This window comes from Podarcis tiliguerta (genome assembly GCF_965153285.1).
Source record: "Podarcis tiliguerta genome assembly, chromosome: 12".
Lineage (NCBI taxonomy): Eukaryota > Metazoa > Chordata > Lepidosauria > Squamata > Lacertidae > Podarcis > Podarcis tiliguerta.
This window is the reverse complement of record NC_139545.1, coordinates 26,752,230-26,824,318: the sequence shown is the minus strand read 5'-3', so window position 1 is coordinate 26,824,318 and position 72,089 is coordinate 26,752,230. Positions and strand designations below refer to the sequence as shown.

Sequence of the window (72,089 nt, the reverse complement as noted above, 5' to 3'; positions counted from 1 at the left end):
CTATGAGGTGATGAGATTTTCCTCGGGGAAATGGGGGATTGGAACAGGTGGGAAAGACCTGGACTGTTCAAGTGTTGAACCCTTAAAAAAACAAAAAACACTGAGGTTCCTTTTTTTTACTGTTTGAAACATTCAAAAAAAGTCAACTTAATTCTGGAGTTGGCAAAGAGAGTCTCACCCGTCCCATACCAAATTATTCATTCCAAGCACACATTTCCTTTCTATTCAAATGCCTTTTTTAAAAATCCAAGATGTTCTGGCATCTCTCTAATTATAACTTTTTCGAGATGCTGAGGGATAATTATGGGTTTTTCTTCATTTTGTTTCGTCAATATGCTTCTGAGATGAATTATTAATATTAATAGTCCAATACTGATGGGATCCTTTTGTTTTTGTACACAAAGCTTAATATAGCTGCTCAGCTAAGTTGAACAATGCCTGGAGGCTTCTTTCAAAAGTGAAAAATGGCATTAACAAAAAGTAGCATGAAAGTTGTTGTTGCTGCTATTCGTCAACATGATGAGCTGTATTAATTCTCTGCCATAAAAGTGAACTCACTGAAATAGTAGCATTGCGTTTTCTGGTCATTTTAAAGACTCCATGTTGTGTCTGAAAATTCATTCTTAGGCAATACGTTCTCCTGTGCGCATAGACATCCAAAATAAATGCATGTAGGATGAAATAATGCATATTACACATATAATTATTTATTTAATTTATTTTGGACTATATACATACAAAGCCTAATAATGCATCGCCTAAGAAGGCCTCAGAATTAATTTTCAGAGTATGAAAATGATGACAGGGCAATGAAATGTCACTAAAACATACACACACACACACTTGTGACTGTCCCAACATAAATTGCGATTGCCCAGCCTGCCATTTGGACAAGGGACAATAGCTCAGTGGCAGAGCACATGTGCATACAGGAGGTTCCTGGTCGATTCCCTGACATTTCCAGTTAAAAGATAAATGATGGGAATCACCTCTGCCTGAGATTCTAGAGATCCATTGCCAAAGCTGAGCTAGTTGGACAGTCTTGCATAGTAAAAGCCAATAGAGTGGTACCTCGGGTTACATACGCTTCAGGTTACAGATGCTTCAGGTTACAGACTCCGCTAACCCAGAAATAGTACCTCGGGTTAAGAACTTTGCTTCAGGGTGAGAACACAAATCACGCAGTGGCAGCGCAGCAGCAGCAGGAGGCCCCATTCGCTAAAGTGGTGCTTCAGGTTAAGAACAGTTTCAGGTTAAGAACGGACCTCTGGAATGAATTAAGTATGTAACCAGAGGTACCACTGTATTCTAATCATCACAGAACCACATAACATCAATTTCCTACTTTTGCGAAAGAGGCCATATTATATCTTCTTCTTCTTCTTCTTCTTCGCCCACTCTTCAAAGGTACAAACACCAGAGATAAAATAAACAAAAGGTACAATAATCCCTATATATTTCGAAATGTTTTTGGTTTGTCTTGCATTGAGCGGATCTTAATACTGTATATTACAACCAAATTTTGCACACTGGTTCCAGAGGTCAGGAAGCGCATTTTGGCTATGTCAGATGCCATTTTGAATCAAGATAGTGGGCCGAACCTTCAGAACTGCACAAATTTTAAACAGTTTTCAAAACTGGGAGAAAAAGATTTCTTAGGATTCCTGCTAGATACAGGGCTCCCTGAGAAGAGGATGGAACAACAAAAACAAACTGTTTTGTCTCTGCAAGATGAAACTCAAGTGGAGGCCCTGGCCTCAGTGAATCAAATTGACGGATATAAATTGAAGTTCGAGGTTATGGACTTTGAAAGTCAGAATTGGAGAGGCAGTGCCCCACTTGGACTGAATAAGGCAAGATGGATGGACTTTCTGCTGGAGGGTGGCACTGCGGGAAAGCCTGGAAAAGTTGAGTTCTGTAACCTCAAAGGGACTGTGGAGTATGCTTTGGAATACCTCTTGGATTACAATTTTGAACATGGAGTATGGGTAGTCATGTTGAAATTGAATAAAGGAGCTGCCGAGAAGAAAGCCCTTTGGGATTTAATTTTAGGTACTGAAAGAAATCCGCAGACAGAACAGGGAGAAGAGTTAAGAGTCTCGGACATAAGAGCACCAGGTTGATGGAATTAATGGAACTGACAGAAAAGACTGATAACATTGGCAGAAAAGACTGATAAAATCCGAAACCAGGGGGAAGAGATGGTGGGGGAAAATTGGGAATATTTAAAACAGCATTTAGTATAATATTGTATAATTAAGGAATGTTGGGAGATGGTGGAATGAATTTATATGACTTTAGTGGAAATATGATAAGGATTTGAGATTTTAGGGTTTAAGGGTATAAGATTTAAGGTTTTTCTTTTTTTCTCTTTTTATTAGATTGGAGTATAGATAATCTCTTAGATGATGATGGGAGGATAAGGTTTAAATGGATTAAGATAAATAAGTGAGTAAGCAGTGAAAGATGGAAAGAATTTGCTGACTTAATTAGTAATTGGAATACAAAAAGGGAGGTGGGGGGAGGTCAAGGAAATAAGTTTTTAAATATCATTTAAAAAAAAAAGATACAGGGCTCCCTGTTCCCTTTAAAGCAATAAAGTATATCATCAAAGGCAGGCATAGGCAAACTCGGCCCTCCAGATGTTTTGGGACTACAACTCCCATCATCCCTAGCTAACAGGAACAGTGGTCAGGGATGATGGGAGTTGCAGTCCCAAAACATCTGGAGGGCCGAGTTTGCCTATGCCTGACCAAAGCCAATAAAGGCATATAAAGCAGCAACAGCAACAGCAGCAATAGAACAGGTTAAACAATTGCTCACTTAAAACTCTGTGTTGTCACTGGTACATTCATTGGGAAGCGGGTGGAGCTGTGGTCTAAACCAATGAGCCTCTTGGGCTTGCCGATCCGAGGGTCAGCGGTTCGAATTCCCGTTGCTCTGTCCCAGCTTCTGCCAACCTAGCAGTTTGAAAGCATGCCAGTACAAATAGATAAATAAGTACCGCTGTGGCGGGAAGGTAAACGGCATTTCCATGTGCTCTGCCACTCATCACAGTGTTCTGTTGTGCGAGAAGCAGTTAAGTCATTGCTGGTCACATGACCCAGAAAGCTGTCTGTGGACAAATGCCGGCTCCCTCGGCCTGAAATCGAAATGAGCACCGCACCCCATAGTTGCCTTTGACTGGACTTAACCACCCAGGGGTCCTTTACCTTTGCATTCATTTGAGCCAAGGTAATAATCTACTGGGATACTTTCCTTCCCAAGGACTGTAGTTTTTCAGGAGCTCGTGTCCATTTCCGTGGGACTTGCACAGAAAACTTTTCAGCGGATTCAGCCTGCTGTTCAAGATGCGTATAAGCAGCATTATCCTGCTGGCCAGTAAATGGGCTGATGGATGGGAGTGTGAGTAGCAGTTATTCTTAGGAGCACTCTCCAGCCCAATTATCCACACTGCGATTCACAGTCACCCCCTTGGTTCAGGCTTCAGTTTCACAAGTTTTTTTTATTTCTCTCCAAAATAGCATGTGCTTAGCTTTCTTATACCAACTGCACGTCCCCCGTGCTTTTCCCATAATCATCTATTAGCGCAGTGTGTGGAGGAGATACAAATCAGGAGAAGAGGATGGTGAGTGTCACAGCAGCATGATACAAAATTGAATGAGCAGGGCACCTGGGTCCTGGGGTTTCTTGTTAATTTGAATTTGTTACTTGTGCTGTAATTGGGGTATTGTAGAATGGTAGAATTGGAAGGGTCCACGAGGGTCATCTAGTCCAACCCCCTGCGATGCAGGAATCTCCAGCCCAACATGGGGCTTGAACCCACAACCCTGCGATCCAGAGTCTCCTGCTCTACCGACCGAGCTATCCCAGCACTTTCTACAAACAGTTCTAAAGGTGGGGAGACCGTGCGTGAGAGGGAGATCTTTCACAAGGCACAGCTGTTTCCCCCTTTTATATGAAACTGCCAGCTGACAGATGCCTCATAATCTTTAAATATGGCAAACATAAAAAAAGCTGCCTCTTTCAAAGCCATTGTTTTGAAATCTCTCATGGGCCCATTGCTGAGCCCCTTGGGGGTGACTTATTTCTTTCATGAAAAAGTATGTATCACTTTTCATTTGTGGCAAACCAAACGAGTGTGTTTTCTTTCCAAAATCTTTATTGGCACAAATAAGTCAAGCCTGACATTAATTTGTTGCTGAGCTGCTCTAACTAACATTGCTTATTAGAATTTGTTCCTCCTCCTCCTCCTCCTCCTCCTCCTCCTTCCACAACCTCTGGCATTAGGGGTGTTGAAGGCAATGCATGCAATGTAGAATAAAATAACCCCAGAAGTGGGGGCTGTGGAAATACTGATGTTCTGCTTGCCAGTAATAGTTAACAGCAAATGACCACACAGACACTGAAAGAGCAGAGATTTTGGGTGGGCCATGCAATCCACATGTTGCATTGTTGTTGCACTTCCCTAAGGAGCATTCCCAAAAAGTAACATCACAGAGGATGACATTGTTCCATGAAAGAAAACTGTGTGCTAGTCTCCCCATTTGGCTACTTAATATTTGATGGTTGCAGAAGCAAGTTTGTTAACTCTGCTGGCCCCGCAGGAGAACAACGTCTCCTGCAGAGTTAATTTTATGACATTTTTGCTTTGCCTCAGATGTTCTCCAGCTTTATAAAAATGGAGAGTAGCTGAACAGTCGTGTTCCCTGTCCAGGGTATATTGCAAAGATCAATTTGCGATCGAATGCGGCCAGGAAGCCTAATACATTAGACAGCAAAGACGATAGAAATTGCTCTGTGAGAGTGTTTCCGGTACACAAGAAATTAAGGATGCTTCGGAAATGTATCATACGGAGTGTGATTGATGTCAGAGATGAGGTAACCAAGCTGTGGGTTGATTTGAAAGGGATGAGCAAGGTTGTCTTTTCAGAATCAAAGAAAAGGAAAAGATTTGGCCGGCTCAGGCTCTGGGGGGAAAGCTTGACAGGATTAGACCCAGAACAGTATCAAGAGGAGGCTGCCTCAGGGAGCTTGTGTACGTAGTTGCTGATGTGGTGAGACAATGTTCAGAGCCACAAATCTGACACCAGTGTGACTTATGAATGAGGAAGGGTGGGAGCAGAGGCTGGGGGCCCACACAGTTGGAGACTGCATGGGGGAAACCCTGGAGAGGGGTGGCAAGGCAGGGACTTTCAGCCCTCGCAACTGCTTCATCGGGGCAAGACCTCCTAGGAAAAGTTGCTGAGACCACGAAGCCTGAACTCTGTGGCTAGTTGAATGAAGATTTAACTTCACGGGCCTTCAGTGATTTATTGCTTTTGTTGCTGACCTACTGCAGACTCAGGCCCTGACCCGGGCGCAGAAAAATTGTTCAGAAGCTGGGTTCCTATAGGAAATGTTCTGCTGTGCTCTGTATCTTTCTCATGCATGGTTTGTATAAAAATGGACCATACGGTAGACTTCCTAGGCTTGGCTGCTAGACCTATTAAACTCATGGCATTTCCAGAGCAAGAGTAAACATTTTCAGTCCTAAATAATGACAGCAACATTTGTTTCAGCTCTCAGACATGAAGAGGCTGAAAGTAATCTTAGTTTAATGCAGGCATCCCCAACCTCGGCCCGCCAGATGTTTTGAAACTACAACTCCCATCATCCCTGACCACTGGTCCTGTTAGCTAGGGATGATGGGAGTTGTAGTCCCAAAACATCATTTAATGAAATTATCTGTATTGCAGAATGGCTTTCACCAGCTGATGTGCTGGCCAAATTTGCAGGCAGACATTCAATAGGTGCAGCTGACCCCATCAGTGCATCTCCATGTTAGGAAAAAACACTGTCTTGACATGCTGTTTTACCATGAACCCAGATTTTGTTAACCCCAGATGCTCAGCACCATGCGCCAGCAGTTCACCAATACAAAAGTTTCAAAAGCAGCAGATACGAAAACTTTGCATGCTAAACTAAACCGGCATCTTATTTTCAGGGTTCTTTTTGCAATCATGGGGGATAGCCATTTAATTGTGTGCGTGTTTTAAGCAAAGAATTTCAACAACCTAACTAGGCCTTGAAAGCAAGAAAAGGGATGAGTTATTGAAAAACACAACATAATTGCCAATCTCTAAGGTTTAATAATAGCTGCACCTAAAGCCTTGCTAATTAAGCACGTGTTTAAATTATAGCGAGCAATTATTGGGAGGTCAATGTATAGTTCAGCTCCTTGACATTAGCTGGAGCTTTTGTGTTTCTGCTAGGAGAACACTTGGTCCATGGACCACATATACAATGTTCTGGTCCTGCTTTCTCAAAGTTGTTTATATAAAAAGATTAATCCAGTTGATTTACTGTTCAGTCAACTTTTATAAATCCAGTGACCATAAAATGCTAGATAAAATTCTCTCTCTCAGCAACCCACGAACCTTTGAAGGCTAAGAATATATTAAAGGAGGAAGTTGGTGTAGAGATGCTCTCCTGAGTACTTGAGAACTAGTAAGAGGGGAGTATGTTCAGACCAGGTGACAAATAAATGCTGGGGGTTTCTTTCATCCAAGTATTACACTCTGCTGCATAGTTAACCAACCTGCTTCGGTCCTGGGGCAAATTAAGATATCTAAAGTTGTCATTAGCACTACAAACTACCCATTTCACATACAAAAAACTGGCAATCCTCAGAACACTCCCCTCCCCATTAAAAGACAAAATACCTAGGCCCAGATTTTAAACAGGTAGTCGCCTTACCACAAAAAAGTGATAAATAGATACATCTTATTTTGAAATAACGTATTTTTCCATCTATAAGACACCCCCATGTATAAGACATCTCCTATTGTTGGGGACTCCAATTTAAGAAAAGGCGGGGAGATACTATCCGTGCATAAGATGAGCCCAGATTTTGAACATTATTTTACAGTAAGAAAAAACATAGTCTTATACACGGAAAAGTACAGTGCATCTGAAAATGGGAGGAGCAAAAGACCTTGGTGGGTACCAAGGGGACACGTCAATGGTTGCCATGGTGCCCATGGTGACCTCAGCTGTACCCCATAGTGTTCACCCCACAGAGTCAAAGATGTGACTTCACTCACCTACCCAGCTCAACACCACAATACTATAAATGCTAGGGTGTATCCAGTGTTCTTGTCTGCTAGCACAAGGGCTATTGAGCCAGCAGAGGGATGAGTTTTAATGGTTGGCAACAGAGAAATGCAACACAAATGTTGCACTAGTCGGAACACGTTACACAACCCATCGTGCAACAAAGTTACCAGCAACCTGCTAATGTATTCTCTTGCCCAACAACATTCCATTGTGGCAAAACATTTTGCTAGTGGAACAAGTACCTTGGAAGTCAAACAGCTTAGTTTCTGAACGTTTTGGCTCCTGAACGTTGCAGACCCGGAAGTGACTGTTCCGGTTTGCAAACTATTTTTGGAAGCCAAATGTCCGACGGGGCTTCCCTGGCTTCCTGCAGCCAACCAGAAACCACACTTTGGTTTTTGAACGTTTTGGAGGTCAAAAGGACTTCCAGAACGGATTCCGTTCGACTTCCAAGGTACGACTGTACTGTATACTACTAAATGACTTTGATTTAGAGATAAATTGGAACACAACTCACAGCAAGTAAGTCTCATTGACCTCAACAGAGCTTACTTCTGAGTGAACATGCATAGGGTTGCACTATAAATATTAGGTGTCTTTTTCATTTTACAGTAGTAATTCAACATCAGTGAATTTTAAAAACTTGACTTTTATCTTCCATTCCTGCATGCCTTATATCGGTCTCAATCTCTCTCTGTTGTGTCCCCAAAATAGCCTCTTCTCAATAGCAAAGTGCCATCTATGCTATTTAAATGGTGCAAAGTAAAGTGTTTCGTCACACAGGAATTTCAGTCTAGTCCTTCCTTTTATGAGCCAAATGGTGGTAATTGAACACTAATGAACACACTGGGAAGAATTCCAATCTTTTTCTTAAAAAGAACAATCAGATTTATCAAGTACAATTCTGTAGCTATCATCCTCATTAGGGGATAATATTAATGTTGTAATGAGATGCAATAAGACTTCAAGATTTAGGCGTTCTGATCTGGTAAACCAGATAAACCCGCCAAGCAACTGCTTTCTGCATCAGGAGAATATTATTATCAGCTAACCTCTTTCCTTCACCCTCTCATGTCTGGCATTATTAAAGGAAATTCACTATCTTTTTTTGCTTTTGCTTTCTTTGTCAAATATTTCAGGTCAGGTCAGGAAAGGAACAGTGTTTATAAAGGGGGCTGAGAAGATGTAAGATTGTCTATGAATTAGGCTCCCCGCCATCACCACAACAACATTATAAACAAAGCATTAAGTCTAGTATTGAGTGGGCTTCAGGGTTTTCTAAAAGAGGTTTGCAGCTCAAATCTTATCCAGCACTATGGATGTTACCAGGAAGATATTAACAAATATTTGATAAGGCTTCCGAAGAAATAATAATGTGGAGCTTAACAGATCTGGTAGTGCTGCCTATTATGACTCTGATCATCAATATAATCTCTTCAAGTTAAATGTTAGTAATCTAGCTCAGACTAACTTTAGTACATTTTATTACAAAATTATGATTCTCAGCTACATCAGCAGACTTCCAGTTTTGGAAAGTGAATATTGTTGGCCCAATATATTAATAACAGTAACACACACACACACACACATAATTTCCAGAATTTTACAAATTAACTTCAAATCAAATAATTACATAAAGTCTTTGTTTCACAGTGACTTCCCACCCACACCTCCACAGTGTTTTTATTCGAATCTTTTTCTACTGCATTGTATATAAAACTCTTTGTCTATTAGAAAAAAATGCAATTATTTATTAATAATAGTATTTTAAACACTTGTGTTGAAGGTCAATGCAACTAGTGGCAGTAAATTGTATCAGGCTTGGTGCTTGTATTTGCACCTTAGGACAGCTGCCAAGGGTCAAGTAAGATATCATTTCCCCCTGTTCCTGTTTATGGAAGCTCAATGAAGGGCTTGTCCACACTTCCATCTGTTGTGCCTCTTTCCCCTGGGGAAACCCACTGTCTCCCATTGAATCAGAACAAGCATCAATTGGGTTTTCTGCAGATTGACGTTTGTTCAAATTCAGTGAGCAGTGGGTTTTCCTGGGGAAAGCTGTGGAGTGAATGAAAAGTCACTCAGACCCATGCTTAGAAAGCATAGGACAAATGGGAAAAAACTCTGACCCATACTTGGAAAATGCAGAACAAGCAGAAGTATAAACAAGCCCTAGACCCACAAGGGCCGACACTGATGCAAAAATCCAGCATCACCTGAGCTCTGCGAGTGCAGCTTTCTCCCGATTAAAGTGCAGAGTGTTTGAGAACCGGGACATTTGCAGGGAAACCAAAATGTTTGTTTACAAGGCTATGGTACTACCAACCTTACTGTATGCTTGTGAAACATGGACTACTTATAAACGACATCTCCAACTCCTCGAAATATTCCATCAACGGTGTCTCCGAAAAAAATTACACATCACTTGGGAAGACAGGCAAATTAATGCCAGTGTACTGGAAGAAGCAAAGTTCACCAGTGTCAAAGCGATGATTCTTCAACATCAACTTCATTGGACTGGTCATGTTGTGCAGGTGCCTGATTATTGTCTTCCAAAGCAATTACTCTATTCCGAACTTAAAAATAGAAAGCGTAATGCCGGTGGTCAACAAAAGAGGTTTAAAGGCTCTCTCAAGGCAAATCTAAAAACATGTAGTATAAACACTGACAACTGGGAAACACTGGCCTGCGAGTGCTCCATTTGGAGAACAGCCTTTACCAAAGGTGTTGTGGGCTTTGAAGAAGCATGAACTCAGAACGCAAGGGAGAAATGTGCTAAGAGGAAGGCACACTTGGCAAACCCTCACCATGATCAACTCCTACCCGGAAATCTATGTCCTCACTGTGGAACGGCGTGTGGATCCAGAATTGGCCTCCACAGTCACTTACAGACCCACTGTTTAAACTGTGTTTATGGAAGACAATCTTACTCGGCTACAAATGATCGCCAAAAAGAAAGAGAGATCTCAAGCCAATAATATATAATAATAATAACAATACCTAAGATTAAGTTCTGCACAAAAGCATACAGCCAAAACCTCCTCAGCCAAAAGCATCTATTCCAAAACACTCTGTTCCAATCATCTCAGCTGTCCTGACAGAGCAAGGTTGACGTGTACTCAACACTGAGATGGTGGATAAATTCCTATGCAACCCACTTGTTTTGCACTTCCCAAAACAATAAGGCAAACCAAAACCCAGGAATCCTTTGAAATTCAGCTCTCTGACCAAGTACCAGTATTTAAGATGTTAGGGGGAACTGTACATTAAAAATGCATATATTGGTGAAATTAACATGCTAAATACCTAAAATGCTTGCAAAATGTGTACATTGGGCAGAATTGCGCACAAAAATGCTTCTGACAAAATATTGTGAGGACTTTTAAAAGAAATTGCTCACTAATCTGGCAGATTAAAAAAAAAAATGAGGAGCCAAAATGGACAGATTCATCTACCCTTAAGCATCCCAAACCTGTTGGATTGGAAACTGAGCATGCAAAAGGAACAGTTCCCAGCATTAGGCATCTGTATTCAGCACTCTGGATCAAACTCGTAGAACCCAGCACTGGATTAGGAACCAGACAGGCAGGAATGGTCAGATGAGACAGCATCAGTTGCCTGCTAGACTGGAAATTAATTCAGCAACTTCTCCTTCTTCCCCATTAGGGAAAAAACAGGAAGCTGGGCTTTGATTCAGGCTTTCCATCAGGTGCTTGGCGTGGTCAAAATTGAGAGTGCCAAGTGCATTTAGGCAGACTAGTGCTGACCACTGACTCATACAGCTGTAGCTTCTGTTATCTTTTTTTCCCCCTGGCTCCATACAAATCCCTGGTCTTTTCATGAGCTACTCAATGCTACTGTTTATCTCCTCTGGATTTCCCCCCCTTAAACAAAGGCTTACATGTTCGCACTTCCAAATAACACTATTACTTCTATGGACTGCAGGGCTTTAGTCCAGCTTGCAGAAAGTTTTTGGCGATCCGGCAGTAACAAGGACACTGCTTCCACTCAAGCCTAACTGCTTTGGAGTTGTACGGCTTGCATGTCAGAATTGGAAAACCCTGACAAATACCTTGCTGCAGAGAGTGGCTCTGCAGGTAAGTTGTTCCGGCTTCCTGCACATTAATTTTACAAGCTCCAGCTCATTCCATAAACAGTCCAGCTGTCTCCCTTTCGTTGTCCTGACAATCTCAAGGGCAAAATAAGCATATGGAAACGAGAAAGAGGGTCTGTGACCTTTAGGTCGCGGCAAATGAGCCATAAAATGTAGGCACTGGGAAATGCCCATTTCCTAAGCACAATTTGGCACCGCATTCCTATCCCAGACAATTCTAAACCCATTAATCTTAATTCAGAGGAGAGTTAGGTATGTTGAACCCTTCTTGATTTCTGCAGGACAGAAGTATGCATGTGGCTGAGGTAATCCAGAACAAGAACATAGAAACCTGTGTGCGCATCCTTTCTGATGCATGTCCCTTCTCCCACCACCCAAACGGCATGACTCGTTCATGCGAATGGTTTAGATTATATTTTCGGCAGGAATCTTATAGTTCTGTGTACAGGGAGATTCCCTTACTGTTGCTTTCATCGTTAATTTTGCATGGATGCTTTTTTGCATAGTTTATTCTTACTGATTTAAATGGATTTAATTGGATTTTGAAAGTATATTCTATCAATTACCTTGTGAATATGCTGAAAGGTATTTTTAAACAAATATAATAAGAATAATAATAGGCATCCATTCGCATAATCTGAGATCATCATGGGAGGCCTTGATCCAACATGCATCTCCCACAGAGATTTGAGGTCAAACTAGACGTTATGCATAATGTGTAGTGTTCAATTAGATATCTTGCTTTCTTTACATTAATTGCAGTAACAGGGGAGCTTTATTCATGGCCTCCCCAACTACAACCCATAGATTTCCCCCTGTACAGCTATGGGGCTTAGCTTAAAAGTTCCTACTGGGACATAGCTTCACTCTATCCATCAAGTATAACATGTAGTTTGAAGCGCGATCTAAAGGTGTTTGGAGCAGAACCTTCTCAGTTATGACAGAACCACTGTACCTTTAGAACTCTCTTGCTCCCTCAAGGAAGACCTGCTGGACTTTTTTCTGTGTTCGGAGAAAGCAGATCTTCTTTGGACAGGCATCACAATGTCCCTCTTGTTATCTCTTTTATAAGCACCCGAGTTAGTGCCCAGCTATACATCAAGTTTTTTGCCCAGCACGCGTCCTCCTTGTGTAAGTCCCATCCCTTCAGCTTTCTCCTACTTCCTCTCTGTTCCTTTGCCATCTCTGTGCAAAGTTCTCTCCTCATTCCTCTGTACCTGTGGTCCTTCTGCCTATCCTTAGATCCTCAATCCTGCACCCCTCTGAACCAATTACTTCCTCTGGTGTTCCCAACAGCTACCTTGTATGTAGCCACGGTGCAAGCCACCGCATCCCCTTGGTTCACCATCCTTCTGCCATTTCGCTTTTGGCCAGTCCATGTTGACATGCAGTCCATGTTGACATACAAAGGAGCTGCAAGTGGAACACTGAAGTGGCTCAGGAGAGCCAGTGTGGTGTAGTGGTTAAGAGCAGTAGACTCATAATCTGGTGAACCGGGTTTGCGTCCCCGCTCCTCCACATGCAGCTGCTGGGTGACATTGGGCTAGTCACACTTCTTTGAAGTCTCTCAGCCCCACTCACCTCACAGAGTGTTTGTTGTGGGGGAGGAAGGGAAAGGAGAATGTTAGCCACTTCGGGTAGTGATAAAGCGGGATATCAAATCCAAACTCTTCTTCTTCTTCTTCTTCTTCTTCTTCTTCTTCTTCTTCTTCTTCTGGACCACAATGCCTCAAGGACTGCCTCTCCCCACATGAACCCACATGATTGTAATTTTATGTTGTGAACCTGAGATTTGCAGATTAAGGACAGTATACAATTTTTAAATGATGGTGTGATCAGCTGACAACTGATTTCACTTCCATCTTGTACTCACAATAGTCATTCAAAATCATTCAAAGTCATTCAAAGAAGAAAGCGGCACATAATTTGCTCAAGTAAATTTAGAATTATTAATCAAAGATTTGTAGTGGTGGGAATAAAATTCCAGGTGTGTTACAGGCTTCATACACAATATAACTTTAAAGGATATTTTCTCCCTCAAATAATTCTGGACACTGTAGTTTACCCTTCGATTAACAAACTACAGTGCCCAGAATTCTGTGAGGGAAAGAATGTGCTTCATATGTGCTTTAAAGCTATACTGTGTATGTTGCCATAGCATGTCCTGAGCCCTAGCATACTGATTCAGGCATGTTAATCTGTTGATGGCTAAAAGTTTGTGGTCAACTTCCTCAGTAAAATCTGGCAATTGATCATATGGCTTTGGCACACTGGATTTCACGTGCATAGGGCTGTCCTTAGATCAGCGGTTCTCAATCTGTGGGTCCCCAGATGTTGTTGGACTACAACTCCCATCATCCCTGAGCTCTGGCCTTGCTAGCTAGGGGTGATGGAAGTTGTAGTTCAACAACATCTGGGGACCCACAGGTTGAGAAAGGCTGCCTTAGATGTTTTGTTCCCCGTATGGACATCAAAGCCAAGGGAGACGGGTGCACTCTGAACACCCACAATGTTGTGGCCCTCATCAGGGAAGATGTATCATTTGATTCATCCCTCAGCGCTTGGAAGTTTTCTTCAGAAAAATCCTCATGAACATGTACGTTTTAGATCAGAAGAAATCAACCCACAAGCGTTCAAAGTCCACATGCACATCTGAGAATTGCGCTGACATTCTGTGCAGAAGTAAAGGTGGTTCCTTTGCTTTCCACCGACCCCTTTCCCCTCTAGTCTTTGCTGCAGAACTGCGTACGGAGACAAGGTGATCAGGAAGGAGTACAGCAATTCTATTTCGGCTCTCTCAAGTGACAGAAAAAGCAACATTCCTATACAGCAAAGAGAGATCATTATATATTTTCTGGGGAAAGCTCAAGGCAAAATAGGGCACAGGTTTCGCTAAAATTAATATGGCATCCATTTTCAGCATATCAGTCTGAGGGTGTTTCTGAAGCAAGGCAAAAATTCCATCCGACCATTTTCTTTATAACAGCACGAACTGAAGTTTGGATGGAACCTTGAAATCGAAATGATACTGGGCAACTGTTTCCATTTTAATTTGTATTCCACACAACACACAAGGCTCAGCTGCTGCTGCTGCTGCTGCTCAGCGATTGTCTCAGTGAAGCTTCTCTCTCGCTCTCCTTTTTTAAAAGTCTCATTTCTTTATCAATATATTTGAGATGCTGCGTAGATCAGAGGAGAAGGAAATAGGGGACGTGCACCTGATTACACCTTTCTTCTCTAATGCCATCGCATTTAAGAAGCACGTTAAAAAATAATAATTTTAAAGGCCTCTGATGAATCAGGTAGAAGAATGGGCAGTGCAATGGATGAGGAGAGAGAGTTTAACATCCCTCCAACCCATCATGGTCCTGATGGAAATCCCCTCAAGCGCTGCTATTTGTATTGAAAGTAGAGCTCCTATTGGACAGAATCATCACCTGCCTTACAATGCAGCCTGCGCACCAGATTTCAAGAATGTGAATCAAGGCAAACCCATTTGAAGCTGTCGAGATGGGAAGGATGCAGATGTTTGCTTCACCAGTAAGTTCCCTGCAGGGAATGATTTGGGACAGTAGACCCCAGCTGCTGAGCATAGGATTCACAACCAGCTGCCATTCACACATTTATCGTGAGTGTGGCTCAAAGGCAATTTAAATATCGTATCTGGGGTGGGGAGAAACCCACTTAAGGCTTGCTGAAAGAATTAATTTTCTCAGGTTGATTTGCTCCCTTGTGCATCAGCATTTCTAATCCCTTTGCAAGATTCTCAGAGACAACCAACAAATCTCCTAACCTCTGTGGGGGAGAGCAATGCTCTTGTTTTCCTCTTCCCTTCAAATGAATGCAAATAAACTCAATCTGCATGTCATTAGCCTCCCCAGACTGCCAGAATTCTCTCCGCCAGCCTTCTGCCATTAGCATGGCTCTTGACAGAACCCAGAACTACTTTATGGCAACAGCGACTGAATTAAACCTTGTTCCTTTCCAGCTGAAGCAACAGAATATATTGAACACCTGGCTGCTTCAAGTTGCTGCATTCATCCTGTTCTGTTCTCCCAAGTTACTTTGAGGACTGAAGCTCCGAAATGGTCTACGTTTGCCCTGGAATTGATTGATTAGAGCCTATGGTTGGACAGGCAGATTGAGTTATGCAGTGTCAAACACAGAGATTGTACACTCCAGCTTTCCCTGTCTGCAATGGACAGTCCCAGGTACCAATCCCTGGCAAGTTATAGCCCCCATTTCCCCCTTTTGTATGTGCCATTTTCACCTATTGTTGGCACGAGTAGCTAGAATTGCTCCCCCAGCTTGATTTCAGCTCCCTTCGCTGGTATCTATCTATCAGCCATTGGTGGGGAAACTGTGGAGATGTCGTTGACTGATGGTTAGGGATGATGGGAGTTGTAGTCCAACAACATCAGGAAGGCCACAGGTTTTCCCACCCCTGCTAAGAGATAAATCTCTATGCTGGGGATCACATGCATCCTTATTTTAGAGCAGTTGCCTGAGAATGCATCAAAGACCAGTGCATCGGATCCTTCCCATTCTTTACCTATCAGCCAAATAGCAAATGTTGCTGAATGGGTCACCTGGGGTCTATATCCCTAAAAAATGATGGTCGAGAAATATGCCACATAAATAGAAATGAAGAAAAACCAGTAGGGATGTGTTGGAGTTTATTGGTGTAGCTAAAGTGGCATAAGAGTGTTTTAAGTGTATGACTCCAATGTGGCCATCGTCTTGCTGGGCCTGCAAAGGCAGGGCTTGAAAATGCAAAATCAATTTGAGTTGGGAGTTTTAGGACATTGGGGTGCTGGCAGGGGCACCATCTCACCCTCCGGAATGTGGGCACCTGCTGCCATAACGTGGATGTGCAATGTCACATGCACACACATGCGTGCAGGAGTGTGCATGTAATGTTGCACTCCTGTGTTGCAGCAGCTGGGGACAGCTCCTCTTCCTCTCTGCAGCCAGGAAGGGCTCGGACTCAGTATCCAAGCCACACACACCCCAGAAAAGAGTGACTTGCTAGCTGGCTGCAGCGGGCGGAGCTGAACTGCTTCTCTCTCAGAGGCAGCACTACATAGGCTGCCTGCCTGCCTGCCTCTCTCCAGCTTTGCTCACTGACTTTGTGGGTATCTAGCCCCCACAATTATATTAGTATCGGTGCCCAAGCACTCATGGCCCCCTGGAGTTGGCTCCTATGGGTGCTGCTGCTGTTTTGAGACTAGCTTGCTGTGTGGTTCCTTCCGTACCCTGCCACAGTAGTACTTATTTGTAAATAAAGTGTATTGTACTATCGACTCAGATGCTTACTGTTTACTATTAGATTCAGTGCTTTTTCTCCTGGGGGGACGCAGGGGTGCACATACCCCTGAACATTTTGTGAATCTTTGTACTTCTGTCCATTTACTGTATTTATTTCCCCCAATTTGAACTATAAAATACTGATTGTCTTGAGTCAACATGAGAGTACCCCTAAACATTTTTTTAAGAAAAAAAGCATTGATTAGATTCTAATGGATTATTAAATATTGCTTTATTTGATAATTGGCTGTTTATTTTAAAGTTATTGTGACTTTTTATATTGGATCAGATTGTTGCTATCAATGTTTGATGTTTTATTATGTTCTTATATGTGTTGGAAGCTGCCCAGAGTGTCTGGGGCAACTCAGCTAGATGGGTAGGGTATAAATAAAGAAATTTTTAAAAAAATTATTACACCTGTAAATAAGCAAACTCTATAACGGTGTAGTGGGTCAACAATGCTCTCTCTCACCCATAAAGGCGTTGACCCTGAAAGCTTGCCCTAAACGTACCACAACTCAGGGGAAAGCATAAAATGTTGTCTTGTGCAATGCCCCAGAACAATTATCATCAGGAGCGCGAATGGTGGTGGGAGGGAGACCGTTCTATGGCTTTACCCAAATGATATTTTTATGGTCTTTCTTCCTGCTTCATTTCAGAATCTATTTTTGACCTGGTGCGGTAGCAATGTTTATTTATAGCTGCAATTTACTTACTGTGCTTCTCTTTCTGACTTCCTGGGGCTTTGCGAGCCATCAAAAATGCATTGTCTGTCTGTTCTGTTCAACGATACCTCTCTTTAAACGAGCAGTTACACAGCACAAAGGGTACGGGAGACAGGCAGGGCACATATGCTGCATTATTGTTAGCATGTATTCTGAAAGTAGCCTCATGTAAAGCCAAGAGCAAGGTTAACCTTTGTTTATAAAAGCATCAGAAAATTGAAAGGGAAAGAGAAGAGAGAAATGTTATGTATCTTGCAGGAGATGTGTCAGGGTGCTGTCAGCGGCTCCCGGCTAGTTGCCCAGGAAATTATAAAGACGAGTAAAAGTTTCTTCCCATCCTTTTATATTTCAAACTTTACAGAGAGAAGCTATAGAATCCACCCTCTTGGATAATGGTGTTGTCCTGAGTGAATATTCTCCCACTTCCTCATTCGTCACTTCTACGGGTGCTGCTACATGCCCTCTGTCTTTGAGCTCTTTGCTCTCCTACTTTTAAGGCTCGCCAGGTTCTGGGAAATGGAGAGTCTGGAATGCTTTCTAGTAACAATGTGTCAGCCAGCTGCTGCTCTGGCTCTGCCTGCTCTTGCTCTCCCATTATTTCCCAACTTTCCCCCTCATCTGCCTTTGAGCCATGACCTCCCACAAACCCCTGTCGTAAATCTATACTGTCTTCCTCTTCCTCCTCCCTGGAAAGGTCAGGATGGGGAGGTGGTCTCCACCCCTCCTCAGCCCCTGATATGATGAGGCAGTGGGAAGAATAAAATCAGAACATCCTGAATTCTAAAGAAGGTTTGAAGGTTGCATTCCCTCCCTCCCCGCCCCAGTTCCTAGCTGTTGCATTTTTTTATTTTATTAACATCCTCCATTCAGTCAACGTCAGGGTCATATTGTACAAAGCAGAAATGGTAACTCTCAGAGGAAATGGAATTCAAAGGTTATTCTTTGGGTGAGTTGCTTCTACATTAATAATACAAAACCTTAGAAGGGCTGATTTGCAAGTGTAGGCTGCCCAGGAATTTATATATATATTCTCTCTTGCTCTCACTCTCTCTGCCAGATGTAAATGTCTGGTTTTAACCAAACGATACCATAAATCTGAGAACTACAGTGATGAATTCTGGATGGAAGGCTGCTCCTGCCTATAAAAGGGTCTTAAGAGTTAGGGAGAAATATGACCTATAACATACATGTACATATATACCTAGGTTAGGTTAGGCTGAATACTGGGTTGCCTCTTTATATAGCCTTCCTGGTTTTGCCCTGAGAATCCCACAGCGTTGAACACAATCACCTGTGTCAATCCTTGCCCCTTAGTCCTGCTCCTAGTTCAATATGTTAATCTGCCCTCTGAGGGCTGGCCAGGCAGGCCCTTATCCTCAGAACTTGTTAGAAACCTCTGTGTGATAGGTGTGCCCAGGGCCATCTTGGAAGATCATTCCCAAGGTAGCAGACATTTAGATGCAATTTGTCACCCTTAAATTAAGCAGGCTATCTTTAGCCTGCCTTGTGTTTGGGACGGTCTTGGCTCACATACCCGTCCTTTTATTTTTTGTGAACTTTGAACATAGCCCTGACTCTGCAGATCTGTATTAAGTAATAACGTTTGGCTAGACCTGATGGCTGCAGTCCAGCATACAACTCCATGCACATAGGTTGCTTAAATCAATAGGATGGAGAACTGTGTTCAAGTTTGCTCTTTGTGCCTTCAAAGCATGGATCATTTCGTTGCCAGGAGCTTGTCTTGACCTGTTCCTTCCCCACCTCTCAATCAGGTTACAATGGAAGAATTTCCTATATAAGTGCACAGCCAAATCTGCACTCATACATCCCAGGAGCCTCGCCCATGGGTCTTCTGTCTACTACCCAAAATACACAAATTAGGCAGTCCTAGGCACCAGGAGTGGTTGGTGAGCAAGAGACACACTTTGCACCTGGCCTCCCATCATCATCAGCAGCAGCATTTTATTTGAATGCCGCCTGTACGCAGCAGGAACACTTCCAATTTCCTTGCATGTATATAGGATAAGAACATAAGAAAGATCTGCAGGATCCAGCCAAAGGCCCACTAAGTCCAGAATCCTGTTCTCACAGTAGCCAACCAGATGCCTGCAGGAAGCCCATGAACAGAACATGAGTGCAACTGAGTGCAATCAATTCCACAAGCTCAAACTTTTGGATTGGGAGTGGGACGGAGCCCTGTGGAAAGAACAACCTTGAACCACACACTCTTCAGAAACTCTTGTTATTATTTAAGGCAACTGGAGTAGTGTGGGAAGTGTGGAACTAGATAACCATTGAGTGGGCCACAGCTATGCACTTCTGGAGGCGAAGCTGAAGCCTGGCATTGCCTCAGGCAATCTTCTATCTGAAAGAAAGGCAGGCAAGGTGCCCTAGGAGATTCAGAAGACAAAATACTACTCTGTGAGCTGAAATCTTTTCTATTTTCTTCAAAAAGGAAAAGAAAATGCTTGATACTCTTCGGAGCTGTAACTCGTCTCCTTCCTGGGGTTTGGTTTGATTTACTGAGAAAATAACAGTGCACAAACAAAAATGCTATCAGATCTTCTCCCAGGCTTGGCTCATTATAACTCAAGCAGAGCACACTCAGACCACACTATTTTTCTCAAAAGATCCAATATCACTTTCACTGTGGCTGTATAAAGGAACTGTATAAGGGACAACTCTTATTATGTTCTGATCAGTGTTCTGGGGGGACGCAGGGGTACACATATCCCTAAACATTTTGTGAATCTAAGATTGGCTTCATTGAGGGGCAGTATTTCAATATGAGTAGGAAAATGAGAGTACCCCTAAACATAATATTTTTTTTAATAGAAAAAAAAGCACTGGTTCTGATCCTTTACATTCTTTTCCTTTGCATGCCAGAAAACACTCTGCAAAATAGCCCCCCAACACCCCCATACTGCGTACCACATTGTTGTTGTTGTTTAGTCGTTTAGTCGTGTCCGACTCTTCGTGACCCCATGGACCAAGGCACGCCAGGCACTCCTGTCTTCCACTGCCTCCCGCTGGTAACTCATGCTGGTAACTTCGAGAACACTATCCAACCATCTCATCCTCTGTCGTCCCCTTCTCCTTGTGCCCTCCATCTTTCCCAGCATCAGGGTCTTTTCCAGGGAGTCTTCTCTTCTCATGAGGTGGCCAGAGTATTGGAGCCTCAGCTTCAGGAGCTGTCCTTCCAGTGAGCACTCAGGGCTGATTTCCTTAAGAATGGATGCGTTTGATCTTCTTGCAGTCCATGGGACTCTCAAAAGTCTCCTCCAGCACCATAATTCAAAAGCATCTGTTCTTCAGCGATCAGCCTTCTTTATGGTCCAGCTCTCACTTCCATACATCACTACTGGGTAAACCATGGCTTTAACTATACGGACTTTTGTTGACAAGGTGATGTCCCTGCTTTTTAAGATGCTGTCTAGGTTTGTCATTGCTTTTCTCCCAAGAAGCAGGCGTCTTTTAATTTTGTGGCTGCTGTCACCATCTGCAGTGATCATGGAGGTCAAGAAATTAAAATCTCTCACTGCCTTCATTTCTTCCCCTTCTATTTGCCAGGAGGTAAATATTTTAATATGAAATTAGGATGCATGTTTTGTTTTCCCCCCTAACCCAGTTTAGTAGTAGATACTGGCTTCAGTTCCATAAAGCAATGAAATGAACAACCCTGCTTTTTGGATAAAGTTACTAGCCTGATAGATCAAAGGAATACTCTGGATGAAGTATAACTTCATTTCTCCAAGGCTGATATGATATTCTCATTGATAAAAATGTTAGAAAATGTTATTGTTATCAGACAATTCCACTGTTGGTAGCTGATTGCAAAATTCAGAGAAGAGTGAATTTCGAAGAATGGTGGTGCTCCAGTTTCAGGAACTGTGAATGAACTAAGTTCTTCTTTACATGTGAACTGAACCAGATTTCTCCCCCACCTCAAATTCCCTCTAGGGCTCTCAACCACTTTCTTGTGGCTGAAGCTGTGCCTTTAAATGCCTCGCATGCAGAAATTATGAAACAAATTAAACTCTTCCTGACCTGGCAGTGCAGTAGTGGGAAAGAAGCTTTAACCTATTCTGTTTCTGTGCATTGGGGCCTGCAAAACTGTCAGCATCTAAAATTCCTCAGCAGAACGTTGCAGGGAGAGGGGAGTCTAAAGTCAATGTTGTTATCCGATAGGTGAATTGTGCTTGAAAATCTCGTCAACTGGCTTAAACCAAAGTGAGAAATGATTACTTGAGCTGTCGCATTCCTCTGTTCTGTACCTGCAAAGATAAGCAATGTGAATAACAAAATAAAAAACTAATGGCAGGTGGGGGGGGGGGAGTTCAAACGTAAAGCTTTCTGCTGAGTCAGCTCGGATGGCCACAGCAAATTTTATATTTAGATATGTTCAGCACTTTTTCTGCAACTCATTCTATTTTCCTGGCTCATCTAAATCATCACTGGGTCAGTCTTGTTGCTGCCAACTGCCAGCTAGCGATGAATGTCCCTTGAAAATAATTTGGTAGGCTTGGCATAGAAGGACAGATAGAGGCTTAATTTCTCTGCATGCATCAGGCGTGTGAACAAATATATTTCTTTATTACAACAACACACATTTACGTATTTCAGAAGCCCTCCACCCTCAAGAAAGATAATTGGAATCAGCAAAAAAAAATTGCCAGACTTAGCAGAACCTTAAATTGTAGTATAGTTTGTTGAGCCTTTCTGAATAAGGCATAATCTGTAATAAATGATGAGCGAGGATGTGTCTTGTTCTCTAGAAGGGGAGAACTGAGTAACCAGGCTTGTTACATTTTTGCATTTTCATTAGACTAATGTAAATTGGGGCATAATGCTATGATTTCCAAAAGCACACTGGGCAGAGATTGGATATGGTAGAAGTTCTACTCTGCTAGTGGAGAAGGTGGCCTTCTAGCAAGTTGGCTAGACCCACCCCATGCAACACCAGAGAGTAGCACAACTGTGGTAGAAATCTCCAGTGCTTTTGCTGTCTGGCCAGTAGTGGACTGCCAGCAGGGTGGGCTGAAACAGCCTGTTCCAGAGATGTGTTGTGTGTGCGTGTTGAGGAGTGTTTTGGGGGAGGTGAGAATCCATGGGCTCCTAAGTCCCTTCCATTCCCTGACATGTCCCCAAACAGGTCCCAAAATTATACTAGTCTCGGCACTGCAGTAACCTATTCTCTCCGACTGTGGTCCATTGGAAGCAGAAGCAGGATGGGGGAGAGAAGGAAAAGGCTGGAGGAAAATTTTTTCCATCTGGCTGACTAGATGCTGTGCTTGTTCTGCCATGGAATGCCCCTCAACCCCACTTCCTACTGGATTGCTCTGCCCACTTTCATAGCACATATCTAGCTAGCGGTCATTAATATTTGTCACTTTAATTTGGTACTTCTTCATTATCATGTATAATCCTGTGATCAAATGAAGGAACGATCAACTTGATCATCCCATTTGCTTAGTACAAAATGTACATGTAACCTTCAGTGCAATCAACAAGAAATTTGATGGCATGGGATTGTTGCTGCTACAGAAAATGCTGGTGGGGCATCTGGCTGTTGCATTTTTGATTCCTTTTTTGGATACCTCCTGGTGACTCCCCCTGCCAATGCTCAGTGCCTATCAGGACAGTACTTCAGAGGAGACATTCAGGGCCTGTTGAGCAACCAGAGCCCCCTCCCCTGTGGTGGAGCTAGCTGCTCAGGCACCTGGACCAGCACACATGCCGTGCATCCAGGGGCAGGGCAATCCACCCATGGGGGCTCACCCCAACGGAGGCGGGGTGATCCACCCATGGGGGCAATCGACGTGGTGGTGCGATCCACCTGGGGACCGATCGCGGCATGGCGGCAATCCACCCAGAGGGGATTTTGTCACCCCCCCTCTGGGATGACACCCAGGGTGAGCTGCCCCCACCACACCTGTTTCCTACGCCCCTGCCCCTGCCCCTTCCTTCAAAAGAAAAATCCAGCAGGGCTGCCTTACCGCATTTCAAAGTAAGTGTGGTGATACACATTGCAATCTAAAAAGTCCATTGTATGACTGTTAAGGCAGGAGTCTAAAATTACCCAATTGCCTTGCTACAATTTATGCTTGTATATAATATTATTTGGGTATCTAAATTTTATTTAGTTCCCCTTTTGTTTGCATAACGTTAGGGATGACATTTTTAAAGGAGAGTGCTATGTCTTGCCAGACTTTTGTTTATGTTTTTAATATAATTTTATTGGGGTTTGTGGACCATTTGTGGATTGCTTTTAACAACATAAGAAGAGCCCTGCTGGATCAGGCCAATGTGGCCCTCTATCTGGTCCAGCCTCCTGTTTTTACAGTGGACGCGGGTGGCGCTGTGGTCTAAACCACTGAGCTTCTTGGGCTTACAGATCAGAAGGTTGGCGGTTCAAATCCCCACAATGGGGTGAGCTCCCATTGCTCTGTCCCAGCTCCTGACGACCTAGCAGTTCAAAAGCATGCCAGTGCAAGTAGATAAATAGGTACTGCGGCGGCGGGAACCTAAATGGTGATTCCATGCGCTCTGGTTTCTGTCACAGTGTTCCGTTGTGCCAGAAGCGGTTTAGTCATGCTGGCCACATGACCCGGAAAGCTGCCTATGGACAAATACCGGTTCCTCGGCCTGAAAGCGAGATGAGCGCCGCAACCCCATAGTCACCTTTGACTGGACTTAACCATCCAGGGGTCCTTTACCTTTTTTAAAAAAACAACAACAAACAAACCTCTTACCAGGTGGCTAGGGAAAGTTTTCAAGCAGGACCTGAAGAACAACCCTCCCCATTTGTGATTCCCATCCTGAAGCATACTACTTCTGACAATGGAGATAGTTTTATTCCCAGAAAGGGCACTTGTGCCCTAACATAAAAATAACTTAAATAACTAACAAGTTGCTGCCCTTTCATGTCTGCCAAAATCAGCCGCCTGGGGGGCAGCTACCTCACTCTGCCTAATGATAGGGCCGGCACTGTCCTTATCAGTCTCTGGTGCAGGCCAGCTTTCAAAACTGTGTAAAGGGTTTTATGGAAATAAGTGATGCATTCTTTGTTTATTCCACACACAAACACACACATAGTTTTCCTCACACGTCTCCTCTGTGGGACAAAGCTGCTACTTTAATGACTTGGTACAAATACATATAAAACCAAAAGGGGGAAACTTAACAAAGACCGTAATGAGTACAATTTAACAGCTTCATAATAAAAGCAGAAAATGTTAGCTTCAACAAAGAACTGTAGGAGCAAATTAGTTCATTAGTTGGGAAATGCTTCCAAGTACTGTGTGACTCATCGTCTCAATCTGTTTCAGATACGTGAGCGTGTGTGTGTGGTCACATACAAGCAGCTAATCTATGCAGTGTGATTCGTGCTATCTGACTGTATCAAAATGATACCATGAGGAACATACAAGTGGTGGGGGCTCTTTCCTCGTTTCCTTGCTTCCAGAGAATACACAGACTCTTTGAGCTATGCATGACCTCGAAATCAGACTCTTGTTGTAATAGGCACTACATGGAACTGCTGCAGGTAGACAGTTTGGAAATGACAACAGACTCAGGACAGCATGTTGACATGTTTTCAGGCCCATTTTTATAGTTCTCCGAAGTCCTAAGAAGTGTGGGGTTTGGCTATCTCAAGGGCAAGAGGAAGTTACCTTCCCTTCTTTCTTGCACATTCACAAAGGTAGCTACTGAGTTGCTAGTGAACAAAGGGCATGTCAGGGCAAGATCTGACCAAACTGGTTCCTTTACCCTTAACAATCACGAAAGAGGTCCTATATGCTCCTTAACTGTGGGTCTCTTTTAGACAGAAGCACCATAGTGGGTGGATTCTTGAAAGATCATGGAGACCCATAACATTTCAGCTTGCTTGTTTATTTATTTCACCCCCCCTCCTTTCATTCACAGGTTAGCCTGAGAGATAATAACTGGCCGAGGATCACACAGTAAACTTCCTAGTATCAGGAGGATTTAAACACAGCTCTCCCCACACCTAGTCCAAAACTCTAACCATCCTGCCACACTTACTTTCTACAGCCCATGGAGTCAAGGGAGGTTACATGGTCCAATTCCTTTGGGCTTACTAGAGTTGAATCACATTTTCTGAATAATGTGGTGTGGTTAAGCAAGCAAAGCACACTTCCACTACCAGAGGAATCCTACCCATGCTTATTCAGAAATAAGGCCTACTGGGTAGGTGAGTATAGAACTGCAGCCCAAATTGCACAGGAAGCTAGGAAGCTGCCTTAGACCAAGTCAGACCATTGCTCCATCTAGCTCACTATTTTCTGTATTGACTGGAAGCAACTTCACATGGTTTCTTGTCCTACCTGGAGATGTCAGGGATTGAACCTGAGATCCTCTGCATGCAAAGCAAGACCCTCTACCACCAAGCTGCTGCTGTAGAGCCACTGGTCCTGAGCTCCACCCAACACTGGGGGAGCTTGTCGTGTACATGTGCCATCACACATGCAGTACACAGATGTGTGATGTCACACGCATCGGGAGGAGGCTGTGCGGCCCAGTGAGGCCTGCCACAACTGCAGGGAGGCTTGACAAGGCCCAGTCTCTCAAGATTAGGGGGCTCAGCTCCACCCCCACATACTTTGGGGGGGAGGACTGAGGTGTCCTAAGCCCCATTGAGTTAGCCCCTACGCCTAGAGCAGTGTCTCCATACAGCACACAACAAAAATAGGCATATTTTATAATCGAATACATAGCACAAATAAAGAATACTGACCCAAGAGCCGAAAGATGTAGCCTCAGTTCTAAATAAGTGACTGTCTGCTCATAGTCTGTGCCAAGCAGCTTATAGGATGGTAGTAAACTTAATTATACACAATACGGTGATAAAAATTGACTCACACAACCAATGTAAATATTCTAGCGAGTAAATATTTATCAGCCACGCTACATGTGCAACTGCTAAACCTATTAAAAAGTGCCATTTATTTTACAAACTAAACTGTTGACGGCCCTAACTCCATCTGGTAGCACTTTTTGAATATTATAAAGGAGGGGGATGTTTGGAGCCTATCTGCTTTCCCATGTGCCCATGCCCCTAGGTGCTTAATTCCAGGGGCAGAGGGTCACAGAGTCGGGGGGGGCAAGATCTGGAAGAGTACAAGCAGAGTACTGTTGTTCACACTGCAGGGATGAGGAACCTCAAGTCCAGAGGCCAAATCTGGTCCTGCAAACCTCTCCATATAGCTTCCAGGACCCTCTCCATACCACGTCCCCTCACAGGGCCACACTCTCTCACACAAGCTCTGCTTCACACGTTCCTTGAGTATTTGAGCCTGGCTGGAATGTGTTTCTCAATTTTGACAATGCCTTTTGCTTCCCTGAATGGAGGATAGAGAAGGGTATGCAAGTGTGTGAAGAAACTAGTCCGCTGCAGAAATGGAAACATAAAATTTGCATGTATTGTCCTACCCACTTTTGCCTCTGGCTCTGCCCATCACCGCCATGTGGCCTCCAGAAGGGAATGAGGCCTTTGGACTAAAAAAAATATCAAAAAGTAGATACAGATGCCGCTTTTCTCTTACTCTTTCTGACACCCACTTAGTGGGCTGCTGGGAAAGACACAGTTCTCCCCTCCCAAAGGTCTGCACTTATCATGTGTAGAAGGCTTTCGAAATGAGGCTAAGGGATATGTGAAAATAGGTTGGGAACCTCAAGCTTCCCACTCCTGGAAAAGATGGATACTGGGCTGGTCCTCAAACACTTCTTACACTCAGATACTACAAACGATAGGGAACAAATGAAAACTAACTAAATGGACTATGATACTTTGCAGTGTTGGATTACCAAATAGGCAAGGAGGTGCCAACCTATGGGCCCTACGCTTTTTCTTCTTCTTCTTTGGTGATCACTCATAGCTGAGAAAGATTGTCTTCCATGAACATGGTCTTAACAGTGAGTCCATGACTGTGGAGGCCAATTCTGGATCCATACGTCCTTTCACAGTGGGGAAAGAGGTTTCTGGTTGGGAGTTGATCACCGTGAGGGTTTGCCAAATGTGCCTTCCTATTAAGCTCGTTTCTCGTTTTCACCCTGAGTTCATGCTTCTTCAAAGTCCATTACACTTTTGGTAAAGGCTATTCTCCAATTGGAGCGCTCACAGGCCAGTGTTTCCCAGTTACCAGTAGTTATGTTATGCCTTTTAGGGATCCTGTGACAACGGATCAAAATAATGTTGATTTGGTCTTGAAAGAAAAGTACAATCAAGCTTTCTTAGTTCAAGGTTATCCCATTTGAGCACACACACACACACACACACACACACACACACACACAGATTTCAACTGCCTACGAGCCTCCACAGGGTTTAATCTGGCCCTGATACTTTATCAGGATGAGAAGGCAAATAGTGTATTCCGAAACCAGGGCTGGATTTAGGTTTGATGAGGCCCTAAGCTACTGAAGGTAATGGGGCCCTTCATATGTCCAGCTGTCCTTTGTCAACAACAAATTGTCGTGGTTTTTCATGTTGAATATATGTTATGTGGTAATTTATGGACCTAATAGGTATCTAAAGCCATTTCTACATGTTGCCATGCAACCAGTCCATGCAGAATGTAGGCACCCTATATATAGAAATGAGCAAACCAGTGATATTTTAGGGAGCAGGTTAGCAGGCCCATTCCTTACATCATAGGAGCCCACACAACACAAAACACTGTTGCTGTATGTAGGTTTTATTTTATTTGCTTTTTATCTTATATTTTGGAAATGTACATTCAGGTTTTCTTTCCTTTAAATTTTTTTTGGGGCCCCCAAGAGAGTGGGGCCCTAAGCTATAGCTTGATTAACTTATACATAAATCTGGCACTGTCTGAAACAGACACCTGTTGTGGAAAAAATCCTATTCCGTATAGTAAGCACTATGGATTTTGCACAGCTGTGCAACAAAGCCTCCAGTATACAACACTTTATTATCAGTTTGGATCCTGAATCTGCCCTAGGGTTTAGTATATTCATACACCCCTTATTGCTGGGATTTCATGGGAGTCTCACTATCAAATCACTGCCTTTTCAGTTCCCCTGTTTGTTCATTTTATACTCGCTGCCATAACCTGTGCTTTGATCTTCCAGTGAAATTATACTGCTGGGTATTATTAGATACCTTGATGAAGCTAAGCATTGCACTGATGAGAAAGATGCCTACTCGCTATTCAGGAAAAGGAATCAAGCGGGAATCAGAAGGGGCCACCTGGGACTAGAGAATAATTAAATTGCTAATTGATGTGATGAGCAGTAATAACGTTTGCTCAAACGGCACCCAGACACGTTTTTTAAAAAACAGTACAATGCATTACAAACCATGCCTCAGTTCTCTCTCTCCCAAACACAAAAGAATTTTTTTTTAAAGGAAGCAGACAAAATGAAATTAACATGCAGCGTATGAAGTATTTTTAAATTAGAAACTTCATTTGATGCAATATTTAATTCCTGTACAGCTCTATGTTCAGATTAATTTGTGTCTCATTCGCATATCAGTGACAGGCTGAATGAAGAACTTATTCTCCTTTAAAGATATCTGCTTCCACCTTACCTTTCAGAGTTAGCAGCGTCACCACAGGAACTGGGATGGCATTTCCCACAACTGCTTGTTCTACAGGTGTGAATCTGAGACAAGACAGGGAACTATCCAGCAACCATCTAGCAAGTCTATGGCTGAGGTGACATGATTTCAGCCATAACCTCTGAGTTCAAATCCAGAATACACCTACCTTTTGAGTGGGGAGAGGGTCCAAGTGTACAGGGTTTACATTGGTTTTGTTTCCTTTCAAGGGGGGTGGGACTGGAAGCTTCTTGGAATTTCATAGTATTTCTATTTAGTTTCAAATATAGAGATTCTTTTATTACTTTTATGGGCTTTTGCAATCAAAATTATTCAACCCACATTGCAAATCGGGTTTATTATCAAAATTCACAGACTTTCAGCCGTTTGCAATGAGCAAATCAAACAAAAGCACTTGAAATACCTCAACGCAACGGATGCTTCAAGCGGTTTCCTCACATTCAGCTGAAATTGGTTCTGCATGTGCTCTCCAAATACTTGAAACAACCCACCAACTCTTACAGAGCACTGCTGGTGACTTACCACTCTACCATTTTAGTTTATTCTCCTCTCCTTGTTCTCTTTTCCCTTTGGCATTTCTTCTTTCAGTCGATTTCGAAGTTGGCTTTGTGCCTTCTGTTCTCTCCTCAGAACTCACTCAACACCTCATAAACTACATTTACAAAGTGATGGAGACACCATCTGGTGAGCTGCCAACTTAGCAGAGATGAGAAACAAAATGGATGAAGCATTGGAGTAGCACTCGGAGCAGCTTCCCACACGACTGTTTAAAACAAGTAGAAGAAGTGAAAGAAGTGTACTCCTTAAATATGTAAAAAAATATGCTTGAGGGTTTTGTATCTGCAGTATCTTTCAGTATTGCATTATGATGGGAGGTGTTGCGATAACCTGTTGAGGGAACCAGGTTGTGGAAGGCTGATATATAGTATAGTTTTAATTGCATTTTGCTTTTAGATGCGATTGTATCTCTAACTTGAATAGTGAAACGTTTTAGGAATTTCATATCTAAGTGAAGCAGTCATATGCATGTCTCCTCAGAAGTAAATTCCATTAAGTTCAATGGGATTCACTCCCAAATAAGTGGACATAGGATTGTGGTAACAATTGTCACAAAAACAGAAAAACGGCAACCAGCCCGGGAAATGGCCTGGGGCATAATTTGTTCCTGCCAGTAGAGTTGTTTTTAGACTTCACCAACAGAGACTGCTTTGGCACTCTAAACCCTAATACTAGAGCAAGAAAGGAAAAGAAATAAAAATGAGCTTTTTTGGAAGAATGGGTCTCTGGCATCTCAACATGGCTTGATTTGTTTCAGGGGGAAATGTCCCAATCCCTCCGATTTACAAACCAGGTTTATGGGTATAACAGTCGCACAAGACTGGGGAAGTTAGTATTTTTGTATTAGGGTCAAGTTATTAAAAGTATTGCAGAAGGCTTCCCTTTTAAAGTTGAAGCAGATTTAGGCATTGCAGTCTAGATGCCAATTTCACAGGTGAAACAACCAGTTACAGCAGGAGTCACCAACCTTTGGGGGCCATTGGGCACTTAGCATGAACAATAAAATGTTTGGTTTCCCAGAACAAAGACTGCAGTGACTACACTCTAGTCCTGCTGCTGCTGAGCTACCCAGGGCTAAGCCATGGTTTAGCTTAGAGCTATTTCAAAACCCAGATTCATGGCTTGTCTCACTCTATACAAACCCTAAGCTGTAACCAAGGCATGCGCTTGGTTTACCATTCATAGTTTTCCTGATGCAAGACAAACCACAATGCCAGGATTCGGGCATAATGCTAAGCCATACCACGGCCTAACGTCTGGTAGGGTGATGACAGAAGAACCTGTGGAGGCGCACAGCAGCCATAATCTTTTTTTATGGGAACTCACCACATTTGCTCATTTAAATTCACCCATAGCTTGGCTTAGCATTACAAGCAAACTGGGCTACTATGAGATACCGTATTTTTCGCTCCATAAGACGCATTTTTTCCCTCCTAAAAAGTAAGGGGAAATGTGTATGCGTCTTATGGAGTGAATGCAGGGGGGAGGCAGGCAGGAAAAGCCCCCAAGAGCCGCACACAAGCTCCGTGCGGCTCTTGCAGGCTTTTCCCCAGGAGGGAGAAGGGACTGACGCGGCCAGTCAGTCCCTTCTCCCTCCTTGTAGAAAAGCCCGGAGGAGCCGCACGCTCCTTAAAGGGTGCGTGGCTCCTGTGGGCTTTTGTGGGAGGAGAGGCTGCGAGCGGCTATGGCACAAGCCAAGATCGTGCTTGCTGTCTTGGCTTCTTTGCTCTTTGGGGCTGGGCGGGGAACCCGGGCTTCCCCCAGCAGCCCTGAGAAGCTCTGGGAGAAGTGGGCAGGCTGCTCTTGGGGGCTGGGGGGGGGAATAATTTTTTTTCTTGATTTCCCCCTCTAAAAACTAGGTGTGTCTTGTGCTCCGGTGCGTCCTATAGAGCGAAAAATACGGTATACTGCTTGCTTTGTGCAAAGACTACATGCCGTCATTCAATATGGCCAGCTTGGTTTCAATGTGCAGAAGCTTGCCATGTGTCACGAACCCAGTTATTTTCTCCATGCTGATGACACCAGTTTGCGCACACACCATATCGCAAAGACAGGTGTCAGAAAAGATATAAGTAGCCAGTATATCCTAAATTTCTGGTAGCTAAGGCCTATTATTTAGGATCCCTTCCTCCTACTGTATATCAACCTGTCTGAAAACTTGTTTCATGACGGAGATCTTCTTCCATGTCCCTTGCCCTATCTGGTGTGGTGGATGGGCCTTCTCAGTGATGCTCAGACTATGAAACAGCTACATAGGGAGGTGCATCAGCCCCTTCAGTACCTCCTTTTATTCCAGCATGCTTTTATTCATCTAGCTGCATTTATATATATATATCCTCTCTGCTTATTGTTGCATTTGCTTACAAAATGGTTTAAGATAGCTTCTAGTTGGTTGTTTGTATGGGGCTCCTTCTGCATAGGGGAGTAAAGCCATAAATTTGCTAAAGAAGGTATGGAAGTGGACATCCCATAGTTAGACTGGAGTCAAATTATTAGTAGCCCCGAAGTTGAAATTCAGAAAATTTGTCGGTGAATCAGCTGGTCAAGATGTCAAAGTGCACCACATTCCTTTGGGCAAGGACAGCCTAGATTGATCAGGCTACTCAGGCTACTCCAGAAAACATCACTCTACTCCACAGATAGTATCCAGAATCATATGGCTCAAGATGTAATGGTGCTGAGATACATTTCAGGTCGAAGTGTGCGCTCACTGGAATTGGCCGCAACCCTGACATTGTATGCTGAGATCTTTCCACTGCGGTGTGGAACGGTTTGAAGGGACAAGGCTTTCCATTATCAGCTTTGGCGCCTATTGGAAGCGACAGAAAGGGCATGTGCTTGCCCAAGGAAATGGCACAGATGACTCCCGTCCTACGTGCTCATCACAAAACAGCAAGAGTTGAGATATATGATCTTTGCTGTGTCAGATGTGCCTGTTGAGCAGTCAATAACTTAACAGTAATTTCCACCACATGCCATCAGTGAGTCAGTAAGACAGATGACAAATCAGGAAACGGGAGCATCCATGGAACAGAAATGCATATGCCAAGTGTCATCTTCATAGTCCTATGATTTATAATGTTCTCTGTGTCACCAAGTAACATAATACAAATAAAGGGAAAGCCGAAGAACACTAGAAAAACCACCATGAGATAATTGTGGCTTCAAGGTTGCTGTTATTATGTCATAACAACAGTAGCAACGGGCAATATAATATCCGCAGATTGCTTATCATTAAAACTCCTCACTGATGTCACTGAATGTTCAGATATCTCCAGATCCATGAGACAAATATCTGGGAGCCACTGCGGGGCTAGAGCTCCCAACTGGGGGGGAAATCAGCACAGCCCCATCCATCAACCAGAGAAGGAATAGCTATGGGGAACCTGCTTTGCTGCTGGTCCTCCCTTCATCCCACACCAGAAAATTTTGTGGAAATCTGCCAGTTGTCCTAGAGCTGTAGAACTGAAGGAAAGCACACTTGACATATCTGTCCCAAGGAACCCTGTGTTCTGTGTGTGTATGGGTGCGTGCAACTTAGGGGTGGGTGAATCTATCGTTTTTGGTTTCTCTCTGAATATAAGATTGGAAAAAATGAGAAACAAACAAACAGGAGAAAAATCATGAACATAAAACTCCTTACTCTCCCCAGATACAATTAAGTTCAGTGCCACCTAGTGACTAAACCATAAAATGACACTATCCACATAATGATGCCGCTACTGCCAACTTTACCTGGTTCCTTGTTTCAATGGTTAAGGTGGGCTTCTAACTCCTTCACATGTATTGAACAGTGTCTCAAAGTCTGAGCATATGATTTCGTTCACTAACACTGAGAAACAATTGAAAAACCTTCTCTCCCTCTCTCTCTCTCTCCAGATATGTCCATTGTTTTAACAGAAGGTTGTTCAGGGAATATTCCCTAGGGCCCTTTATTCTGGCTGCCTGGTGCTATGAAGCACAACCTATTCTCAGTTTTACGATTGAGTCAAGTTTAGTGAGAAGCTTCTGGCACTTTGCGGAAAATGTCAGCAATCATTCTGAAAAGCTGCCATGTGCAGTAATCCTGACAGTATATTATTTACATAATGCTTCACTGTCATCAATATTAAATCAATTACTTGAAAGCTGAGAAACAACACTCTATCATACTGGTAATCTCACTTTGCTCCTTCGTGTAGACATTAAGCACACTTGGAAGCCAGAAGTACTGAACATTCAGGAAAGGTGGAAAATCAAAATACTCACAAATTTATATCCAGTCGCTGTGAAAAGTTCCTAATGCCATTAAAACATTGTTTTGAGAACTGTTCTGACCTTCCCTCACACGTACTAGCTTTAATATCTGCAGGGAGGGGCGATTCACTTGCATTCTGAAACGGACTGTAACACTTTCCCTCAAAATGTGTAGACTGAATATTAGCTGTGAATCAGAGGGATGGAAGGATCAGCCTTTTTCTGCTCTATGTCCCGTTTTCAGTTGTAAGCTGCATTATCTGTGGATTTGGTCTGGGGGTTTTTACATGAAAAAACCTTACCATTATATTGTATGTATATTGCCCCTAATATATGTGTTTTGGGGAACTTTCTCCTAAAATATGCATTTTGCAATGCTTCCTCTCTAAATTATGCATGCCTGTGTGCCCTTCTAGACATTCCCTCCTAAATTATACATTTTTATGTGTGTTTTCCTTATAAAATATTGTTTTTTTTTTAACTGAAATAGCATCACTAAATGTGGCAAAGGAGAAATCAGATTGATAACTGCGTTCTTACACATGCATAAGTCTGGGAAGCACATATTAGGCCGTCTCGCTAGAAAATGCATCTTAAACCGTCTCATTTTAGATCTGGCTTCTGAACCCTCCTGTATATTTTGGCAGCTGTATGTGTTGTTGCTTCTTATTAGCAAGAGCAGTGGGATGGAGCTCCAGCAATAGCCTCCTGGCCATGGAGGTGCTGGTATTTACCAGAGGGGAGCACTGGATGCTAACGCTGCCTCTGGACAGTAACGCTGTGTTGGCTCTGCCATTGTTTCAGCACAGCCCCATCTTTCTTACTGCCTTGCCATGGCCACCTCCGGGCCAACAGCAACGACTCTGCCAGCAAGAGACTGTTCTTGCAACTCAACACCACCAGGCACAGGCGCTAACTTGCACCCAACATTGGGGGGCCCATTGAGCATGTGTGATATCACACACACACACACACACACACACACACACACACACGTAGTACCCATGCACTCGGCTCCTCAAAGGGTCGTGCAGGAGTGCTGGACCTTCAGCAATTCTGGCATGACTCTGCTGACAAACCCAGCACACCTTCCTTAATTGTATCTGCAGGGAGCACTGAATCATGTGACAACCCCATGAGTCAATTCCAGAAGTGCAGGGTCCTTTCATGATGGTCACAGCCTCAGTCCCTCCAAGGTCATGCAACCTTCTAAGATTATTGAACAATCTTATGATACAATAATGATAGGATCAAGGCAGATCTCGGTGTTGCCTTTCAGCTAGATCTCCTATTTTCCATGCATTTGGGGAAGTGATTTGGCATGCTCTAAAATATTCTTTGCGGGTGACTTAAGTTGTGTTTTCCGTGAAGTTCCATTGCACGTAAGAGAACTTGCACGCCGTTCTCATGAAACTGAAGCTCCTTATGTTCTCAGTGTTCCTAAATGCTTAGATTTGGAGTACACATTGGCTAAAATGCTTCCCTATCATGCTGATTTACCTTTCATGGGCGACTCTAGGATGTTAGAGACTAGGACCCTCCTGCAGAAATAGTACAGTGGTACCTCAGGTTAAGTACTTAATTCGTTCCGGAGGTCCGTTCTTAACCTGAAACTGTTCTTAACCTGAAGCATCACTTTAGCTAATGGGGCCTCCTGCTGCCGCTGCGCCGCCAGAGCACGATTTCTGTTCTCATCCTGAAGCAAAGTTCTTAACCTGAAGCACTATTTCTGGGTTAGCGGAGTGTGTAACCTGAAGCGTATGTAACCTGAAGCATATGTAACCCGAGGTACCACTGTAATGGGTCTTTGACCCTCACTACCTACAACTGTGGACCATTCTACCAGTACACTCCCAACTCCCCACAAATCTGAATTAGCCTGCCACTGCTAACTAGACCTGGAAGAAAACCTGCAAATTACCACCATGAAGTCCCTTCCACTTCAGGATCTCTCATTTTCTCCTTAGTGTTAAAACTTACTCATCATCTTCCTTGAATATTAAATAACATCCAGGGAAGAGATACAGAGTGTAGCGATGGAAACTGGAGTACTGAACGAGCCCCACTGTGAACACCACTCCCTCAGCAGTGAGTGAGACACTGGTTAATGGCTCTTCTCGTTATTGAAAACAGTCTTATAATAATAACGCTGGCACCTTGAGAGGAAGAGTGCCTGGCACAGAGAGAAATGGGGAATGATTTGCAAAGGCAAATCATCTTGGTGATGCGTGAAAGCTGAACAGCAATGCCTCAGAGAATAGTATCTGAACACAAGGTTGGTGGAGTTTTTTTCTGCTGTTTGCGCCCACTGGTGTATTGTGCCAAATTGCAGAGTTGGCACTCGGCTGCTGACTTGAAACGATATATATTTTGCAGCCTAGCCTGTGTCAAAGCTGTCTGCGTTCCAAAGCTGTCTAACCACGCAAAAATTGAGTTAGCAAGACCAACAAGCCGTATATAATGGGGCAATGAATACCTGCTGGCTTCTGTAATCAAGTCCCCTGTCCCAGGCTGCAAGGCGTCAGATTGGGCTGATATTTATGAAAGACAGAATAATTATGCTTCTTTTAACAGAAGCATGAAAACAAAAAAGATGTGGTATTTTAAATTACATAGAAATAGCTATCTGGTAAAGCAAATGCCCTACCTCCTTTTTTAACTGTAACCCAGGCACTCTCATTTCCAGATGTTGAGACACTTAAGGCCATTAACAACTGCTCCAGATTTCACCTGATATAGCATAGTGATAAAAAAAATTCCAGCTTAGTTCTGGCCTCTCACTTATTTGGCAAGTGCAGAGTTCTCCTAGGCAAAATAGCTTCCTCGCATAGCACTGAATGAGGAATTCCTGTACAAGTCACCATCAGGGAGTTATGGTTCTCTATTTCTGGAAATGTTGACACTGTGATGGTCCCACATTTGTGATCTGTGCTCTCCTTATGGAAGAAACAGGCAGCAGTTTCACAAAAAAATACCCTGACATTGCAACATCATGCTCACCTTTCTCCCCCAAATCAATTCAGTCCACTCTTTATTACGGTCAAAGACCAGATGACAGGAATAACGATAATAACACGTGTAACTACTTCAGAACCAAAGGGGTAGAAGCAATGCAGAAGATCTTTCTCACTGGATTCTGGAGATCATGATGGAATAGAGGTCAATAACGATATGGGCAAGTTGTGGGAATGTTGAGGAAAGTAGGAGAGGATATATTGATTAAATATTATCCCTCCTCACTCACACTAGTGAGCCTGTAGCAGAGCACATTCCCATGTACATTGCTGGGTGCAAGTTGATGGATTTGTTAGAATCATTTAAGCTGAGCAATCCAGTTTAGCTTATCTAGACTGGATAGTTCCTGTAAATTTCCCTTTATTTCCCTCTTAAAAATAATAATAACATGACAGTCTTCTTTAAAAGTAATGGTAAAGTTGACTTACATTCAGTTCACAGTAGTATCCTGATGGCAGGCTTTATCTTATGGTTACAGTTACATTTGTACAGAAAAGAAGTCTGAGCTAGGCATCAGACTTCTTACCTTGTGGCCTCCATCCTCAGTAAGGATGAGCCATGGGCTGCTGGCTAAAAGCCAGAAGAGAGATAAAGAGGCAAAGAGGGTCAAAGTGAAAGATGGCTGCATGACTAGCCCTTTTATAGGGTCTGCTAGGGTCACGCCCATCTACCTGGTCACATACAGGGAGAGGATGCTCTAGAGCAGGTATGACAGCAAGTCCTCCCTGTCTGGAGCAACATTCCCCCGTGTGTCCACTCTAGGAAACAGGAAATGTTGTATTTGACTGCTTCAGTGGTGATACATCCCACACAAGTTGTATTGTCAATGATTTAAATAAGAGAAAAACAACAGGGGTAGGAAGCCAACGTGGGCCTCATGACTCTTCCTAGGCAGTGGCGTAGCGTGGGTTGTCAGCACCCAGGGCAAGGCAAGTAATTTGCGCCCCCCCCCCCGCACTGTCCCTCCCCCAGATAGTCCCTCGCTCTCTTTCCACACTGCACCGCACGCCTGGCACCCTCCCCTCCACAGTGGGCGGCGACCCGGCGGCTCGGATCAGATTCGCACAGCCAGCACTGCAGTGAGAGAGAGAGAGTGAGCCAGGGGCAGAGAGCTGCGAGTGCGAGCGTGTGCCCCCCAGATGTTGCGCCCAGTGCGGCCGGCCCCCCTGCACCCCCCACGCTATGCCACTGTTCCTAGGCCACACCCCGGTGTACTAAAGCTAACATTGTTATTCATTTCTCCACCCACGTTTGCCTCTGACCCCACCCATGACTAGCATGTGGCCCCAAGAGTGTCCGAAAGGCAATGTGCCCTTCAGGTTGAATTTTGTCCCCCACTCCTGAGATACAAAGTGCCATTTCAGAGTCACTGGCCTTTTACATCTGCAATGTAAAGGCAAGTGGCAAGATCTAAGACCAGGGGCCAGCAAACTTTTTCAGGTGGCCGGTCCACTGTCCCTCAGACCTTGTGGGGGGGCGGACTATATTGGGAGGGGGGTGAACGAATTCCTATGCCCCACGAATAACCCAGAGACGCATTTTAAATAAAAGCACACATTCTACTCATGTAAAAGCACGCTGATTCCCGGACCGTCCGTGGGCCAGATTGAGAAGGCGATTGGGCGGCGTCCGGCCCCCGGGCCTTAGGTTGCCTACCCCTGATCTAAGACTAAACCCATAGTAGAATGGCTTTGGTCGGTCTTGGTTGCAATTCTGCCGAAATCTAATTTTTTAGAAGACAACTAGAATTACTCTAACAAATGAAAATAAATATGGCAAACCCAGAAAGAAATCTCCTGTGCCTTTCATAGATGGACTAAGGTTAGAATGGCAGAAATGCAGTGAACTCACTTTCCAACTGTTTCTTTGTTTAAATTAGCAAAAGTAAATCAAGCCACAGTGATACTTAAAAATTGTGCTTTAGTCAGCCCAGAGCATTTATATTGATTGCTTCATGCTGCCCCTACAGTCACATATTATTTGGAGGGTCACGTGGACTGGCAAAAATGTTTAAAATAAGGACCAAGGTTCTGTAGTGTGGCAAAGCATGATTTCTCCGTATATGGAGCTCTGAACAAACCTTCCCTCCTGTGTCAAGAAGAGATTAGCAAATTCAGGGGGAGATAATCCTTTGGTGGTGAGAGCAGCCTGGTTCTGTGACACTGGAGTTTTCCAGAGGGAGAGAAATTCACCAAACTGTCAGTCAACTGAAGCAGCATGAGGCTTTGTTCCAGAAACCACAATTCCGCAGACTCAGGGATCAGGTAGCTCTTTCATGGTGCAGACGCCAACTGACAGGTCTCGTAGACATGACCAAATATCCGTGGGTTCTTCTGAAGACAACGGCTGGCCTGCATTTCTTTTTTTCTTTTTGTAAGCCCATGTTAGCCATGGAACAGTGTCTCAGTACAAAAAGAGTGAATTTCTCAACAAGGGAGGGAGGGGAAAACGTACCAAGAAGCCAGTTAAAGTGAGCCCCCATATTAGCTGGCCCAGTACAGAAATGCTGTCTATGTCATCACACACAAGCTGCATATTTCTGCTTGCTTGGAGAGTTATTACAAGCTCAGGGTGGGGGGAGGCAGAGAAAGAACCTGTATGCCACTTATCTCAGCACTTGTTCACATTAAAAATACATCCTTTTAAAGGAGAAGCTAAACTACAAGTTATTTCAAGAGTTATTTGCTTGTTATGCACCCAGGAGCTTCAAGGAAGCCTTAATTAGATCTTGAGACTAAACACATCGATTTCAGTGGTACTTGCTTCCATTTGATGTTCAGGATGAAAAATGGCGTATTTATAGCTTCGCTGCCTCATTTAGATTCACATAAGTGAGCCAAAGCACAGGCTGTCAGGGAACGCACACACTGAAAATTCTGAAATATCTAAAGCCTTGTTGCATATTTGTAGTCAGTGGTATTCAAAACCTCCCAATGCCATCAACCACAGCTATTTCTTAAAATGCCCTGACCTATATTCCTCGCTTGCTAGCTTTAAGATCTTGCATTCTGATCCCCCACCTGCATTCTCAAATAGATAGCAGTTACCTCTAATTAGACCTAGAGGGAAATCTGATTTACCAGTCACAGGCACCTTTTCCCTTCATTTTTGGCACCATCCTAATTTAGGTTGTCATGAGACACTGGGGGGTTGAGAAGGAAACTCAACACAATTTCTAGATCCATGGGGAGCTCATTTCACTACCCAGGACTCTGCAGATACAATCCCGCTTCCCTTCCTCAAGGAAGCATGGAATTGGAAGGGACCTCAAAGACCCAACCCACTAGTATAGAATTGGTTAAGTGGCCAGCCAACCACGATTTAAAATACACATACACAACTTTGAAAATCTAAATCCTCTCTGCTTAGAATAATGCTATTAATGTAATACAGGTTGGATGTTTTCCCTCTTGCTATTACATTTTCTTGCTATTGGTTTTTGTTTTGTTTTGTGTTTTGTATTCTCCTTTTGTATTTTTCTGTCGTGAACCACCCTGGTTCGGCTTCAGATGAAGGGTGGTATACAAATTTAATAAATAAAAACAATAATACAATGGCAGGTCCAGTGGTGGAGATTATGCACTTGTGACAGATGTGGCATGTCCCAAATCAGAATTAAAAGAGTCAGTTTAATCAAAATACACAAAACTTTTTTTTAATAAAGTATTAAACCAATATATCAGAATATAACATTACAACATCAGTTCCAAAAACTGCACTTTGAAAATAAACACAATATGAGCTGCCTTCGTAGACGATTGCTCAGCCCCTCGTTTCCTTGCTTGAGGTGCCCTTGTAGTCAAAAACCTGAAGCTATATCTGGAATCCCTTCCATAAAAGCAAAATGTTGGCAATTTTCCTCATCTGTTATACAAAGACTATTAGAATTCTTCACATCAGGCCTTTGTATTTTTGGTCAAGCAAAATAAAATTTAGCAATGCTCATATAAAAAAACCAGGAAGACCAAATGAAACCCAGTCCCTTTAAGAATGATGGTTACTCCCCAACCCTATTCCAAAGGAAAGCGACAATCTTGTGCAATCCTATCTCTGGGAACAGCAGAACTCACTTCTGAGTACACATACATGGAAATGCATAGTAAATGCAGACAGGAGGTGAGAATACCCTTCATCCCATTTTGCTTCATGAGGTACCAAACTCCTCCTTCCGCTCCTCAACATGCTTGCTGAGGTAGGTTCTGGAACAGTAACCTCTGTTAAGATTTTGTCAAGCCATAGTCTTTTCTTTGGGCATTGACAGGACCATTTCCAATATCATATAAGAAAGTATCACTTGCAGCCACTTCACAGAGTACCATGTTCCTATGCTGGCTGCTTATGCCTGCATCCTAAATGGAGGTGGAGCCCTCCACAAAGGAATCTGTTAGTGTGTGAAGGAGTCCAGTCACATAGCTACATCTGTTTTACTGTCAAGGAATCCAGCTCCATAGATTCAGGGAACTTCATGAACACAAGACACTGGGTTTCAGTAACTGAGCATATAATCATGTCCTATAACCTTGCCCTAGAGTAACAGTCTTAGTGGCTGAATTGTTGACTTCTATGGGCAAACTTCAACTAGCAATCTTGGTCCCACAAACCATGGCTCAACAGTCTGAGAATGAACCATTTACCAGTACACTCCCTCCCTATCCTTCTCTTCATGCTTGGCTGATCTAAACCATAGTTTCCAGATACATCTGCACCAGAAAACTGTGATTTGATAACCATGACAAGCAGAGATTAAATCAGCAATTCCGAGACCAGATGTAATAGGAAACTGTGGTTCAAAGAAGCCGTGATCTTAAGCTACAAAGCCAGGACCATGAGGGGAGTGAAGATTCAAAGAGCAACCACATGGGCACAGGCTTTTCATTGGCTGATAAACCACGGTGTAATGGTCTGAGATTGCTATGTCAGAACAGAGTGCCCCCCACTAAATAAAATGAACTCTTAAATTTTCTGTCTTTGCAGTTTGGGGTGTGACATATTAGAACTATTAGGTGTGAATAACTGCCACATTTCTTGCAACATTAATTCACACTACTAAGATTTTTGCTAGGATTGTGGTAAGATTGTCAAGGCACAAATGGCACTGAGGTTTAGAGCCTATTTGTTTTTCTCAAGTCTCTTTTTATAGGCATCCACAGGCAGTGAGAAACTAATGACTGCCTGTGGCCTTCTTATCCACACATGATCTCAATGCAAATCCCCCCCCCCGCAAAAAAATACTCTTACTACAGTGAAACAAAAAGTGGAACGGTTTTTTTTATCAAAGAACACACAAACCTATAATAATGGCAAATACATTTGGTCCCTAATGCCCTGCTGTGTACCTCTTGAATTAAAAAAACAAAAAACAGAAGAGGTAGTAGCTAACAGGGCAGTCAGTGATTCAACAGCTGCCATTGGCCCTTGTAAGCTAGGACTGCCCAACTTAAGAGCCCACACAAATAAAACACAGCAGGTAAAAAAAAGTGAATAAATTGTATCTGTACATTAAACCTTTGACACATGCAATGGTGCAAAAATAATATCTATCTTTGGACGTTCCTGGGTGGATGCAGACAACTTTTTTTTTTTTTTAATCATTAAAAACAGTTTCATTTGTCATTATGATGTTAGGGGTATCAAGCAGAGCCTGATAGTCGGAAGTGGATGTTGGAACCACCATGTTATAGATACAAGTTCGGAAACTATGACAGCAGCAGAGCAGATTGCTTTGTGATTCCTATGCCAGTGGGCAGTTTTCATAAAAATCATCCGCCGACCATGCATTTCATTTGCCCTGAGGAGTGGAGAACTGAGCAGAGAACTGACCCTAAGAATATGTCACCACTGTCACAGAATGTCAATTCTGGATCTGCTTTAGAGCCGAATAAGAAGGCAAGGTCACAGCAAGATGGAGGTGGGGCTCCCATTACCTGGGGATGAGAGATAAGGCTGGTGCGCTGCGGGAAATGAATAGCACAAGACATCCACAAAGGGGACAGACCACTTTTTCATGAAGAAACATGGGTCAATAATACAGATACCTGGCAGAGAGGCGTTCAGACAGTCCATTTCCACTGGAATCCAAACGTACCTCTGGCTGCGGATGAGATCCATTCCAAACTTCTGGTCAGATCCCAAGGTTTCCGTAACCGGAGGGACTGCTTCTGCGCATGTGCGTGAGTGGCAGCAGACCATTTCTGCGCATGCACGCGGCACGGTAGAGCGCTTCTGCACATGCACGTGTGGCGAAACACTTCTGGGTTTCCCACTTTTGCAACCTGAAGTTTGCGTTACGCAAGGGTAACGTAAGCCAAGATGCTACTGTAGTAAAGTAATTGAGGGTATATTTACAGCTTTCCCAATTACCTCAGAGCAACCATGTATTCCCAGGAGTGTGCAGTTTCCCTCACTGGTTCTCTCAGGAATGATAATAGCAGGCATACGGAATAATTTCTAGGTAAAACGCTCTGAATAAGTAATGTAACTATGCTGCCCAGCTTCAATTCCTCCCGTACTAAACTACCCCCCAAAATGTGCAGGCCACTGCAAGGCTGGTCAGATTCCGACTGCTGTACACGAACACCTTTCGAGACATGTTGTTGTAGGGACGTGGGTATGAGGAAAAGCAAGGGAAAACTGGTCCTGCTTGAAAAATAAATGACTTGATCTTTTCATTTAAAAAAGCTTAAGCCCATAAAAGCCAGAAGCAATAGGCATAATTTTCACAGGCAGAGGAGCTAAACGGTTCTTGATGCAAATGCTCTCATTTAACTGCTTTGTGTTTCAGGAAGATAATTTCCATGGCGCCTTTCTAAATTAGATGACTTCTAGTCTTCATCCATCTTAGAGAAAGCACTTGCCTGGAGAACCTCCATGCAGTTAACTAGAATCAGAGCTCCGGTTAATTCTCGCCACTGTTTGGTCACAGGATTCTTCATTTTGTCCAGTGCAGACTGCAGGTCTTGCAACATATCTCTGTAACTGTCTCCATAGTGAGCTCCCCAGGTGTACAGGAAATCATACGCCGGTTTCCACATCATCTGCAGTTGAAAACATACCAGGGATCAATTATTATCATTTACATCTTGTTGCCTGGCACTTAAAAATATATCATGGAGGCGCCCAACAAACCTCCCTGGGGAGGGCATTCCACAAAAAGCAAAGTGGCTTACTATATTTTTAAATACAGATTCATGGTAAAATACATAACCCTTTAAAATCCATAGGCAGGAACAATAACATTCACCAGCTTAAAATAGTAATAACTTAGCTGTACCTCAGTTAACTATTCTCATTCATACCCATACTTATTATCATATTACTAGAATTCTAAACATACAGTCAACTCTAAACAAACATGTCCTCATATCATTAAGTAGGTAACTTTTTTTAAAAAAAAGTATCTCTACCCCCCCCCCCCCCAGCATGTTGAAAGGAATTAATGGATTCATTTTTACCAGTCTTTAAATCCCTGATGAAATCGTCAGCCCCGACAATTTTTTTCTTCCTCTTTTTATAAGGACCATTTGGGTCTGAGGGGCATTCAGAAAACAACTGAATATCTGGAGATAACATTTATGGTTGGTTGGATTTCTGTTCTAAGTTGAGCTCCCCTCCAAAAGATTCTGCTGATGAACCTAGTCCCCATTCTCCACTCTCTCATTATCATTTTGCATTTACACATCACAAAATTAGTTTCTTCTTCTTTCTGGTAGCCTTTTGGTTAGGAGGCTATTTTATCCTTGCTTCTGTCTTGAAAAACATTTTGTGTGAACTTCATATATTATGAAGTTATTAAATTTGTGGTCTGCTTGTTTGTTTTTTAGGCTCCTCTTTTACAATTTAGGCTGCTTGCCATTGTATTTTAAGTCAATCGATGTAAAGGCAGTGTTATAAATTCAGATATATAAGCTAGGCACCAAACGGCTCCTTAAACCAAGGTTAGAATCAACAAAACAAAATTCCCAGTTGCCATTTGGAGGCTAGACAGCTCCAAAGTTGTATTTTGGAATACAACTTTCTGGTTCCTGAAATTTGTTCAGATGAATATCATGGATGGAATTCTACAGGCTTTGCTGTTAGTGTGTGAAAACAGTCAAGATCCAAGGATCCCCAGGCATGAACTTCCAGGTGGTGGAGAAATCAGGCGCCCAGGCATCTTCACTTGGTCACAAGTTGCTGATAGCCTGGTGCAGAATACGTCTGGCACCAGACAAATTTTGAATGCTGTGTAAAGTGTTTATATTTGATCTGGTGTGTTGTTGTTTTTTGTGGGTCTCATTAACTGTTCTGCTATTTTTTTAACTTTTGTAAGCTGTCTTGAACATTTTAATGGAAAAAGAGGGATAAAAATGCTTTAAATTGTACTCAATAATGAAATTAATGAAATGGAATCGATCATGAAATCCCCCTGAGTTGGACCTGGATCACTGAGCAGCTAATTTTCTAAACTCCAAATATGGTCATTGATCAATGAATGTTAACATTTTACTCGAGCAGCTCAAATTCTAGTGCAGTTTCCCAAAGTAGGTCATCACTCCTTGTGGAAAATTTAAAAGAAGCTGAACTGGAAAGGAGAGCGATAATAAGGTCCCAAGTTCACACACAAGTATCTCTAGATAAGATCTCATCAAGGAAGAACTTAGGAGGCAGTGACATTACTGGGCTAAAAAGATCAACATTCTGACTCATGCAAAGGAGTACTTTAAACTTCTCAACGTGTACCTCACGTAAAGTACAGCAACCAATTGAGGGGGCCTGCAACTACTTCTTAGCAACACTAAAAACATAGGACATCACAAGCTCTGGCAACCCAGAAATTATCTTTGATAATAGGGAATAACAATTTTAGGAATTAGAAGTTATGCATAATGAGCACTGGGTCACTGCAGCCTTGCACAGACAGAACTTTAGGAATTCCTACTGAAAATTAATTTTATTCTCATTTTGTAGATGTCTGCTGGAAGGTGCAACAGCAAAGTTTTAAAAATAAAGCACAGAAGATAACAAAAAGGCAAACAGAAAGCTGTATTATTCATGGAGGGGGTCATTTATGTTTAAAAATTTCAAACATAAACACTGGCAAATCAGAACAGCAGAAAATAATGGATAATTATGGAAGTCATTTTTTAAAATTATGCTCCATCAGAAACTTCTGTTTTAAAAACATACTACCTTTAAAGTAAATCTGAAAACCACAGATGGAGAGAGCAAGTTTAGCACCAACAGTAAAGAAGCCAGAACGCCAGTCTCGCTGTCAAGCTCTCAAAATGCAGACAGATACTGTAAAAATAACCTTGAACCTGCAGCTTTGGGATCAAATGTTCTCATTTAAGCTTGATTTGCAAATTAAAGAGAGACAAAGGGGGCTTCCTAGATCTGCAAACTCAGCCTGGTCTGTGAAAGTCAAGAATTTGAGACAGGGTGGAGTGCAATTCATTCTTACCACTGTTTTACTTAACAGCAATTAGGAGATGCAGAATGGCAAGAAGTCGTGTAATAGGAGTGTCCGCTCATATAGATTGACTGAATAAGCAAGTGCTATTTTTAAAGTCTCGGAATGCTTGTGAGCTAGTGATCACAGCTAGCAGTGTTTGGAAAACCTGAATGAAGAACCTGCATTTGTATTTTCTGCTTACTACATGAACGATGCTCAAGACCAGATTTGCTTGCAGGAGAGACCTGTCCAAAAGAAACTCCTGCTGTCCCAGTGCTGTCTGCTAAGCTTATGGGGCTTACCAGGGCAAGGGGGCAATTTGCCCAGCTATGCCTCAAACCTGGCCAGTGTTATGTACTGCCATGCAGCTCAGTAGTAGCCAGCACTGTGCCCTCAGGTGGACTACAGGTCCCATCAGCACTAACCATGATACCTGCTAGCTGGGGATGATGGGAGATGGAGTCCAACAGCAACAGGAGGGAACCAGGTTGGCTACTCCAGGTGTAACCGGCAAGCGTGAACCGTAAAGACATTAGTGTGTTGGAAGACATGGTTGTGGTAAACTTCCTCAATAAAGATACAGAACGTGACAGAGTTTGGGGTGCTTTAAAACAACCTGTTGAGGTCTGAGATTCTCTGTATGTGGTAGCAACTGCTAATATCCAGGAGCAAGGATTCTTAATAATGTGAAAGAAAAGCCTGTGACCACTTCTCCCTCACCCAGAGGATCAAAGGAAGGATGAGCCATGTTGGAAACAAAACTGGAATTTAATTTAAACACACATGATGAGGGTTTAAGCTTGATGGTTAAGCTGATAAGCCAAAAACCTTTTACAGAAGTAATTAAGAACTTTATTTAAAATTGGACTTTAAACCGGTTTCTAATTAAGCTGATTCCTCCCAGAATGGCTTTTTGTTCTCCTACCTAAACCAAGAAAACACTTTCAGGCCCATTTTAGAATTTTATCCTTCCCCTCGGGGAAATAATCGGGGCTGCCGTGCCTAGCAAACCGCTCCAATGCCCAGCTAATCTCTAGCCATGACCAAGCCAAGCCCAAGTGGACCATTTAACTGTGCACTCCCTCCTGATTGGTGGACACTCCACCCAGCCCTGATTGGCTGCAGAAGAAGCCCCAGCTGGGTGGAATCATCATCTGCTGTGAAGCAGATTTATGTTGTGAACTGCCCTGAGAGCTACAGATGAAGGGGGGGTGAGTATACAAATTTAATTCATTCATTAATAGTAATATAAAAATGAATTATCTAGTAATATAAAACAGCACTTGTGATTCCCTGAAACTGGTATTCAGGGCTATATGGCCTCCATCAGTGGAGCTAGAAGATAGTATTCATGGAGGATGAGACTCTTTTAAAGCACTGTGTGCTGGATTATCATACTATGTATGTTTTGAAATCAATGCACATTAAACTATTATTGTAATAATATGCATTTTGTTTTATTTTTTTGCAGCACTGCGAGCCGCTTTGGCCACATTTATGTGGGAAAGCAGCCTACAGGTGAAACTAATACAAAAATTTAAAAACGTCAGAGTGAGTATCTCGTCTGCAAAGTGGGATCTGACACACAAGGCTGCTGTAAGAATTGAGTAAGGAAAGAAGTTACAGAACCTGACCCTCCTTTGGGAAAGACCAAGCTATAAATAAACACAGGAAAAATGAAAACACTGCGCACAGAGTTATCAAATTCCTGCACGCTGCATGCTGACAGACAAAGAGGCAGCTATTTGCTTGTTGTGAATATTTCATTTAACTTCTAACTTGACAGCTTAATATCACTGGGGCAGCTGATATGAGATTTCTAAGGCTGCTCGTGATGAATGATTCCAAATAAAAACATAACCATAAGAAAAAGAGAGAGGAGGATAGGAGCACTGCAAAATCAAGTACTCCCCCCCCCCTTTTTGACAAACAGTACTTTATGCAAGATTTCACCAAGATTATCTTTGCCTATAGCATTTATTATTTTGTCTTATTTAAGTGCAAGTGCAAGTCACATATCAGAGAACTACAGGAAAAATCTGGTAACTCAAAGAACAAGCCAAGGTGGTCCACAATCAAAATTAAATACAAGCCAAAAGAAATCGATTCAAAAAATGATGTGAATAATATTCTGACCTCTTTTCTATTATGGGAACTAGTGGGTTGTAGTGGGTATGCTGAGCAACATACAGACAAAAATTTGAAAGCCAAATTATACTGAAATGCTCAAAGTTTTGCATTGCTTCCTGTTTGGATTATTCACTGCATTATAGAGTGGTGCTTTGGGTTGAGAACTTAATTCGTTCTGGAGGTTCATTCTTAACCTGAAACCATTCTTAACCTGAGGTACCACTTTAGCTAATGGAGCCTCCCACTGCTGCCATGCCACCGCACACAATTTCTGTTCTCATCCTGAAACAAAGTTCTTAACCCGAGGTACTATTTCTGGGTTAGTGGAGTCTGTAAACTGAAGCACCTGTAACCTGAAGCACCTGCAACCCGAGGTACCACTATACGGTCATGTGCCTTGCTAGTTAAGCTGTCATTGTCCTCCAACAATATCTATACATTTTCATATTTGGTTGGGATACCAAGCTAAAATCATCTGCCAATAAAGGCCGATGTTAATGGAAATTTTTATATAGCTTCATTGACAGATGCGGAACAATCCAAAACATGTTTACTCAGAACTCAGCAGAGATCAGTGTACCTTATCCTAAATAAAATATGCACAGGACTGCAGAATGAATCTTTATAGACTTACACCCTCAGGATGTCTCCATTTAAATTCTCTAGAGAAGCCATTTAAATGTTTGATTCAATATTTTGTCTCCATCAACTTGATGAGCCTCTTCTCTTTGGGTGGGCTTTGAGAAATGGCTTTGAGCAATTTTGTGTCATGCTATTATAACACAGACAAGAATTATTAGAGTCGAAAGTTTGGACACATAACAGTAAGACCGAGAGAGAGAGAGAGAGAGAGAGAATGATGTTTAGGACTGAAGAGAGACCAATTCTGTTTTCACCATGTTTGATGAGTATTATATCATTTAAGAAATAATAACAGTAATAATAATTTATTATTTATACCCTGCCCATCTAGATGGGTTTCCCCAACATAATATTATAATATTATAATAAAATATTGTAATATTAATATTAAAAACATGATAAAACATCAAACATTAGAAACTTCCCTGAGCAGGGCTGCCTTTAGATGTCTTCTAAATGTTGTATGGTTACTTATCTCCTTGACATCTGATGGGAGGGCGTTCCACAGGGCGGGCACCACTACCAAGAAGGCCTTCTGCCTGATTCCCTGTAACTTCACTTCTTGCAGTGAGGGAACCACTAGAAGGCCCTCGGAGCTGGACCTCAGTATCCGAGCTGAATGATGGGGGTGGAGACGCTCCTTCAGGTATACAGGACCGAGGCCATTTACGGCTTTAAAGGTCAGCACCAACACTTTGAATTGTGCTCAGAAAACCTATGCAACCTGTTTGTATAGAAGCAATGGTGGGGCAAAAGGAATGTATGCACATACATCCCATGGCAAGCAATGCCATTTTATGTCAGTTATAAAAACAATGGTCTGTATTCAGCCTAAAAAGCTCTGGTGGCAAAAGAGCACAGTGAAAGAAAGTGAGAGAAGTTTCACCTCTGGAGGGACATCTCCATTTGTGCCCCGGTGGGGAGTTTCATAAGCTTCGATTTGTTGCTTTGTGAGTCGCGCTAATTTTTCTGCCAGCTCTCTCCAGCCTTTCCCAAGCTTCACAGCAGACGTAAAAATGACTGTGTCTTGCGTGATGCGTGCAAGTAATCCTTGGCAATCCAGCTTCAGCAGGGCCTGAAACCACAAGTTTGATGATTATGTTCTCAAGCAACCATGAATAACAATTAATTACAGCCAGCTTGTGCAACTATTTGAAGCAATACGGAAACGAGCACTTAAACTTATGCTAAATATTCCACTAGTGTTCCAGAAGTGGCTTTTTTACATGTGGAGAAAGATCAAATAAAATGTGGAAATGATTAGGTAAGGAATCATTGTGAAAACTGAATGAAATGCTATTTGAATGCAGGCTTAAGTCCATTGATTTCAATGGGTCCTCCTTTACAGCATGTTTTTACTTAGTCACATACATATATTTATTTAAATATTTATAAGCCACACTCCTGTAGAAATTATAAGAAGGCAAGGTGTAAGATTAAAAACACAATACGTGAAAATAGCCAAAGTGAAAAGAACATATCATTAAAAATTAGTTGGTTAAAAAAAAAAGATTCTGAAGACCTGATTGAACAGTTTTTAAAAGACGTTTGAAAGAAAGCAGGGGTGACTCCTGTCAAACAAAGATCATGGGGCAAGGAGTTCCACAGAGCAGGGTCTGCAGAAGTCTTTGTCCCTGATAAAGGCCTGTTAAATCTAAGGGGCGGGGGCACAAAATGTGCCCCATCTGAAGGCTTCAGTGATCAAAGCAGAGTATAAGGTATCTGGTGGTCTTCAAGGTACTTTTGGCTCCAAGTTGAGTAGGGCTTTGTGAATCTTGCGTCTGGCAGCAAAACAATAGATACACTGGAATAATTGTTACCAATTTTACTAACCGCTGGTGAATCTGTATCAATTCTCTTTCCCTAGAACAATTAGTGTAGGAACCAGATTTAAAAGGAAATCTGAACTAATTACGGTAGTTTTTCCAGATTTATCCCTATACTGCCAAAAATGGCATACTGTTCCCAGAAAGAAGAGTATGGTTTTATATAAATGTCAGACCACATAATCAATAATAGAGTTTACTCATTATTCCTGATTACAGATATTTAGGACAGTCCTGCCTATAGTCATTAGCCAAGGAAAAGACTGGCTGAAATTACTGAAAGTTCTATCCTGAGCAATTACTTTAGAACTAGGCTGCAGCAGGATAAAATCTGCTTAGGAAAAGAAATGTATATGGGTATTGTGGCCCATTTGTATAATCATTTTTCACAGAAGAAAAGCCAGTGACTGATGACTTCTCGCTCTCAGCTCTTTTTACTTGAGCGTCCTTTTAAAATGCTCAGGTTTATGTAAATGCAGTCGCTTTGCTCTGCTGGCCCAAAACTGAACAAAACAAATGGCATTCCGCCTGAGACAAGAAAATATCTCTTCCGTTTTGCCCTTAAAATGTTGTTTTATTTACAATATTTATATAGAGTTTTACCTTGGAAGTCAAATGGAATCCGTTCCGGAAGTCTGTTCGACTTCCAAAATGTTCGAAAACCAAAGTGCGGCTTCTGATTGGCTGCAGGAAGTTCATGCAGCCAATCGAAAGCCCCATCGGACGTTCGGCTTCCAAAAATAGTTCGCAAACCGGAACACTCACTTCCAGGTTTGCAGCATTCAGGAGCCAAAATATTCAAGAACTAAGTTGTTTGAAAACCAAGGTATGACTGTACTACCATTAAAAAAAAATCACAGCAGCTTACAACTAACCAATTATGCAAGGTTTAAGTAGGAATCTCTGGCTCTCCAGAGGTTGAAACTCCCATTTCCTCAGTTGGTTAGAGCGGGGTACTGATAACACCAAGGTTGCAGGTTCGATCCCAGAATGGGACAGCTGCATATGCCACACCAAGATGGAAACTTGATCCGCTATTGTGGTTATTTCAGGAAGAAACACAGAAACACTGGATTCATAGAAGATCTTTGGAAGAAATAGAGGCTGCTCCATTTTAACATTGCTTTCCTCACAAGGAGGCCACCCAAAAAGTGTTTCTGCATAGGTTGAATGTGGGCACTGCACAGACCGACCATAACAGATCATATGCTGGCCTGATCCTACGCAGCATCTCCACACCATCTCCATCCTATGTACAGTGGTACCTGGGGTTAAGTACTTAATTCCTTCCGGAGGTCCATTCTTAACCTGAAACTGTTCTTAACCTGAAGCACCACTTTAGCTAATGGGGTCTCCTGCTGCCGCCGCACTGCAGGAGCACGATTTCTTAACCTGAGGTACTATTTCTGGGTTAGCGGAGTCTGTAACCTGAAGCGTATGTAACCTGAAGTGTATGTAATCCGAGGTACCACTGTACAATCATATGCATCAATTATATTCTCAGGCCTTTAAGATGCTGCAGCTCTTTGGCAGAAAGCTGCCATTGTAAAAAAGAAAACAAAAAGGTGCTTAAGTTTTACCAAGAACTACACCTGTATAATGAGCCTGAAAATATAGCCTCGGGGAAGAAGCTGGAGGCAAGAGACATAACTTTTACCTGCAAGTCCATGTTTAAAATTGCAGCTGCAGAGAACTAGTGAGAAGTCCTTAAGCGGTAGTATATATATCCTGACAATGACGAAACCCATGACTTCCAGTGCTTGCTATTTTTAAGCTAAAGGGCTTCTGTTATTTTGGGCAACTTGCTAATGAGCAACATGTCATCACAGAAAAAGGACTAAGATTTGAAAGGCCAAAACCTTTCCCAATGCTAGGTGGCTTACAGGTAAAATAAGAACAGCTAAAAACAAGGGGGGGGACCACACAATAATGAAATACTGGAACCATTGACCACGCTGGAGCTATGCTTCTTTTCTGAACCATGTAACAATGGTTCGGCATTGGCTGACAGTACAGTACTGGGCCCCATTCAAGGTCCTGTTGATAACTTACAGTGCCTTGAATGACTTGGATCCCTGTAAGGGCGCCTGTCCCATTATCCGCCAGCCTGTACTTTAAGATCTACTGGGAAGGCCCTCCTTGGGATCCCACTACAGGCAGTGATCCAAGGAAAGAGCCTTCTCAGTTGTGGCACCTCATCTGTGGAACTCCCTCCCGCTAAAGTTAGGTTTGGATCCCTATTTGTTGAATTTTAGTCGGGTGTGAAGACTGCAGACCTATGTGTCACAGTGTTTCTGTCTGGCTTGCTGTGGTTTTTTGTTTTCAAGCTTTTTTTTAAGGGTGTGTGCTGACAGTGTTGTGTTGTGTTTTGTTATGACTTTGATAGCGAGCCACTGTGAAAGGACCTTAGTGTGTGAGAGCTGGGGAGAGCGTATATTTAAATAAGGGCATGTCTCATCCTGTCTCTGCCGGGGCCCAACCCAACATATCTTTAGCCAGCCTAGGGCCTAAGGAAGGGGCATTCTCGGGGAGGGACCAGAGCTGGATCCTAAGCCTATTCGCTTGGTCACATGACATGGCAACCCAGTGTAAGGTTGTGCTGTGGTCTAAACCACTGAGCCTCTTGGGCTTGCCGATCGGTTCGAATCCCTGCAACGGAGTGAGCTCCCATTGCTCTGTCCCAGCTCCTGCCAACGTAGCAATTCGAAAGCACGCCAGTGCAAGTAGATAAATAGGTACTGCTGCAGCGGGAAGGTAAACAGTGTTTCCGTGCACTCTAGTTTCTGTCACGATGTTCCATTGCACCAGAAGTGGTTTAGTCATGCTGGCCACATGAACCAGAAAGCTGTCTGTGGACAAACGCTGGCTCCCTTGGCCTGAAAGTGAGATGAGCGCCACAACCCCATAGTCACCTTTGACTGGACTTAACCATCCAGAGGTCCTTTACCTTTACCCTTAAGCCAGCAAAAAGGATGGGATAACTCAAATCCTTTTCTAAAGGCTTCCTTTCCCTCTGTCAGGCTCAGCCAGCAGTAGCCCTGCTCTTGAATAGAGTTTTCAATCTGGCTTGCTTTATGCCAGCTTCTTGCATATTATGTATACAAATTTAATAAGCAAACAAATAAACAAAATAGGATTGCTCCCTTAGTCAACAGAGAAAGAATAGTCCCTCTAGCTATTACACTTTTCAAGTAGAAGAAAGTACCATAAAGCCACTGCAACGCTGCCAGGCAAACCCTTTAAGTACACTTTCTTGCAAACCAAAGTGCTACAGTAACGATTCTTGTTTCTCTACCAATAAATACATTAACTGAATGCAATTATCAGGCTGATACTGAAAATTTAAGGAGAAATCTTCATTATGGAGGAAGATTGCTTGCAGCTACAATTGCGCAATGAGGAAAGTCAGGGGAAACCCAGATACAGTGGTACCTCAGGTTAAGTACTTAATTTGTTCCGGAGGTCCGTTCTTAACCTGAAACTGTTCTTAACCTGAAGCACCACTTTAGCTAATGGGGCCTCCCGCTGCCGCCGTGCCGCCAGAGCACGATTTCTGTTCTCATCCTGAAGCAAAGTTCTTAACCCCGAGGTACTATTTCTGGGTTAGTGGAGTCTGTAACCTGAAGTGTATTTAACCTGAAGCGTCTGTATCCCGAGGTACCACTGTAAGGGGAGACACCTTCAAAACAACTTTCAGGGGGAACAGCACTCTGCATTCAGGCTTCCTGGTGCAGCTGGACTACCGGCTATGCTGGTTGGGGTGAAGAGGAGCTTGAGCCCAACAATGTCCGGAGAGCACCGGGTTGGGAAATGCTGCTCTACATTGAGCAAAGTGCTGAGATGCAGGAAGAACTTCAGTTCCAGCTAGAAAGCATTCGCAATGCCAGTAGAGGTGAGATCACAGGATGAAGGGGTCTGGCTCATTACAAAGGGGCAAGGTGTCTCACCCCTCAACTGATCATCAGGTCACACAGCTATCTTTAACGTCCCCCAAATAATTCCACCTATGATTCTGAAGGGTTATGGCAGGAATTCTACCATAGGGATAAAGGAAAAGTTGTCTGGCATTTATGTTTTCCAGAGATGGGAGGCGGGCTGCACCAGAGGTAGCCAACATCATGTTTTCCATTATTGCATTTATATCAAGGAGTTCAAGGTAGCATACATGGCTCCATGTTATTCTCACAACAACCCTGTGAGACACGATGAAAGTTGGTGATTGGCCCAAGGTCACCCAGTGAGCTTAATGGCTGAGTGGAGATTTGAACCCCTGTTTCCTAGATCCTATTCCAACACCCTAACTCAGGCATAGGCAAACTCGGGCCTCCAGTTGTTTTGGGACTACAACTCCCATCATCCCTAGGTAACAGGACCAGTGGTCAGGGATGATGGGAACTGTAGTCTCAAAACATCTGGAGGGCCGAGTTTGCCTATGCCTGCCCTAACTTCTACACCACGCTGGGTTCCCCAGTGTACTGGATTCAAACTCTCATCAGCCCCAGCCAGACAACATGGCCAATGGTCAGGGATGACGGGAATTACAGTCAGGGATGATGGGAGAACAACAACTGAAGTACACTCTGTTGGCTCCCACACTTCCAGGCTTTCATAAGGAACTAGGCAGGCTCTTAAAAGTTGATAAAAAAAAACTAAAGAGCCCAGTGATCAACAGTGTGTTTTTGCCCCACAGCTTCTACATAATTTCAACATTAAGTGAACATTTTCACAACCAGCTTTTTTCAGACATCTTGGTCAGGATCCAACAAACCTATAAAGGAGCATGTGAGAGAACTACGTACGGAGCCAAGAACTGCTTTAAACGTTTCCATTGCAGCTGCAGCTCACACAGCTAACAAAGCCATTTTCCCGACTAAAATAGCTTTGCTGGATCACCGTCATGTCACCTGCCTACAGGCCTTGAGGTGGAGAAGGATAACCATAATCCCAACAAATTAGCTAAGTCAATTATTGCTCATTTGGGCCTCACATAAACAAAGACCACATCCCCACCATGCATTTAAAGCATGTCATGGCTTCCCCCAAAGAATTCTGGGAACTATCGTTTGTTAAGGGTGGTGAGAGTTGCTAGGAGACCCCCATTTTCCTCACAGAACTACAATTTCCAGCGTGATTTAACTGTCAATCCTCCCTCCCAGGGAACTCTGGGAAATGTACAGTAGCTCTGTGAGAATAGGGGTCAAATGTTTGGTGTGAATGTGGCCTAACAGGGCACATCCAAGCAGTACTTACAACAGACAGCTCGTACAGGAAACGCCTTGTATTTCTGTTATCGTGGCAGACTTCCTTGAGCTTCTTCACAACGTAGGCTACTTTTTCTGATTCTTTGTCAGCTTGTACATCACTGAAAGCATCCAAAGACATGTTCGAAAATCCAAGGGCATCAGCTAAAGCTTTCCAATCGTTCATTTTCTCCGATACCGTGGATAAGATTGCTGCATAGATATAAGTCAGCTTTCTAAAAGGCAAAGCGATTTGCTCAAGAAGACTTTTGGTTGTGATTGTGCTATCATCAATATCCATAGCTTGGTCTTTGGCTATCACTTTGACATTTTTGCAGTGTACGAGGCCAACTTTTCTTCTAAGAACGCCCACGTACCATTCTTTTACTTTAGCCTGTCCGATGGCTTTCACCTTATCTTCGCCAAGAAGCGCTATTGTGTCGCCTTTAAAATATTCCAGCAAATAGTCAATTTTATTTTGACGCAACACTGTCTTCAAAGCTACCCCATAGCTGGCAACATGTAAAGCTTTGTCCTGAAAAACTGGATATTTAATTGTTGGCGTCGACAGCAGTGGGGCAGAGTTGACCGCCTTGCGTCTTTCTAATCGGTTTGGCTTGTTGAACACCCCCGTTAATGGCTTTGGAGCTGGCTCAGGGGTTGTGATGTAAAACTGGCACACCACGTTGTTGCTTGGGACTTTCACCTGGACGCGGAAGACAAATAGATGTATTTTCCTTCTGTTGATTATAGAAAATGGGAAGTGCTGGTGAATCACTTCGCCGCCCCCTTTCAGTATCCCTTCTTTAATTTCTTTCCTCTGATCCTCTTCCTTCACTTCAAAATCAGGGTCACAAGAGGCCACAAAAACGTTGAGATCTTGTGGCTTCTCGAGTGCAAATGTATGCTTTCCCCAGAGCTGGAAAACCACCGGGGGCATGCTCTTTCCACCCTTTTTAATGTCACATACTGTAAGTTTCTCTGGAACATAGTTGTGGCCAAACAGGGCAAATACAACTGTGAAAGAAGGATGGATATGTTTGGGTCCATAAATCCCAACTGAGAGTTTTCTGTGTATATACTCCCAAGCGCTTGCAGGTGAATTAATTGTATTGGTTTGGGCTACAGCCACAATGTACATCAAGTGACTTAGGTCCGTCAGCTTGACTTGGATAGTGTCTTTATAGATGTAACAGTTGTTTATTCTTTCAAACGGACCCTCTTTGGTGAAACCACATAGACATACAATTTCAGTCATAACCTGACTGAAAGGGTCCTTCTTCACCTCGGCTGCAATTTTCATTTCAAGCAAAATGGCTTCTGTGGTATTGAGGTTACTTAGTGTCAGTTCAATCAGTGGGCTCACAGTGGTCGAAAACTCATGGTTGAGCGATGGTGGGGAGTCAAGGATTGCCTGTAAGCCAACCTCTTGGAATTCTCCAAAGGCTACGTGGCCTTCAGGGAAATGGACCGCAATCTCCGAGTCAGGAAGCTGCACTGAGCCGCCTTCATGACTCACTTTGCAAGCTATATGGGTTTCTACAGACTGGGTTTGGGCCCATCCCGGACTCTGGTTTATTGCATTCAAATCCAGGCAAGATCGGGCCAGCTGCCTTTGATTCAACCACGCTGTCTTATAGGCCTCACGATCATTCTGAAGAGGTTCACTGTTTGGAGGCAGGATATGGTTGGACGGTGCCGTGCTAGGGAGTTCAAATGTCTTAGTCCCTACAATATCCAAAAGATCTGAAACACTCCGAGATTTTGCCGATCTCCTGGAAGATTTGCGAAGAAAAAGATAATCAAGATTCAATTCGTCTCCAGATGAAGCAGTAGAGTCTCTGTTATTTAGATCTCTAAAAAATAAATAGGGGTCTTCTTTTAAGATAGATATGCGCTTGTCACTTTTTTCTCTGTTGTTTGACTGAGCTACATCGTCTAAAAAAGGATTGGATGCTGACAGTACATTCCAAAAAGGATTGGTCTTAAATGCTCCAGGGACACGTTGCTTAAATTCTTCAGACCAATGAGACTTCAGCTCCAGTTCATTTTCTCTGTCATCTGTTAAAAAGAAGAAATTGAGTTAAGTATGGCGACTTTATATTTATTGTCTTCTACCTAATATTCTGCATTTGTCAAGATACTTCAGTTTCCCTTACATTAACTAAAAATACCAAGTGCAATATGTTGTTTTTATTTTGATTATATATTTTATGGTTTTATATTTTGATTTTGTTCTCTGAACCACCCTAAGACCTCCGGGTATAGGACACTATATAAATTCAATTAAAAAATAAAATAAAATAAGCCACACATTTATCAAGCAAACGTAGATTCCGATCAGAACTCTGCTGAAGAAGGTAGAATGCTAGCAACATACCTGTCCAATCATTTCTTGCAGGGCTGCCATCATCCAAGTCAACCAGACATCCCTCTGACTTACTCCATGAAATCTCCTTTATATGACAGGATGCAGACATCTTCCTTCCTAACAGATTTAAGACAAGTTACTTTACTAACCAATAAATGTTTTAGAACCACGAGGCATAAATCGTAATCAAAGTCCAGAAAGAAATGGCTTAGGAATTCCTCACATTAACTTCACAATGGGGAGGCATGGATAGTTGCCTATTTGAGTTTAGGCTCACTTACCTGGGAGGAAGCCCCATTGAATTCAACAGGACTTACACCTGAGCAGACATTGGTTAAGACCGCAAGTCATGTTGTGTGGGCTGTTTATCCCTGCGCAGTCTTACAAAGTAATTTCTTCTCCATGCACAGAGGGAGGAATTACAATAACAGAAGCAGATTTCGCTCTCCTTCCCTGTGCCAGATTTCCCACTTGCTGAATGTCTGCACAGGGTCTGTGCTTATAAAGTCCCATAGGTACGTGCAGGGCCATCTTCAGCATATGTACTGCCAGGGTGCTAAGATCCACCCAGCGCTCCCAAATTTAGTTAATTTCATGTGCATAGTGCTGTTGAGAATGACAAGCGCCATTGCTGGTGCGGCACATCTTTGGTAAATGAGCGCACAAAGTCGAAAGTCCTTTAGTGAAACAGTAGGTATACATTTCGGTAATACCTAGGTATATATATATATGTATTTTGTTTTTCTAGCTTGATCAAAATTATTTATTATATCATAACAGGTAGATAGTTAAGAGCTTAGGTGGCTTCAGTGGCGGGCGCCTTGCGCACCCCCCAAATTTGGCGCCTGGGTGCCCCACACCCCTTGCACCCCTGAGTAAAGATGACCCTGGGTACGGGTTCTTGTTGCCACATAGAAAGAAGAAGGGACCTGATTTGCTAATTCAGTTTTAGCATCCAAAGTAAATATTGCATGTAGAGCATGGGCAGGCAAACTATGGCCCAGGGGCCAGATCTGGCCCAACTGCTTTCTAAATCCGGCCCATAGGCAGTCCAGGAATCAGCGTGTTTTTACATGAGTAGAATGTGTCCTTTTATTTAAAATGCATCTCTGGGTTATTTGTGGGGCCTGCCTGGTGCTTTTACATGAGTAGAATGTGTCCTTTTATTTAAAATGCATCTCTGGGTTATTTTGTGGGGCACAGGAATTCGTTCGTGTGTTTCTTTTCAAAATATAGTCTGCCCCCCCCCCAAGGTCTGAGGGACAGTGGACTGGCCCCCTGCTGAAAAAGTATGCTGACCCCTCAGAGGGAGTATAATGGCAGCCCAGTTATAATGATTCTCTCGGATACTGCCTGCTTGCAAAATTTACGGAAGCAAACACAGAATGCTATTCCCCAAAAAGAATTGATTTTTGATTTTTCAATACATCTTTGCCTGGAAATGTAAACACTAGATTAGGCAAATAATTCCAGCCTCTTAAGAGCGATACTCTTATAAAGGGGCACTCAAAGATTCCAAAACACTGAGACAGCCTTATCATTTAAGTTCTCCAGAACTTAACACTGAACTTCATATCCATGCCAGAAAAGGTGTGTATTTTATAACACAGCCAAGAAGGGTGGCACAAGGGCGTTTTGTTTAATCCGAATGCAGGTCAGTAAGCAGGGGGAGAAACGCACTCTTTGTTTTATCTGACAAATTTTGCAACATACACTGTACAATGTGATCTTTCTTAGGTTTTTGTTTAACACATACAATCACAGATGAAACAGAAACTGGTTCCACATACTGGCGTTTCAGTATTTATTATTATTATTATTATTTCAGGGATTTATATATACTAACTGCCCTGCATATTATGTATACCAGGATAGTTTACAATAGAACACAGCAAAACAATTAGAAATGCACTAAAAGTGCCCCAAAAACACTACCAGTATTTTAGATATATGTAAAAAGTGGTTTAAAAGCTAAGGAGTGTTTTTTTAAAAGGTATTGCAGATTAAACAATATAGGCAGCAAGAATATGCTTTTTGGGTTGCTACAGTTGAGAAGGGACTCTGCCTACCTGTATACAGTAACTGTGATAGATACGTTGCCAACTACAGCATCCCAATACAGTACAGTATATTGAAACACGTCTTATGACTTGGAAACACCAGCTTCCATTAGAACTGGGAGTATGCGCCAACTACATTATTTACCTCAGGATTTGATGAAGTGCTTTGGAAAACAGATCAATTCACCTCAGATCCATTTGAAGGTTGCCTGATTCAAATGGATTTCAGCCATGAAAATGGCTGAAATCATTTGTTTGTTACATTGCATAACACCTAAGAAATTCCAGAAGAACAGTGCAATGGCTTGTTGCTGTTGTTGCTGGGCTCCTTTAAAATGCAATTGCTGTCTTTTAGATAATACTGTAATCAATAACTCTCTTCTTTTTTGGCTGAATTGGACAAAACTTTCATAAACGGCAGCCCCCTCTGAGGGAAGGAACAAAGCCAAATTTCTGAAGGACACTAGCAGTAGTTTCTTCTGCAAGAACAGCCTTTGCCAGTTTGGGATTTATTTATTTATTTTAATCACTTAATAGCCCTCTATTGTTTTGTGAAGCAATTTAGATGAAAATTGCACATATTAGAGAGACACCACTAGGTATCATGTATTACAGGTAGATTACCCTCAGGGTCCCTTCCAGCTCCACAATTCTATGATTCTAGGTAAGAAACCTGCAAAATTTCCGAAGTATATAGATGCAGGGATTTTTTTTGTGCTAGACATTTTTAAAGTTGACTGGGGTTGAGAATTAAAAGGGATTGGCTTCCTTCCCTGTGGTTTTGTAGGTGATTTCATACTTTAGTATGAAAATGGCATATGTCACAGAAGTGCCTCTAAGACAATAACCTGCATAATTTCTGTAAAATAGAAAAAGGAGCAGGCAGTCATTGTGAATGTGGGAGGGGAGAAAAAGAGCTTCAGATCAGAGTTCTGCTCAATTGCCCCCCCCCCCCAAACTCACAGCAACTCAGGCAGTGTACACATTACTGGCTTAAAACACAATCTGGCTTATAACACAAGATGGTTTTCCCCAATTTTTTCTGGGCCTTGATTTTCCCTACTCAGCTGTTTACTTCTATAAAATGGCATTTGAAGGAAGTAGTGTTGGGGGCAGGGGAAAATAAAGTCAAGAGCTTGAAAGGGGAGGTGCCCCCATATTTCTCTGTGGCACAACTGTTTTCTCCTCGATTCTTTTAGTGCGAGAAAGCAGCCAGTTATTAGCTAGTCTCTTTACAGGAGACTGAGCTACATGCTCTATAAAAGTAATAAATGCCAATTTAAACTGCTTGTGGCAGACCCAAAAAAGAGAGCTTTTTACACTATTTAAGCACTTGAGAGCATCCTTAGGGCATTTCTTGGGAGACTAGCTAGCATGACATTTAAAGAGTTTACCTCAGAAAGCTGGGTACACTGCTCAGCTTGTTTTCTGGTTCCTTGGTGAACTTTTAAAATACACAGCAATTTTAAATGCTCTATTTCAGTATCCTGGGTTATATATATGTGTGTGTGTGTGTGTGTAGATATATAGATATCTATATCTATATATATATAGATAGATATTTGAATCACCTTTATGTTTTACTCAAACGCTTCTAATATTACACTGCTTGACATTCAATAAATATATTGGCCTAATAAACAAAACTCCTAAAAGGATTGACAGGGGAAAAGTGGGCATCAGGAACACATTACCCAAAGAGAGGATTTAAGCATTGAACTTTTCGGTTTGACGGGTACTACTGGGCTGACAAGCCTGCTAAAAAACACAAGGGAAAGAAAAACGTCTCTTGGTGAAATATATTTCAGCTCTAACGAGTGAAGCCAGACTTTGCCACCACAGCAGCAAAATCCTCCAGTGCATTACAAAATACCCTATTTTTTGCTCTATAAGACTCACTTTTTCCCTCCTAAAAAGTAAGGGGAAATGTGTGTGCGTCTTATGGAGCGAATGCAGGCTGCGCAGCTAGCACAGAAGCCAGAACAGCAAGAGGGATTGCTGCTTTCACTGCGCAGCGATCCCTCTTGCTGTTCTGGCTTCTGAAATTCAGAATATTTTTTTTTCTTGTTTTCCTCCTCCAAAAACTAGGTGCGTCTTGTGGTCTGGTGCGTCTTCTAGAGTGAAAAATACGGTAATCTTTGTTTTCCCCAGCAACAGAAGATAGTTCTTAGAACTACAGATAGTTCTAAGGTGTCCAGACCATGGGAGGCAGATACATGCACCTGTTTTTCAACACTAAATTTATCTGGTGATTGACTTTTCCATTCTTAGCTCTTCTGCTTTAGGAGCCTAGATAGCCGTTAGGCTTGTTCTAATTCCTCCAGGTAGCAAATTCCCTTCGAGTTCCTGTATCAGGATTTCTGATTTTGCCCAAAGCAGAAATGGATGGATGCTGATTGGACAAGAGCAAGCAAGTACTGACCACAAAGTGCATAAAACTACAGGATACCAAGAAACAAAACTCAGTCCACCCCAATAATTCCTGATGACATGGCAAGAGAAGCCAACATCATTTCAAAAACCATCATAAGATCTACTAGTAATGCACAAGATTGAGTAGAACACTGCAAATGTTGCACTTGGTAGCTAATGATATTATTTTGCGTCTCTGCCAATATGTTCCTTATAAAGACATTGCTTAAGTAAGCATTTACAACTGACAAGTTAGCATTTACGCTGACGGATTCAAAGCTGGCACACTATATGCAGCCTTAAAATATAAGAGCCTTGCAGCAAGGAGACAGCCCAGCCCTGACTTCCAAAGAGGCTCCTGGTCTAGACATATGGCATGCTGAGGTGTGAAGTTGCATGCAGGTGGAGGTGTGCCGTGTGAAAACCCTAAAATACTGCAAATAAAATAAAATGAAGAAAAGTTCTACTCCAGTTGCACTCTCTACAATGCTAGCACTGGATTTGCATGAATTTCTTTGTATGTGCTTTTCCCATCTTTGGGTCCCCCATACGTTGTTGGACTACATCTGGGGACTGGAGGTTGGGAAAGGCTGATAATGCAACTCCACACCTCCAGTTCATCTGTTCTATCATCTTGGGATTTTTCTTCCTCATTCTGCTGCATGTGTTGAGGCCAGCTGACCTCCTCCCTCCTCTCTATTTATTAAGAGTTTAGAATAGCTCAGATGAAGGGAGGCGGGTGGAAGTAAGAGCTGGAGAAGAAGAGGATTTGGTCCTTACTCCTCATCTTCCTTCTTGTGTCCCCAAGTCAGAGATGTGAACCCTGGGCCCTTACAGATGTTGCTGGGACCCATCATCCCTGACTGTTGGCCATGCTTGCGATGGCTAATCAGAGTTGAGAGTCCAGCAACAACTGGAGGGTCACAGGTTCTCCATCCCTGCCCTAAGCAGATCCATAAATGTAGGCCACTTTTTTCCATTTGTGGAACTGGGGTTGACTGGAGAGGGGAGGCATATGGCGAGTTCCTCCTCCACCATCTTCTAGGGATGTCAAGTATATCAGCTGGCAGGACTCCTTTCAATAAAAAATACAAGCATTATGGTCTTTCATGGGATGGAGATACAATGAAAAGCTATACCAGTTTAAATTTCACCTGCCACAAACAAACATACCACAAAAAGATATATGGCAACCCAGTGGCGTAGCGTGGGTTGTCAGCACCCGGGGCAAGGCAAGTAATTTGCGCCCCCCCCCCGCTGCACTGTCCCTCCCCCAGATAGTCCCTCGCTCTCTCTCCGCACCGCACCGCACGCCTGGCACCCTCCCCTCCACAGTGGGCGGCGACCCGGCGGCTTGGATCGGATTCGCACAGCCAGCACTGCAGTGAGAGAGAGAGAGTGAGCCAGGTAGGGGCAGAGAGCTGCGAGTGCGAGCGTGCCCCCCCCCCAGATGTTGCGCCCGGTGCGGCCGGCCCCCCCTGCACCCCCCACGCTACGCCACTGTGGCAACCCCGCTTACTGAATAGTCCCGCCTCACTCTCCACCCATCTTCTTGACTCTCTTCCTCCCCAGTGATGTGGATCTTCTTGAAAATTTTCTGACTAGAAAATTTCCTAGGCCAAGTGGGCTAATTTGCATTGGAATTTTATTTTTTTTATGCCATAGGGAGGGATCTAACTTGACATTCTTATTTTACTTGCCTTTAATGAGCAAAGCTAACAACTCTGAAACTGCCAAGCTTGCCTAACATTGTGCTGGGTGCAATCAGCACCCATTCGTTGTTAATGACGAACTTATGAAATCAAAAAGTACCCGTGGAAAAATACAGCACTGGCAAAATTTTCGTGGAAAATTCTGTCCCATATCACTGTTCCTCCCCCAGCCACTTCAAGACGTTCAGGCAACACAACCCACCGGTTCTTTCATTGCTTTTAAACCTTTATTGCTTTTCATTAGAACTGAAAATCATTGCCTCTTAAATATAAATTGAACAGGAGTGCTACAGCTCAGTAGCTTTAAAGCCAGTCGCTGACAATCCCACAGCCGCCTGCACTCTGTCAAGGCTTTTTGTAGAGTAAATTTATCTTCACACAAAAATGGACAGTTGAGCGTGATTTGGATCTGCTTTTACAGTCTATTTCCCGTTAATGCTTCATATTTCAGAAATATATAGAATCTTTTGAAAAAGTCTGAGGATGCTGGTTGGTCACCCTGGGTGTTCTGAACTCACAGGAACCTAACAAGGCTTCCACTTTGAGCAAAAGGACACCAGCTCATATTTTGTCACAACGGTGAAAACTAAGAGAAACATTCCCTGGCTGAGAACCAAGCTTCCTTGCCGATAGCAATGTATATCATAAGTGCAAGTTGACTACATGCCTGCACACTCAGTCATACAGAAAGAGTAAAACACAGTCTGCCATTAAATATGCTGTGCCGTGCTGAAATTTGGAGGAATATGGTTGTGTAACGAAACTAAGACAGTGCCACTCAAGTCTGAGATGAGGAAAGACCTGACTGTACATATTAAACAATTCGAAATATGCATGCAGTGGGTGGGTTGCCTTAAGGCAGCGATGGGGACCTTGTGGCTCTCCAAATGTTGAACTCCAGCTCCAATCAGCCCTGATGATTTGCCATGATGGCAGGGGCTGTTGGGAGTTGGAGTCTGGCATCTGAGGGGATGAGGCACAGGATCCCCATCTCTGTCTCAATCTCTTAATGAAAGATAATATACACTCTTATTTTGAAAGGCCACTCAGTTACCTAGTCCAGGTTCCTTTCAGTAGGCAATATTTTTCTTAAGAAAAGGTACCAATAAATACTATCGGTAAATCTCACTTGTTGCCACACAGGGTACATTTATGACAAACATTCACAATTTCATCACATGCATTAATTTCATCACATAAAAATCAAGGTATGAATTGGCAATTATTTTCTTAGGGGTAAGGTCATGCATGACATGACCTTGGAACTGAAGAGAAACTATTAACAAGTTTCTCAGTAGTGAAGAATAACTTCATTAGGTAATTAGAATATCAAGAGGCTTCCCACTAACTCCCAAAACTATGAAGAACTGCTACAGAGATTCAAACAATCCACCCCAGGGTTGTATTATTATTATTATTACTTTTTACCCTGCCTTTTTCCTGACAGGAGCACAAGGCAGCTTACAGATAAAAATAAGAACAGCTAGAAAAATAGGGGGAAACAATAATTAAAAAACAATCAAGCATTGGTAGAATTAAGACACACACACACACAATAATATCTGTTAAAACCATACAAATACCTATGTGAAAGAGATGAATCACACATCTACTTTACCAAACAGATATCCTTTTTTTAACATAACACCAAGACTAGAAATAATCAGTCTATCCATGCAGAGCTCCACACACACACACATGCTGATCAAGTTTTCTCTGGAGCAAGCACTGTGCCAAGAGGGTTGTGCGACTTAACCTGAAGAAGGTATGTGTCAAAACCAAGACTGAAAAAACACCATTAATAAATCTAAGTTTGATAGGATTATGAGAAAAGTCTAAAAAGCCTGAAATGTAACACAGAAGCCAATTAAAATTGCTATAACTAAAATGCAGAATAAAGCACTTAGGGAAGAAATAACTCAAATGCAAGGCAGACACTGAACAGCTGGGAATTAACCAAAGCCTCTCTGAAAACTCAAGCACCGTAATGGGCAATTTAATGAGGGTGTCTATTGAGTGCAAAGCTCAGGCAGAGAAGCGATTAAAGGAGGGGATGGCTTTTAAATATGAAAGTTTTGCGTCTATTACGGTTTATAAATTGATAATATAATCCCATTTTGACCCGTTAATGTATTTATTACAAGATAATATTTTACAAGTAACTGGCAGAAGGAAAGGGATTACAGGAAGTGTAGAAAGCAGTAAGTTTCTAAATTGCTAAGCAGAAAAACCTGCGACTATGAGTGGGGATAGGGCCATTTATTTTGGAAGACAAAAACCTGTCAAGAAAGAACTATGCTAGCTTAACTGTATTTCCCCCCCCCCATCTCTTCCCTCACCAGCTTTTCTTACAGTGAATTAATAGCCTCTCCATCATTATAAAGAAGAGAAAGCTATGTTCAATACGACGACTAACACAGCATCTAATTAGTATTTTGAGCAAAATGCTACAGGATACTGTCGAGTTAGTTTAGCAAATGCAGCGGTGTCCATCCAATTTTAAATAGCTATGAGGTAAACTTCAAGGCCAGTCATCGTTTAGCCTTAGGGTAAACTGTGGTTCGACATAATTTTGTGCACAAGCTCTAATGCAGTTTGTATATCGCGGTGAGAAAGGCTGTGTACAGTTATCGTAACCAACTTGCTGCATCTGGTCCAGAGGCTTCCAAATTTAGCTAGATAATCCCAATCTGGTGCATCTGACAGCTGCTGAAGAAGATTGGGAGCCCAGACCCACCAGCAGTTCAAGCCACCAACATTTCGGTGACTGAAACAGTTGCAGTGATGGATAACACATAAGATCATACATATCCTACCACTGGCAGGATCCCAGCCAGTGGTCACTCAAAGAAAGCTCCCAAAAGCAGTTTGCAGGACTGATCCAGCCCAGAATTCGCTGAATGTACTGCCCTCCACCCCAGGCAGTGTGAACAGTAAAACAGCATAAGCAATGTTGAATTCCATTATATTCCAGTGGGTTGGTTCCAAAGTGGCCCAATCACAAGTGGAAGTCACGTCAGCTTGGGAAGGGAACAGAAGAGGCTGCCTTATGCCAACTGGTTCATCCAGCTCAGACTATGCTAGCTGGCAGCAGCTCTCTGGGGTTTTAAACAAGGGACGTTCCCAGCCCTACCAGATGCCATGAATGTTCTGCATGCAAAGCAGATCTATGGCCATTGATCTATGGCCATCACCAAGGGGAAGCTCTCAGTTTCTGCTACCTCCTCCAGTGACATCCTTCTATACCCCACACTGCTCTCGTAGGTTTCTCAACACATAAATGTGCTTTTTCACAGGACACAAGCGGTGGTTCCAAAAACAAAAGAAAGAAAGAACCATGCCACAAATGGAACTCAACTCACATTGAATTGGATGTAAATAACTATCTCCAGTTTCAGGTGATTCATCATTTTAAAGCTTTGGGCCAAAAAGTACAACTGCTACAAACACCTACTGTATCCTCATACTTCAGATTCTGGCCCATCAATCAACCAGTTCAAATTCTCTCATTAGTCAAAAGTCTTACATTACATCAGTAAAACCTTTTCACAAAGAATGCAACACACACTTTCTGTTCTTTATGCTATAATAGGTCATATATAATGCACTACCATGCCATTTGGATTGAGTCACATCCTGTAAAAGATATGGCTAGGATTAGGAATAAGATGTATAATTGAATGTTTCCTTCTTTTGTGATGTGAGGCAAAGAATGGCAGATCTCAGAACTGTCATTTTACCCAGGACTGAGTAGTGTTGACTCCTCATAAAAGGAGTTATCGGGGCATTGTTTCGATCAGCTTTTAAGCTAACCCTTCCACAGAATCGATGTTTAACATGCCAGGGGGCTCTTAACCACATTTGTAGGTTATCACCCAATGTCTTATGCTGGAAGCCAGCAGGGACTACTTTATCTCTGAAAAGGCTCCACAGTTTACATGGGCCAAGAGCCCTGTAACGAGAAAAGATTCAAGCCGAGAAGCTAATGAACTAAAAAGCAGAAGTGCCCTGGGAGTGTAGTGTATGAAACCTTGTAAATGGCTCTGGGTTTTAAAATTAGTTCTCCTATCGATACAAACATCAGTAATGGTTTTATAAAATGGGGAGTGGTGCCCACAGGCAGGGGAGCCAACTTAAATAAAATATTGGGGTATTCCCCACCCCACATTATTGATCACTCGATCGATCATAACATTGGGTAATCGATCACATGATGCGGTGAATGCACACCATTTGAATGGCAGTGCGCATCAGCTTTGGGGAGAGCGGTCCCCTCATATATTTTATGAGTGGGTGGGTGGGACGAAGGGACCTCGGCACCTAGGAGTCGGCTCCAATGCCCACAGGTGATTGCTACATGGAAACAGCAGGATAAACTTGCCCCAAACTTAGGGGCGCGATAGCAGCGAAAGCTCCTTCTTAGTTGAAGGTAAAATGAGGCTCGGATGCTGAGGCTGCCGATTTGTAAAAGAAAAGAGATGGTCGCAGAGCGCGATCAGGAAGCGGATCCACCCTGCATGCAAATCTGTCCATATCCATGTTGTCTCCCCAACCCCATTCCGCCCATCTCCCCCTCACCTGAACTTTGAAACTTTAAGGTGAAACAAAACCCACGTACCTTTGGTCCTTTCTCCCTTCAAATCCAAAGCAGCTGCTTATCCTAAGGGCATTGCTTTGGAGACAAGCGTGTTCTAAAGCGCTCTTGGGGATCCCATGCTGGCTTGAAATTTTTTAAAAAAGAAAAAGTGAACAGGTTAGGAATTCTAATTAGAAGACACACCTTCTGTTTGTGGGTTGGAGGCCGCAAGGCTTTCTGGGACTCTGAGTTCCGATGCCGCCTCGTAACTCTTACTGGAATTAAAAAACGAACTACATTACCCATAAGTCCATTCGACTCACCTGGGCCTCTACCTGAAACTAGGAAAGCTGGTCCGGCCACTGAAGTTTCACCTGAGGGCGGGAGAGAGAGTAAGAAAGAGGGGGAGTGCAGTTGGGCTCTGGATTTTGTTTTCTTCGGAGTTTGCTCGGCTTGGCCCTGCTGTGGCCGAATGGGAATTAAAGAGTAGAGAGGAAATAACAGAGCTGAGGAATGCTGGGGCGAATTCTTTGCTTTTTAGCGCCTCGATTTCAAAGCTGTGAGAGCTTTAAAAATAGTCTCGAAACCTGAAAGACCGGATTATGGATAGGAGAAACTCTGAGCTGTCGCCAGGCAGATAAGCTGGGGTGGCACGAATGTTTTAGTTGTTGGGTATAGAAGAAATAGGGAAATGCCACTAAAGGAAAACAAAAGAACAGGTCATCCCCTGTGACGTCTTAAAGGTGGTGCAGTACCAGTACATGACTGGTACTGGTGGTTGCTAAATAAATAAATAAATCATTATTTCATTCATTCATTCTAATATCTATATCCCTCTTTTTCTCCAAGGTGCTTAACGTAGTGTTCATGGTTTTCCACCTTTCCATTTTATCTGCACAATAACCCTGTGAGGTAGCTTCAGGCTGAAAGACACTGACCAGCCCAAGGTCACTCAGTATGGCTGAGTGGGGATTTGAACTCTAAAGTCCCAACTTTGCACTACCCCATACTGCCCCAGCTTTTGGAGACCAAAAACCAGGGCATGTCTCTTCTGAGGCCTGCTCCTGGGTAACTCATGTGAGTCACGCCTCACTGTCACCCCGAAAAGGGCCTTTTTCCTGGGCAAGAGTGCAGCATGAGAGTGTGGCATCCAAAATGGCAGGTATGCTACCCGCACAATGCACTTTTCATTACGGTGTGAGTGCTGTGTGTCTCCCATTCAGTTTTTATCCTGGCTGGGTTCTCAAGAGAAGATAACAATCCCAATCTTGATTGAAGTAGCTTATCCTGGTTTTAGACTTTTGTTTTTATTTGCACTGTTTTTATTTATTCTGTGTAGTGGATGCTGCCCCCCAAAAAATTTCCTGCTATCCCATTCACTCCCCCAGCTGCAATATACAGTGGCGTAGCGTGGGTTGTCAGCACCCGGGGCAAGGCAAGTAATTTGTGCCCCCTAACCCGTGGATTTGCGCCCCCTAACCCATGGATTTGCGCCCCCTAACCCTAACCCCCAGATGTTGCGCCCGGTGCGGCCAGCCCCCCTGCACCCCCCACGCTACGCCACTGGCCATATATTCATGTTTTTAATAGGCTGCATCAGCAGAAGTATAGTGTTCTGATCAAGGGAAGTAATAGTCCCGCTCCATTCTGCCTTGGTCAGACCACACCTGGAGTACTGAGTCCAGTTCTGGGCACCACAGTTTAAGAAGGATATGGACATGTGCAGAGGAGAGTGACCAAGTTGATCAGGGGTCTGGAAACCAAGCCTTATAAAGAATGGTTGAAGGAGCTGGGTATGTTTGGCTTGGTAAAACAGAAACTGAGAGGAGATATGATAGCCATCTTCAAATATCTGAAAGGCTGTCACATGGAGCTTGTTTCTCCTGCTCCAGAGTCTAGGACCCAAACCAATGAATTCAAGTTACAAGAAAGGAGATTCTGACTAAACATCAGGAAGTACTTTATAACAGTAAGTGGAACAGACACCCACACGAGGTGGTAGACTCTCCTTCCTTGGAGGTTTTTAAGCAGAGGTTGGGTGGCCATCTGTCATGGATGCTGTGGTTGAGATTCCTTCATTGCAAGGAGTTGGACTAGATAACCCTTAGGATCCCTTCCAACTCTAAAATTCCATGATTCTATGGAATCCTTGGGCCCATAATAACGTAACTAGTTTTTCTGAAGCTATCCCTGCCTGGTGCTCTCTAAAGTCCAGGAGTGGACTTCAGCCTAGCCAGTTGTTTCTGTCTTGGGGTCTTGTCATTTGATGGTTCAATTGTATGGAACTCTTACCTGCAATTCCCCACACATACTCCTTTATTTTAATCAATGCATATGCATTGAATAGCAGCCCTCAGAAGACCTCAGTTTGCATTAGCTCCTGGCCTGTGTGCTTAATACTGTACTAAATCATCAGGCAACCAGGCACAATTTGACACAGGGACTCTCTTGGAACTGTAGCACTTTACGTTGATCAAACTGTAGCACTTCCCCAAAAGATCAAATTTTAAAAGTGACAGAGAAATGCATCGGAAAGTGTGGGATATCAGCTGCTTTCACACGATGTCATCTGTCTAACCTCCCCATAAATAAATCGGAAGGAATGGCAACATCCTCTAATCTCCCTGCAAACAAACCAGGATGAATGCTCAATATAAAGAGTGTCTGGAAGTGCCCTTTATTGTCACTGCAAAATGTGTTGGATGCCCCATGCCTTCTGAAGTTAGAATTCCTGCCCTGTGTTATCTGTACCTTTTATTATGGATTGTCATGTACTACTGTGCTTTTTAAAAAAATGAGCACAGGTGTACTTGTGGAAAATGTGGCATTTAAATAAACTGACAGTGACTATTTCACCTTAGACACAATGCAGCAAGGACCGGCTTTCCAAATGCTGCTCATAAATGTGCTGGCAGTCTAAAGAGATGACAGCTAAAATGGTTTTTCCTAAAGTGCCAAGCTGACTACTGGCAGCTCCAGGCGTTGTATATGGACTTATTGTATTACCTTTTAATTAATCTCTGGCATTGATTCAT

The 72,089-nt window shown here is 42.9% G+C and overlaps 1 protein-coding gene across 1 annotated transcript; it reads right to left on the bottom strand.

Moving 5' to 3' along the window:
- Positions 1-40,264: 40,264 nt before the first annotated feature.
- MACC1 (MET transcriptional regulator MACC1) lies at positions 40,265-69,264 on the bottom strand. Its single transcript, XM_083405384.1, has 5 exons — positions 69,097-69,264; positions 58,304-58,411; positions 55,934-57,984; positions 49,744-49,932; positions 40,265-43,689 (listed from the first exon to the last, which is right to left on the bottom strand). The coding sequence occupies exons 2-5, from the start codon at positions 58,401-58,403 to the stop codon at positions 43,477-43,479; spliced, it is 2,553 nt and encodes an 850-aa protein (XP_083261510.1). The 5' UTR covers positions 58,404-58,411; positions 69,097-69,264; the 3' UTR covers positions 40,265-43,476.
- Between the last annotated feature and the right edge of the window lie 2,825 nt (positions 69,265-72,089).

Coding starts and splice junctions, on each gene's coding strand:
- MACC1 (XM_083405384.1), bottom strand. CDS start 58,403: ATGTCTGCATCCTGTCATATAAAGGAGATTTCATGGAGTAAGTCAGAG. Junction 57,985..58,303: donor TGCAAGAAATGATTGGACAG/GTATGTTGCTAG, acceptor TCTTTTTAACAG/ATGACAGAGAAAATGAACTG. Junction 43,690..49,743: donor ATGGAGATGTCCCTCCAGAG/GTGAAACTTCTC, acceptor TTTCAACTGCAG/ATGATGTGGAAACCGGCGTA.